Source organism: Haplochromis burtoni, unplaced genomic scaffold (assembly GCF_018398535.1).
Source record: "Haplochromis burtoni strain Fernald_Lab_line unplaced genomic scaffold, NCSU_Asbu1 Contig_491, whole genome shotgun sequence".
NCBI classification, from domain to species: Eukaryota; Metazoa; Chordata; class Actinopteri; order Cichliformes; family Cichlidae; genus Haplochromis; species Haplochromis burtoni.
Genome location: NW_024582852.1, coordinates 270,247 through 324,583, shown reverse-complemented (window position 1 = coordinate 324,583; position 54,337 = coordinate 270,247). Strand labels below are relative to the sequence as shown.

Genomic DNA, 54,337 nt, shown 5'->3' with positions numbered 1-54,337 from the left:
GTGTGTGTGTGTGTGTGTGTGTGTGTGTGTGTGTGTGTGTGTGTGTGATCTGTCTCAGCAGCTAGAATTCTGAATTTCATGGAGTTTCATCTGCGTTGAAAAGCATACAAGAGAGCTAGCAAGTTAATGTTTGATTTAATGTTTTTTGTTTTTTTTTATTGTGCCAGTAATAAAATTGACCACAAAATAGACTTTTTTTTCTTAAAAATGTAACCCTAGGATTCAGAGGTATTTTCTTACCTCCTTCCAGGGGTGTATTTTGCACATCTTGGTGGTGGCATTTTAATTATTTTGGATTTAACGTTTTTCAAGCACCTTTTCACAAATTGAAAACAAACACAGCCAATTTGGGAACCCATTACATGATGATATGTTGACTTGTCACATTTGTTTCCTTCTCAGATCAATGTAGACCAGCGTGTTAGAGAGAAGATCAAGCAGGCACTTGAGAAACCCAACCTTTCCTGCTTTGACGAGGCCCAGAAACATGTTTACCTGCTGATGGAAAGAGACTCTTGCCCAAGATTCCTGCACTCAGATGCCTACCTGAGTCTAAAGCGCAAATCCAGGACTCTGTGGTACCTTTAAAGAGAGCTACCATCCCTGGATCAACTAATTTACTGTTTCACTCTAAACCCAAACATAAAAAAATATTTTTTAACAGTGTGCAATATCATTTTTTCTTTTTGTACTGATAAAATGCCGTGGACTTTAGTACAGCAAGGCAAACACAATGACAGAAAAGTAATGTGAGTGTGGAGATATGTACGTATAAAGAATGTTGGTATGTGTTAGTACTTTAGAGGAGTTCAAGGTTCTTTGAAGTACTGTATGTGTTAACTGAAAGTCTAGGTAAGTTAGGCTTGTTTCTGATGTGAAATGTTAGGACTTCTTGCCCAAATTTGGCTCATTCAGTCAGTAACTGTAGTCATTCATTATCTATAAGTATTCTTTTTATTCCAATATAGTCAGAATTATATTTATCTGACTGACAAACTGAGACATGAGGAAGGGCATGAGTCAAAATAAAGGATAACAGTTTCCACAGCTTACCCAGCAAAGGGATTCTGTTTTCAGTCACATGTCTACTATATCCTTTAATTAGGTGTGGGCCTGACTCTGTACACCAACATCAGGGTTTACTAAACTGGAAAAAAGTAACCCCCCACTCTAACCCTCGATCCCGCTCTGTTCTGTAAACGGCCTTATTCCTAAAGATTGTGCCTTAAAAAGGAGTACTGAGGCAGCTAATAATAACTCAAGGGCTTAAATGACAACACAGGAGTCATCAGACAACCTGATGCGTAACAGATCAGCCCTCAATGTGCTGCCTTGTTAGGGGAATAATCTCATCACCCACAGACAATGACTGGGGAAAATACTACAAAAAGAGGAGTCTGGGAAAGGTTTTTTCAGATGAAAATAGAGAGACTGTGTATGTTAAACAGTTCCACGTTAATAAAGGTTTTTGTCACATCGGTTTGTACTCATGGCCTGATGTTGTTAACAAATTTAAGCAGTTTTTCCAACCATGATGAGTACTGTGGGGCAAAAAAAGAGGACGTGGTCATAGAGAATCTGCTTCATCACTTATCAGACTTGATAATAAAAGGACAGTAGCTTATATTTTTTACAACAGTAAGCGCCTCATACCATTACTCAAAAGGATATTTGAACCCTATCTGGTCAAAGACTAATAGCTTTATGACTGGAAATCCTATTTTTAAAATACTATATTGAGGCATTTGCTCTGTTTTTAACATAAAGGTGAAAGCCCAGAGTTCATGTACTACCATATGAAAGAGAACACCAATGAAAGGTATGAAAACAAACTATGAAGCTCACTTTTTTGTAGTTCCAACACAAGTGAAGAAGGCTTTGAAACTATGTTGCTATATTGTTTCCCCGTGTTAGCTAGTTTACAATCAACATCCACTTCAGCATGACACAAATATTTGTGTCATGGCAGTTGAGTCTAAACACATCCAAGTCTGTTAGTCAGCTGCCATTATAGGGACGACAGATTGGGCCTTTAGGTGTATATTCAGTTTGAGTTTGCCTGTTCTAGTTACTAGTCATTAGATAGAAATGCATATGGATTTTAAAAAGCGATGGTAGAGTTACGTTTTCAGACAAAAGCCAAAGGTTTTGGCTATTGCTTTCCATGCAAACTATTTACTTTGATGTGAGAAAGGTTGCTCTAATGCTATTTGGACATTGAGGGAAATAGAAACAGAAATCATACACTCAGTATAACAGCAGAACATCCTTTATGGTTCTATGGGAACATGACCCCTTGGCTTCCTCGATGTATGACCTCAATAAAGACTTTCTATGGTATCAGTCTCTAGACTGAAGTGTTTTCTATATCATGTTCATTTTGTAAATTATGGTTGCCATTAGATTGAAAAAAGGATGATAAAGTTTCAGTCAAATTAGCCGCTCGCTCTTCCAGTTTTAAGTTGCCGAGCTGACTACAGCGAAAATGCAAACTTTAAAACTTTGCAACTGAACCTACAATTAGTCATGTCCCAAAATCCATGTTTCATAGTTGCAGAGAGAAACCAGAAAGCTTCAGACACCAACCTACTGCAGGGAGAAATATCTTTATAGAGACACACCCACTCATACTATTTTTCTATGGACTAGTAACCACAACTCTTTCTTTTAATAACAATATTATTATTTTTATTTATTATATCCAGGGCCACTTGTGTTTCAGAGATATAGCTATTGGAAAATTTATTTTGGATCCTTAATCTCATAATTACACACAAAAAAAGAAAAAAATACTTTTCCCTCATGAACATAAAGCAATAATTTTGTGTAAAAAGCAACTGAAATGTTCAATTTAAAGGTATAATTAATCAAATAATTAAGCATTAAAAAAATATTCTTGGTATAAACCGAATGTACACCAATCAACAGATTCCATTAAATTTAATGTTTTACATTATTATTACATATGTAGCAAATTACATGGAAAATTTACATGTAAGCAAATTGCTTAATAAAGTCAGTATTTTGTGGAATAATTTTTTGAATGTAAACTCTGAAAGCATTACAATTAAGTTAAAAGGTTAAAATTAGTTTTAAAGCAGGACAAAATCCATGTGTGCTATGACAAGGTTGAAAGTGCTCACTCTAATTTTATGTGGATACTGTAGGAAATGTTATGGTTGACTTGGTTTTGATTGTAATTTTGGGCTGAAACTATTTGCAGGTGTACAGTCGTACGTCAGAAAACTCTCAGTACACAGAGTGTCACGGGTTGTTCCTGATAAACGACAGAGGTCTCACATCTCCTCCATCACATGGCACACAATCTGTCACTGTTTTCTCATAGCCCACAACCGTTACCATGGTAGCGAAAAGGAAGTGAGTACTGCTGCTGGCACAGTGTTAGTCAAGACGGTTACGGTTGGGAGGAACTTTACTATAAGAGCTGGATGCTGAATGTTAAATCTTATACACTGATGTGCTTGTCCACATTTTAACTTCAGACAGGGAATGCAGCTTTCACCTCTCAGTGTTTGGTGACTATCGCAACGCCTCAGTACTTATAACCGTGTTTGGGCAAAAAGGGAAGCATCAGTGAGGCAAAGCCTAAGGGTAGATTATAACAGGGTAGCCTATGGCATCAGGTTTCGAGTGGAAGCTTTCAAAAAGCTTTAAAGACTTCAAATTCCCCAGTTAGGAACCAAAGTTCGCATCTTAGATCTGTGAAATGCACTTGCTTTGGGCTTTCACACCTCTAACAGTAAATCTATTCACACTACCAAATATTAATAAGATTGCAGAGTTGCTATTTTTGTCTGGTTTTGTGTATTTGCTACAATGTCAATGCAAAGCTGTTTCTATTGATTTGGGGGGGGGATGAACATACATTTCTGTGCTATGTGGTCAAGGATGAGAATGAATAAAGCACCAACATCCTCTCTCTATACAAAATGAGTAGGAAATCTTTGCAACATGTGAAGGCAGAGGCAGATGGTGTGACTCAGTACTGTCACACTCCCAGCTAGGGTCTACATGGAAGTGCAAGGCTATGGGCTACATTTGATAATAACCTGATCTATTTTTGCTTTAAATGTAAACTGACCATAGTGACTATTGTCAGTACATTGATTAGAGTTGTAACCAATGAGTGATAACCCAGAGCGGCCTTGCTTGTTTAATGTCCCATGATTGTGTTTTCCTACACTGGGCGATACATTGCAGTGAAAGCAATGCTGTTGAAAAGTTCTGCAACTCTGCAGATCAAAAGCCATTGCAAATTACATGCAAACTTCAACTTGTGCCAAACTGACCACCAGAGTGTTGAAGCCCAAAGGGTATCAAAATCAAACAGGCTACTATATACAAACTGAAGCATATATGAAGATTTGCTGCAAACTACCCGAATTGCGAGCATATGCCAGTACAATGTGTTTTAGCCCAGCTAACACAGTTGTAGCCCCTTCATCTTGACAGACAGGAGGAGGTCCCATATGCAAACTAGACCTATAAGCGCTCTAGTCAAATAGGAACTTCCTGGAAGAGTTCCTGTGCTGTACAAATGATAAAATTCAAATCAGGGATGTTTTTTTCTTTTCAAATTTTGTTATAGGTGGACTCCAAAAACAATAATAATGAAGCTGTGGTGAAAAGTTTACTTAAACTCTTCATGGTCATAAATATCATGGTAATTTTGGGCTTCTAACAATTTCTATGATTTTTTTTCCATTGTGTAACAATTGTGCAGCATACAGCTTTAATCATTCTAAAAAAAACAAAACAAAACAAGAATTCGGTGCACAACTGAATTTATTTTTGGATTTTCTCAAATCCACACAGGCTCAAATATTATTACTTGGTTAAATGTCTCTTAACAAGTTGCTCTTGACCTGACGCTTTTTGTAGCAATCAAAAAGGTTCTGGTGTAATTTTGGCTGTATGTTTAACCACTTTTCTTGGCACATTTCCTCATAAATTGGTTGGTTCCCTGGCTTTTAAGTGTAGTACACAAATTTTAATCAGGGTTGAAGTCGGGGGTTTGACAAGGCCATTTAAGAAGGCAGTTCCAACTTGTGCTCAAGTTTCAACAATCTAGCTGTTCATCTGAGCGGAAGTTGGAAGAGTTTGGAAGTATTCTTCCTTCATTACTGCATCCACTTTCCTGGCATCAAAACAGACCCACCCATGAAGCTACCACCACCATGCTCGACAGCTGGTACAGTGTTCTTAGGTTTGAATCCCTCACCTTTACTCTTCCAAACATAGCGTCATTGTGGCCAAATAGGTCAATCTTTATCTTGCATGAACATAAGAATTTCTTCGTGAGGCATTTGGCTTGTCAAGATTGACTGCATGTTTCAGTAAGGCATGGTTGGTTTTGAAACAGGGGCTTGTTTCATGGTTGGCGCTCTTTCAGTTTGTAGTGATGTAAAACTTGCTTCATAATAGACAGTGACACTGGTGTTCCTGCTTTTTCCAATAAATGGCAGTCCCTGTTTGTTCCCAAACATCCTAACCAGTTTCTGCTTTTCTAAGAATGATGTCCTGGGTCTTCTTCTATAGCTTGACAAAGTTGTGTCACATCTATAAAAATTCTACTTATGTTATGATGATCTTGATCTTGATCTTGGGATCTGCAATTGTTTAGAAATGGCTCCAAAGAAGACTTCTCAATTTGTGTACATCTACCATTTGCCCTCTTAGGTATTCGCTAACCTGCTTGGACTGTATATACACAGGCTGTTTGAGCCTGTGTATATACTTTTCACCTTTTGTGGATTAGGAAAATATCCATAATAAATTCAAGGTTGTATACCCAGTTCTTGTTTTTTAAAGTGATTAAAGACTATTTAAGTATTTAAAAGTATGCTGTACAGTTATTTCACACCAGAAAAAGAACAGCTAAGAAAAATCCAGAAAAGCCCCAAATTCCAATTATATCCATTCCAATAAATGTATGTAAACTTCTGACCACACCTGTATACGCCCAGCATCCATTTGTCTATCCAAATAGACAAATCGCTTCCATCTTAAGGTGGGTTTCAAACAAAGACCTTCGCTCAACAATCATCATTTGAAATCTTGACTGACAACACCTTAAACCAGGGGCTTTCTCTGGCAATATCGTTAGCACATTTAGAAGTTTCAAAGTTTATGAGCATGAGACCAAGAATGCCTTCTGACATTTACTCTACTAAAGAGCACACTGTTCTCATCCAACCATTTGCTCCAAACAGTTTACTTGAAACCTTCAGATGTAGCCGAAAGACAAACACATAAATTAGTTTATCTTTAAGATAAGAGTTTGGGATTTGAATTCCCACAGTTCTTTTCTGTGCTACAATTATCAGCAGAAACGTCTACTTAAATGCCAGAGAAAATATCTGTTGTAGATCACCGCAAAACTGAAAGGAACGTGAAATGTGAAGGGTCACCACAACTAATGCTAATTTCAGCTAATGCTAGTTCTTGCCAAGACCCCATCCAGTTCATTAAAGGTTCTTTGGCCAAAGCCACAAGTTCTGGCTGACCTCGGTTGGTTCTCCTCACTTCTCGTCTGTTCCCCTGTCCCTTAAATAAATAACAGGCTCAAATGTAAAACATTGGGGCCCTTCAAATATGTATGGGTCTCTGACATTGGCAATGACATCATGCTCATTATCATAGTACTTGACTTTGCTGGATGTCTACCTTTTGTGTGGGTTGATGTTACACTTTCTTCATTTTAACGGTAAAATCTGCCTAAAATTTAACTGTACGTTTCTTTTTTTTCTTTTCTTTTTTAATTCTTTCTGTAGTTTACAAATCGTGCTTGATGTGAGGGCTGACAGAATGCCCTCTGTTTTTTGAGGCGCTTCCAAACCCTTCTATATTTTCTGGAGATATTTGGCATTGGATTAAAGCTGCAACTTTTTTTTCCGCCTTTTACACTAATTTTAGCCACCATATAAGGATTTCCGCCTGCAGTTTGACGATGGTGGAAGGCTTCAATAATAAAGTAATAACTCTGCAGCTGAAAGATGAGAGTGGTCAGGATATGATGTTCTGACAGTCTTTCTGGCTTCCTGTAGCCTTGCGGAGCCTCTCTGTTGCAATCAATTTGCTGTTTCCTCTTTCTCACTCATGACTGTAGCCTTGTGTTGTGCACATTTCTACCACATCTTGATGATTTTCCCTTTTTTGGGATCAAAAAATGTTAAATATGAAAGACAGAAGGACAATCCCAATATTTGGTTTCAACCGCCTTCTCTTTTACATCCCATTTAATGGACTCACTACACAAACAGCGTGCGAAGGTCACAATTTGCCTATCAAAGTCACTGTTGCTGTCATTTGCATCTGTGCTGGCAGACTAAAAATAATGGGAACACAGCAAGCTTTCAGCCACAGAGAGTGCTGTTTGTTTGGCTAGTCCGGTTAGGAGGCGGGAAGGAGCAGCAACAGCAGAAGGGAAGGAAAAGAAGCAGAGACATAATAGGGAGTAAGGCATCAAGGCGAGGGAGGGAGACATGCATGCAAAGCACCGAGTGAGTATGTGTTGTTTCTAACTGTGAGGTAGAAGGAGGAGGAGAGGGAGGGAAGGAAGGGGTGCTTCCTCTTTAGTTTAAGCTTCTGATGTATCCCATCAACCCCAGACCGTCAACAGGAAACCTTGGTATAAAAAGCTGCATTGCAGGGGGAATCCTCCTAAGTGTCTCTCAGCCACAGCATGACCAGGACCGAGAGCCCGAGAGAGTGGACTTAATAAAACAATGCCAAGCTTAATCGTCGAACCACCCAACACACAGCGCTTCATCATGGACAGAGATGACAGGAAGAGAAACAAAAACATGTGAGTAAAACTTTTGACTTTAACGCTGAGCTGGAGTTTCCAGTAAATGTGCTGACTTGGAGCTTGACGAGAAAATCTCGAGCTGTTTAATAGCAAATAGTGTGGTGACATAAAAAATATGTTAAAAATACTTCATACTATCTCTGAAAATAGCCATTCATCTTATATAACGGCACGAGTCACTGTCTTTTCTAAACACCAGCCCTCCTAACATTCTTTGACACATTCATTGGAAGCTAATCGAACAGCAATAAACGCAACAGGGATATATTCATATATTTTTTATTCCCTACACAGTGGAAAGAACTTTATGTGCCGACTCCAGTGCATGTTCTCTCACTCCTCCAGCTCTGAGAGGTAAGGAGACTTATGGAGTGTTTTGCATACATTTCAGTTTTAAAATAGCCAGCCTGCGCCTATGATTTCCATCTATGGCATCATTGAAAGGATTCAAATGATCCTGAGACACCATGTTTGCTTTGGCACAGCACGCACACCAACCCGGCATATCCCAGGGTTCGGCATTTTTGTCTGAATTCGATAAGCCCATCTGCTATGCTTTCTTAATGAGTGTGCTTCTGTGTGACTCGCACCCTTTACAGCTTCGCTTTGCTCAAATTTGATTCTGTTAAGTAATCCAACTTGCATTCTCTCCCAGCAGGCTAAGTTTAGAAGATACCCAACAATGGTCACAGTCACTGGAAAAGCTTCTCGAGTCTAAATGTAGGTTCCTTTTCCCCCTGAGAGTGAGAATGCTGCTAAAACAATATTGTGTTTGTAAGAATGACAGTTTGGGCAGACTGATTTGGGTTTTTTCTTCTTTTTTTGTTTTAAATAAAAGCTGAAAATGGGCTTGTTTTATTTGCTTCACCTCAGATGGACTGGCTACTTTTCGCAACTTTCTCAAGTCCGAATACAGCGACGAGAACATTGAGTTCTGGCTCACGTGTGAGGACTACAAAAAGATCAAGTCTTCATTCCGAATGTCCTCAAGAGCCAAGAAGATTTATGAGCAGTTCATTAAAGCAGAATCGCCTAAAGAGGTAACTTCAGAGTCACACACAGACACCGTTTCCCTTACATATTGTCTTTATATGTCAGTGCAAGCAGTCCTCTGAAAGAGGAGAGAAGTGCCAGCTGAAATGTTGAATCTCACATCTTTTGCTCTTGGCTCAAATCCCCTCATTCCTATCTTTGTGCTTCATTCCAGATCAACATCGACTATCACACCCGAGAGCAGATCAAAAGGAACGTCAAGACTCCCACCATGCACTGCTTTGACGACGCTCAGAAGATCGTTTACGGGTTGATGGAAAGAGACTCGTACCCGCGGTTCCTCCGCTCGGACATTTATAGAACTCTTCTGGAGAGCCTCGCTGCCGACGCCATGAAGGGATGAAAGCACGGCCAGAGGAGGGGAGAGAAAGGACATAAAACCCATAACTGGAATGTTTGAGCTCCTTCAGGTGGAAGGACTGACAACAAAGATGGAAGAAGGGCCAACCGGCGCAGCACACGCGTGCAGAGGACTTGTTCCTCAGTGTCCAGAATCAGCCCTCAAGCCCCGTCACGGAAGTATCTCCCCCCGACTCCCTGCCACCTCACACTTAGCATCACACACATGAGGACTATATAAGAATGAGAAGCACAGGCAGATTTCTCAATATCAAGCACGTAGTGTGCATTTTCGCACTGGATCATGAGTGTGTGCGCACTTTTGACAGTGAATGAATCAGCGGGCTGGTTGCCTCTCGGTCTGACTGTAGAGCTGCGTAAGCAAACCATTCAGTAGACGCCCTTTGGCCTTTTTTGGAGACGTGTTTCCTATGCAGATAAGGATAGAGGATGTAACATGTCACGGTCACACTTGAGAAACTGTGTGTATGCGTGTGTAAAGAGGGAAAGAGAGCGAGCATTTTAGATGTAGTGTTTTTAACCGTCACTGATTCAGAATAAGCTGTCATGAAAAGAGCCGCCCAGTTATGGGATGACAGCACCAAGGAAGACAACAAATCTATAGATTTAACACTGATAAGCCATCATCAGTAAAAGCATGCAGAAGGCCACCTAGCAAGAGCCACTCATGGACACTTTCTGTTTTTTTTTTTTTTAAATAATGTAGATTGCACCGATATGGGGTTTGAAAAACTGATGATTTAGGGTTTTTTTAGTTTAAGCTGTCTATAGGCGTTATTTTGTGCCGATATTTAATATCCTTTAGGGTTGTTTTGAAACTACAAAAAGTAAAAATAGTTTGTTTCAATAAAAATAACTATTAATGGTATAGTTTTGTGATTGCGAGAAGCCTAATCATGTATATTTTTTGTGTGGGATCTGAACTTGCCGTTTCTAGCCGCTGACGTCTAGCCTAGTGACGCAGCGTGTAAAGACTAAAATCTAAGCAGAGTCCTTACAACGCTGAAATGTCATGAGTTGTGATTTTGTTTATTTAAGTTTTCTGGCGTGGAATGATTATAGAAATAGGATGTCTCACATTGCATGCCGGGATGTCAAAACTCCTTTTATACCATGAGAATAGGCCTGATTGCTGATGTCCAAAGCGCACTGTGTGAATGTACTCTTAGGGAGCTGATAGTTAAGTTAACTTAAAAAGTTCAATGTTGTGTTATTTATTTTTCATTGTCACCATTTGAGTACAAAGTTTGCTGCAGTGTTTAAGTACTTGTTAAACTTGTTAGGGATTTGAATTACATTAAATTATTACATTGAACCACATTTACATTATTTTATTTGCCTACCTGCAACTAAGTGAACTTTTCAGTGTTGTGCACCACCCTGCGGTGTAGGTCCTTCTCACTCACAATGTCACTTTTAGAATTCTGATTACAGTTTTGTGGTCTATTTATAGAAGGCTTCAAGACGCTTAGAGTGAAACAGTTCTTAACGCATTTCATTCAAAAAGAAATGGGATGTTTGCACATGGTTGTGGGTTTTATGTTATAACAGACATATGCAAACATTTGCATGCAAACATGTATGCATGGGAATGTATGTACCTAAGTACAGATTAAGCTCATTCACTTAACAAAATCCTTTCAAAGATCACAAAGAGTGTTAACTTCTAGTTTTAATTTCAGTTTATGAAATGACATTAGAAAAAAAAATCTCTAAAGATATCGGACCAATATATTGATTTCTCGCAGTTTCCTGCTATCCTCTTTTTTTTTCAATCACTGAAAGGCATCTGGTGTCTTGAAAATTAAGCTCGTAACAGATATGTGCTGTTTCAGAAAAAGGAAGGCACGAACTTCCAGTTTCTTGTGAAATCAGACATTGTGAGAAATGAGATTTTCTCTGCCTGAGTTTGTACCTTCTCTGTTCCTTCCTGGAACGTAGTGCAGCTGAACAGGCGTCACTGGAGCAGATTAACAAGGCTCACAAAGGCTGAAGATGTGACATGATATTCACACAATACACAATAAAATACGCAATCATTACAAACTTTTTTTTGTGGTAATTTTAAAGAATTCTGTGCCAAATTTATAATTTTTCAGTATCTTCACACTGGGCTTGATGCACAGACTCGATAAAATGATAGTGTGAGTCACCTTCAAGTAACGCAGGCATTTAATATACTCAATTTTAGCTTTATGGCCATCGCTATCTTGATTTTTTTTTTTTTTTACAGCAAAAAGAGACCATAATAGGGTGAGAAAGTGAACCCATAATAATGCAAACTTTAAGTTTTAGGTTTTAAGTAATAAAATGTAAAGAGCTGAGCTGTAAAAAGTTTCCATGCAAGTCTATGTGGATTGTTTGGAGGCAGCCCATAGACTGTAAATAAAATGACTGATGTAGCGTGCAGGCATGATAAGTGAAACTAGATGACAAGTGATTTTTAATGGCCCTGAGGAAGCCCTTAAAAACCAGCTCCCTGTGACCACTGTAACTACTTTTCTGATGATTTAATGGTCTAATTAGCCCTTTTATGATTTTCTGATTATAATATACAAAAGTAACCTCATGTTTTATTGATTATGACTTGAGACAATCCAAAAAGACCGCAATCTCATCAGGTTTCTTGATAGTTTTTAGTTACTGCAGAGCAAGATATCATATTATAGATTTCTACACAAATGAACTTTAAAAAAAAAAAAGAAAGAAAAAGAAAATTCTATACAGAGGATTTGCTCTCTGCTGGCTATTTGAAACCATCACAGTTTCAAGTATTTCCACACTGGGTTCACTTTTCAGAACTGGAATCTATGTCAGTCTTTTCTATACAGCCTTATAGGCCAACATCAAGTGGCCATTCAAGGACTTGCAGCGCTTGATTTTTTTCAGTCCTGGATTATTATGTGGTATGTTTGCACCACTTAAAGGTGCAAAATCTAATGTTGGCAGTGCCTTAGGTCAAGTTTCTCTCTGTGTTTCATTCCGCCAAGGTCTAATGAACAGGCAGTAATGCATTATAAAGCTCACATGTGGCATGTTACCACATTAGCCAATGGAATTTAAATTATTACCTGCTCTACAAAGTTTACAAAGTAACAATTAAAACACCTTTTGGAGAGCAGTTGTACACTAAAGCAGAGAAGGCCGCCAAAGCAATGCTAACTGTTTTGGTCTCCTTTGAAGATCATCTGCATGCTTAAACACAAGTAGCAACAGGGTTTGCGTGGTTGAGGACAGGACGCTTGTCAACACAGCAGCAGGTGATTTGCTGTGGTACAGTCTTTGATTAAAATGCACCCCCATCAACACTGTTGTCAACTTAATTATGTGCTTGTTTCACAAATACACTGTTGGACTGGGCTCAGCTGGCAAAGTGCACCGTCATGTGGGCATGTCAACACTATAAGGACAGTGCCTCGCAATGGGGGGAATTTTTTTTTTCGGTAACGTGGTCCAAAAATATCGGTACTGTGCAGCATGTGTTAATAATTTCTTGTAACTTTTGACTAACATCAATGCTAAGGGTGCAGCCTTCATTTCTACACACAGTGCATTTTGCATGCACTCTCTGTCTGACTTCCCAATACAGTACATGTCTGCCATTGCAGAGTATGAATTCATTACACAACTTTGGCCACATCTTACATTTCACATCCAAAACACTACCGATCAATGTTGTTTGTAGTTTCCAATAAAAGGATTGAAAACCAGCTAAATTAGCCCACAGTGAAAATTTAATTTTGAAAACGTAGCTAAAAAATGTAAGTATTGATGAGCGTTGCTGTAGCTAGGATTTCAGCTAAATACAGCACACAATAAAAAAAAAAAGATTTTAAAGAAATTGTCAAATGGGTAATGTAACTATTTAATGTTTTCTCATTGACAACAGCTAGTCACACAGTTCACGCTGCAAATATTGAGTTTCCCTGAATAAAAGAGTGCCACTCAGGTCAAGAATGGTTGGTCAATAACAGTGAAATAAGGCATATTGCCGTCACAGTCACATGTGCATATATTATGGATTTTATTGTGTTAGATATTGGTTGCTTTTGAGCTTCCCCTTGACATGACATATTTTCCAATATGCAAAAGCTTGGCATGAAATTTGAAAAGGTTTAGAATTTACTGGGAAACCTATTACAAACAAGGTAAAAATAAATAAATAAAAATTGGCCATATCTACAAATGCTTGTGAATGCTGGCTGTTTGAGGACCGAAGAAAATAATACATCAGTCATTTCTTCATTAGTCTTAAGTGGACAAAGAACATAGTACTGTAAAACCTCTGAGAGAAACCCTGCCAATATTTACTTGGAAGCATCAGGACTGTTTTCACTTAAATTAAGAGTCACTTATATTTTTGCTACTGCATGTCCTAATATGCATTTGCTTAGAGTGCAATCTGTACAGTACCACTGCTAAGGATTGTAGATGTGAGACAGCTTAGTTCATACCAACAATTTTTAATATTTAGAACCAAAACTAAATCCAACTTAATAAAAACTAATTTGTGTGTTTTGCATTAAGTCAGAAATAAATGTAAGAGCTTTAAGCTGGCAGTGACGCCTTTGACTTAAGCCTCTAAGGATTTTATACATGACTAGAAGAAAGATGCCATTTCTGACAAACTGACTAAAGCGTTTCTTGTGTAAAGACACTAAAATTTACTGTAAAGGGCAATCCACATTCTAGTATGGCATCTTTTTAGAGGTCTTTTGACATCTGTGACTTATTGTGCCTTTTATAGTGCCTATAATCATAACCAACATGAAATCGAAGAAAGCTCCAGAGTTACACGCTGTAACTAACAGCTAAAAGTTGAAGAAAACAAACTGGTGGTTTTCATGTTTCAGCTTCATACTTTATGGTTATTACTGTGGTGTTGAGAGAAAAGTGATTGACTGAACAATTGAAGATGCAAAATAAAAGTTATTACTATGTAGGTGACATCATCTGCATATGTGGGTATTTGTTGTAGATGCAGATTCGATTAGGTGTAGTTTTTACCCATTTTCCCTGACTCTGTACTGGCCTCCACTATATAAACAAACAGCTTTTGTGTTTATTTTATTGGTGCCACAATGAATTGTTGCTGGCTCTGTCTGCCTCTTGAGCAATATCATGTCCTCTTGTATTTCTTTCAGAGTTTTTATGGGTTAGTGTTGTCCTCTATGTTGTTGACTGCCCGTACTGCCCCTGTGGACCCATGAAATTTATCATCCTCTGCTGCCAGTGACCAGCTACGACTTTTATGACTCCGAGAATTAAATATGTCCACATGATAAACAAATGAATAAATAATGACGATAAAAATACAATGAGCAGCTTTCCATAGTAGAATGTGCTGAAAATGGCATCCTCTGTCAGCCCACCTGACACAAAACCTTTCGAGCCTTTGTGTAAGATGTGCCAGGACCTGAGTCTCAAGCCACCGAGTTAGCAATTATGGAGGCAAATTTAGAGCAAAATGCTTGAGCTAATGAAACAGGCTGCCAGTATGCACCACTGTTTATTTTTTTCACTTGGACAGGATCACTGTTATGAGTAAGCCAGCAACCTGTACTTCCTGTTAATATGCCAAAACAACAACATAGCAGAATCAGTTGCCATGGAGAGGTTTTTGCTATCCCAGGGCCCAGCAGACTAAGCATAAATAGACAGTATATACTATTCTCGTCTTAGCTTTGCTGATACAGAAAAATACAGGAAATAGGGGTCAGAGATAAGTGACAATGCAGAACCTTTCGCTTTCACTTGTATACTCAAGTATACTCAAGATGAGGCCTAAAGTTGGGGACTTCACATGGCCATTACCTCTCCTTTCTGTTAATCTGATGGCATCTTAACCCGTCTTAGTAAAAAGTTACGGCAATAGTCTTACTTTGTCACACCAAATGCCAATAAAGTATTCAAATCATCCAGCTCAGGTCTGGCTGCACAAAGGATAGCACACATTACTACATTATGTGTTCAATGAGCACTCAGTGAGCATACACTGTGATGACCTCATGTGCCATTTTATGTACTTTCCATTCTTGGACTCCGAAATTTTCATGCATCTGTCTCTCGGAATCCACAGGGAACATTAACATAAAATGTACCTGTTTAAAAGGCAGGATGACATCAGTGGGATTTAAGCCAGCAATATTACACATCCAATGTCTAAACAAGGGCATAGACAGACACTCACAGGATGCTCCGCAGATAACACACTCCACCAGTCATGCTATAGGGGGCACTTTTTTTTTTACCTTGTGATCTCTTGTGTCACAGTACCCCAGTTCCACAGTACATACCCCCATGGGTAAGCACACTGGCAGTTCTTGGTACATGCAGAAAATGATAGAAAGCTTGTGCCACCAGACATTTTCATGTAGTCTTTGACACAAGGATGGTAAACTCAATACCAAAGCAAGTCCAGGACCTTTTGTTTATTTCTTGCCCATTTTACATCACGAAAATAGCCCGATGGTTTAGAAGGCTAATATTTGCTGATACTGGTGTTAGCTACACCCATAATCCCAAAGCAAATGCCTTGTGTCCTGTGGAAATTACAACACTTGTGCTACGTAACTCCAACGCTTGAATGATTGGTTCTCTGTTATATGGGCTGACTGTTAAAAGTCAGTAAAGCGGAACTGGCTCTGCGGAGGCATCAGCCTGAAGAAAAAAAAAAGATTTATCAATTCCTCATCTGAGATACTAAAGCCGCCTCTTTAGATTACGTAACTAGGAGAAGTGGCACTTACTTGTGAATAGTGCTCAACAATGTATGTATCCTCATGTCCAGTGAAGAATAAAGGAGAGTCTCTCGTACAAATACATATATATATATATTTATCTGTGTTTTCTTTGTGTCCTGATTCATGATAAATAGCCTGCAATTTACTAATGATATAATTTTTTTTGATGATTCATTTCAATAATTAATCAGCTTCTCCTAGCACGTAGGAATAACCAGTATCAGGTGCTTCAGAGCAGACAAACTAGCTTTGAAATAAAGGTGATAGTAGCTTGTGTTAGTTTGCAGAATGTATCTGCAGCTGCCCACTTGGGATTTTGTCTTGTGTTTATGAGATGAACTTTAGACAAGTAGCACACATTGGTGCTAAAATATAGAAAGTCAATTTCTAAGCAAACACTATCCAAAGCTTTTCTTTAATTTATTTTTAGCACCTATTTGTTTTGGAACGAGTGCGTGTGAAGCAGCCAGAATGGCTCTTAGGGATCTTTTTCCCCCCTATGGTCTAGAGCAAATCTTTCATTAAGGGTTTGGAGCTCCATGCTAACTTTAGGATGGCTGTCGGCACTTGGCTCGGTGCCGACAGCCATAAAGCACGAAAGAAAATCACCTAGAAGGGTTAATGAGTGCAGCTGTAAAGTCCAAACACAAAGAGGACAAACTCTGCAAACCGGTGCTGGGAATCACCTTCTTCTGCGTAAGCCCTCTTTGGACACAACTCGTGCCTTAATGGAAACTTGGCCCTGCGCTTCATCCACTTCTAGACAGACAGCTGCTTATACACTGTCTGCACATCATAATAAACATGTGAGGCGAACACCAGTGTTTTCACCCTGCAGAGCTCCGAGCTGAGAGAGAAGGAGGGAGGACAGCGACTATCACAACAGTACACAGCAGGTGACGCAGTTGCAAATGCTGCCAATACTGGGGGACAAAATGTGAGGATTTTTACATACGGGCATCCCATTCAATGGCAGAAACGTTCTTTTAGGCTTTCTGGGATGTGACGTCACTTTCAACTCAAGTTTCCAGAACAAAGGGTTCACTAAGCTGAACAGGTGACCTTTACAAGCAGCTGTTTTTAAAATGTGATAGATGTTGTCCAGATGGTTGAACCAAGTGGACCATCACATTACTTCTCCTACTTGATCGCCGCTCAGGTATATGTCATTACATAGAGTAGTATTTTTTATGAATGGAAGCTCTGCAGTAATATTTTTAGTCTTCCTTTACTTCTCCACAAAGCCGTGCAGACTCTGCATTCAAAACTGCGTTCATGAAAATGTTGTCATGCTATTTTAGGTAAAAACAACAAGCGAGTGGAAAGATGGCAGGGTTAGTGCCACGTGAAGGTGGTATGGGTTACTCTTTGACTGTATATAAAAACCGGGCCTGCAGGTTTAGCAAAACAGTTACTCATCTTCTTTACATGACACCTGGCTACTTGTGCCAAAATATGGAAATCAATAGAATTCGTGTGTAAGGATACGCAGGTTTAAACGTGACTGGCACGTTTGGTAACAAGAACACAATGTCCTTTCAATAATATCAGTAACGTAGTCAAAACCTAGCCCTATGTTGCTAGCAACATTGAATTTTTTTCTGGCTCAAAAGTGAGCTCATATCAATTCAGTTTCTAGTGCTAGCTCGTGGCTGCTTGAAGAAAATGATTAAAAGACAGAAAGCAAAGTGTAAAAAAGACCAAAGAAAAAGAATAGGCTTTACCCTAAGAGAAAACATTTAAATACTAGGTAGAAAATAAAACGTTAGCGGCTAAGAGCTATATGCTTGAGTGACATGCATACATCTCACAGACAGCCTACAAGCGCAAATTAATGCTGATAGCATTAACATTTACAAGTATTGGTTGTATATATATATATATATATATGCTTACTAAAGGTATTAATTGCTTGATAATATTTTAAGATGTTGTAATTGTGTAGATTTTGGTCAAGTAGCACACTCCATGGTTCAAAACAAAGTGAACATAGTAGGGCTTGAAACGTTCGACCACTATTGGTTTGATTCAAATTCAATTCAATCTTCACAGACTTTCATGTTCAAATGCTCACATTTATATCAGAAACAAACATCTTGCCTGGTAAAAACAGTGGTCTTTGCCCCTCATTTTCCTTTCCTGACATTTGTAAGGGAATGTATTTTTATGTAAATTACACATTTAAATTGTTTTACACGTTAAAGTTATGAATAATTAAGGCCTTGAGGCTCTGGGTGACATGGATGTCATTTTTTTCTTACTGAGCAACAGTTCTAAAGAGTCTGTTTAGTTTTTCCAGTAAACAAGCCTGTGTCTTGCTAGTCAAATCAGCATGCCATTCGTGTGTGTGGGCTCATGGTGGCTGTATCCATGTTTTATATAAAATCTAATCGAGTATCAGTGGAAGACTCCAGACAGGAAACTCAGTGTGATCAGTATCAGATACCTCAGTCATACTTTGTAATCTCGTGTCTGATCAGTCACCAGCATTATTCTTTGGTATTCATAGTGGTGCCTGAGAAAGCTTTGATAAGTTGAATCTCTCGCAGGTGACTGCTGATACCTTCGTGCTAACATAATTGGGCTGGAGTGCTACTCAGATCTCTGCCTCTGGTGTTGAAAGTTTTTGGCTGTCTTCGCTTTAATAAAATCTCATGTTTGAGCATGTGTTTGGTGAAGGCGGATCAGTTCTTTAGCAGCAGCTTACTGCAGCTCAGATCCCTCTGAGAGCTCCCTCAAAAGGCACGGCCTTATCCACTAAATCTCGCCTCCATAACCTTCTGCTATAAATGGTCAGTTCCTTAACTACTGTGTTTCTAACTGACTAAAACACACTTCAAGTAAAGCAGGTAGTACTCCCCTCTAGAAAAGGTTATGCTTTAAAAACAAGTAAACCTTTTTTGAGCTTTATAACAATACTGGAGGTAACCATCTAAAGTTTACTGGTGGACTCAATTAAAGCTTTTTTTATTAGGATAAAATGTGAGGAATGAAAACATTGTTCCTACATTTTTACCTAGAGAGGTAAGAGGATATTACATCATCACGTTTGTTCCAACTTGCCCATATCTAACATGCCATCAAGACAGGAGTCAGGATGCGAAGTGACTGATCCACACCCTCTATGAGTAATTAATTAAACATCAACACAGAAGGTAGCAACGAATCACCTGTTTCATCTATTCATTTCAAATCTTTTTTTTTTTTTCAACTCACCAATTACAGTCTTAAAGATATTGTGATTGTGTCTGGCTATAAACACAGGGGGGAAGAAGAAAAAGAAGAGAAAAGTTCCATTACTCTCCCAACACAACTTTATTTTAAGAACAGGGGCACTGAGTGTGCTATATACGTCACGTCTTGACCTTACTCTTAAAAATGGAAGCCCGCAGGCAACTCAGGGAGGGAATATTTATGCAGCGACAGCCTATCGTTGCTTCGGGCTGAGAGTCACAGCGGGGCGAGCTGCTGTTTACTCAGGGAGAGCCAATCACATTACAGACCCGCCGTTCTAGTTCCGCCTTGCTGCGACGCATGATTCTGAGCTATAAAGTTGCCAGACAAGTCAAGAGGGAGAAGGAGAGGAGGACTGAACAATGAGAGAGAACCTTGCTAGTGTGTCATCCCCAAACATGGCATTTACGGACTGCATGAAACCAACAGAGCTGGCCGCAGACAAGGAGATCAAGTAAGTTGATGCAGTCTTTAATGAGCACTTTCCTGGTCACTATGTCCTTGTAAAAGAATTGCACATCTTTAAAAGCAGATGAGTGAACTCTTTTTTTAATTTTCTTTTATAAAGGAGGAAAAACTGGAGGAACAGAATACGACTTCTCCTGAAGACAAATTCTACACAGCGTGTGAAAAACAGACTCTGCCGGTAAGCCCTGTTTGTTTTACAAGTTGTTTTAAAATGATTTCTGTGGATTTAATGTCTCAAATTTCAGGTGTTCAGTTAATTTGCATTTTATGTAAATTAAGATTTGGCATATTTTTCACTTGTGCATATAAGTGAGAACTGTACACGGCTCATATAAGTCCTTAAATTCTTAATGGAAAAGATATGAGGGCATCAAATGGCTGTAAAATAATTCATCAAACAGTTTGCAAAACAATCATGCAACACGATCATGTAATATGATCATGCAATATGACTCAACTTTGATAAGCAATTATTTACAGTGACACTTCACTAACGTAGTAGTTAGCGCTACTATAATTATCTCTTACGTGAGCTGCGTTCTTTACCCTCAGGCCAAGCGTAGATGACGTGAACCAATGGGCGCAGTCGCTTGACAAGCTGCTCAGTCATAAATGTAAGTATCATTCACGCTTCTATTGGCACATTGAGTCACTAAGGTTACACGGTTACTGTGAGCCGAATGAAATCTTTTTATAGTCATCAGTAAAACAAAGCTGCCACTCCTTTCACCTACATGAATGGGCAAAGAGCCAGTAGGTGTGACGGAAGTAGTTTTCTAATCTTTGTCTTCTCCCTCTCTATCTCTCACGCAGATGGGAAAATTGCATTTTGTATCTTTCTGAGGTCCGAATTTTGCGATGAGAACATTGAGTTTTGGTCAGCCTGCGAGGAGTTCAAAAAGATCAAGTCACGGAAGGAAATGGTGTCCAAGGCAAACCGCATTTACGAGGAGTTCATTAAAAGTGAAGCGCCAAAGGAGGTAACGGCTAACAGATGGCTTCGGATTTGTTTGTTCTTTTTAAGCTGATTTTAATCAGAATTCACGCACTTTTAATAATAAAGATATTCTTTGTTAAAATGGGGGTCAAAGGCTCATTCTGGATGTTTTGTCTTTGGTCACAGGTCAACTTGGATTTCCACACCAAAAATGCCATTGCACAGAGTCTCCACAAGCCCACTGCAACTAGCTTCCTGGTAGCTCAGAGGAAAATCTACAACCTGATGGAAAACAACTCTTACCCCAGGTTTATCAGCTCTGACCTCTACAACGAACTGTATGCAGCTGCAGCAAGAGAGGACATGGACGTTGAGTCCTAGCATAACTAGACACCCACTTGTGGAGTCATTTGCTTACCCCTGTGCTGTGACTGTAAATAGACTGTCCACCGTGTTCATTCCAGGCGCTACCTCAGTATAATACAGCTGAATGCAAATTCGTAGCATAAACATTAACGGGCGAGTGTGGAAAATGCAAAGTGCTGTCAAGAGCTCTCAACGAGGAAGCAGGAATGATTTGGCCAGATCCTGTATGTCGCTGCAGACAGTGCACAGACTGTCTCAAGCAGATGGGACTAATGCTAAGCTTTTATCACTGAGCCATTACCTGAACCTTCTTTTCAATACCAATAGACATTTTGATCAATGATGCAGATCTAGTTCCACTGCATTCAAAGTCAAAACACTTGCCTGCATCTCTTGCCTTACATCAAACCAAACACAGTGACAGGAAGTGTTTTCTGTCACAATATCCATTTGAAGGCTTTGTATGGTCAAACACACCTCGCGTGTACCTCTAGTTTTCATTTCTCTGCTGGTTGCAGCAGTTTACATTAAAACAAAATTACAATTGTAATTTATATGACACAGTTTCATCTAATGCCTATGTTTGGCCTGAAATTACTGTGATACTGTAAGATACTGTAAATATGTGATGTTGCACTATGTGTTTAATGTGAATTTAAGCATTGAGCAGCTGGACTGTTTGGTTATTAAAATGTTTTCTTCAACACTGAAATGTTCTGGATGTGTTTGTTTACCAGTTTAATGCACAAAATATGTAGCACTGAAGAATGCACGAGTTGTCTGAAAAAGTAGTATGTCAGCAAAAAGGGATTTAAGGTAGCTCCCTAGCTGGATCCTCTTTTAGCAGACTACTCGGAAATGTAAAATCTACATTACTGCTAGAGTGAGTTTTTCTTAACTCACTTCAACAGTAAATTTTAAAATAATGAATTAAAAAAAGAAAAAAGCTAGCTGACGTAAATAAACTAGCTGAGGCTAGCTTGTGCCCAAGCTAACTTTTTGGGGTAACTGGGGCCTGTAAGAAAAACTCAAACATAGTCGACATCTTTTCAAGGTACAAAGCTAATATGTGCAAAGTGTTTAGTATACCGTTGCTTTAAACCACACTTCAGAATAAATATAGTCAAATATAGTTTGTCTGAGTTTGCATACTTACAACTGAATGTAGTACGCTATGTACATTAAAGCATAGGTACTCGTTTTGCAAAGTGTTGACAGAGTACTTTTGGCTCAGACTCAACACCCAACGTCAAATGTTTCAAACAGGAAAGACTTCACGGAAATAATGACTGCCTTTGTCACGCCAGCTCTTTTTATGCAGCATTTGCAGAGTTCATGACAGAACACATTATCATATACATATAACACATATAATACTAAATTCTTCTACTCTAAGGTGATATTTTCATATACTTGAACACCTGTGCCTAAAAATACTGTTGTTAGCTAGCTAGCTAACACCAGCAGTATTGAAATCACATTTGCTGGTGGTTTTTTACTTTCTGCCATGTTACCTAATATACTAATGCAATAAGTTAGTTTCTAGTCTTTAAACTCAAATTTTGGTCTCCACCAGGCCTTAAGGGAAATACGTCCTTAGCTGTTCTATATCTTCTTTCCATACATTTTCTACATACGAGTTATGTTTCCCAGTTCCTGCAGCATGTCGAGGTTGTGCACAGTAATGTGAACTCGAGGAAAGTGTTACATTCAAAATACAAATGAACGTATGTGGAAATGCTGAAGAAATACGTACAAATACAAAGTTTTAGAGGACCTTTAAAATCCCAAATTCTTTGTTTAAAATAGAAATAACAAATGATTACTGAGATAAATGCCTCGCAATGTTTAACAGAGCAGTCAGACTTATTAGATAACGTGCAGCATGTTCAGTTGCCCAACAACAACATTCCTCGTCTTTTCTGGAACATTGCATTCCTTTTTGTACAGTTGAGTTCGCACACTGTAACAGTAACCCCTTATGTTTAAATTTCTAAGTGTAGAAGAGGGCCACCTGACTGACAGGGAGAGTCCCCTTCTGTGAACTCACAGTGGTGGCTGACAGTGGCCAGACACCCAGACCTTCCCTTTTGCTCTCTCTGTCAGATGTCTGCCCTGCTGTCGTGACGAGATGGAATCATCTTTTAAAGCGGCTGCTCTCCAGAACCATATGTTCTGCTGTTCTCTGTGATGTGAGCACCATCAGCCAGCGATTTTATACCAGTGCGTTTAACTCTGCTCTTTCTTTGTTTTTGTGCTGGATTCATGTTCCCATAAAACTGCAGGACATCTATGGGGTGAGGGATGTTTAGGATATGGAGTCTCCAAAGATGTTTGATACACCAGTAATTTAGGTGAAACTTTCTTCTAGTCACGTCATATTTATTTGTTTGATCCTTTCATTTATACCTGGAAACCTTTCATGCTTCTATGTATGTTTTATTCAACTGATTCAGGTGCAGTTTGCAGTGGCAGCAGTCTAAACAAATGCCGAGACCTCCATTGCCTTGGAGACCCCCTTCCCTTGGGGGGGGGGGATACTGAGGTACTTTGAAACCAGCCAGTATGTCGTAGTGACTGGAAATGCCTGAAACACCTTGCCTAAGGCGTGTCTACTCAAATCCCCTGGTTCCTTTCAACGTGGAGTAGCAACTCTACCCCAAGTCTGTCCCAAGTGACTTATCTTATTTCTAAGGGCATGTCCCGACACCCTCCGGAAGAAGCCCATTTCCGCCTCTGGCATCTGTGACTGTTTTCTGTTGGTGACTTTCTACAGTTCCTGCCCACATACGTGAGGGCAGAAACACAAATTTACAGTAAATAGCTTTAATTTCAATGGTTGGCTTTCATTTTTAGCTGTCTTCACCACAACAGATGAAAGCTGCTTTCTTTCACTTGGTTTGAAGAGTGAGCTGAAGGTTAATGCTCAATGAAAACAAATAAACCCCCCAAAACAAAGTGAACTAATGCTTTGTGTTTAGCCCATAGATACCTCTCCAAAGCACTGCTAGACTTTTTATACAGTTTGCACATCTAGTTGTCAAAGGAGAAAAGACATCTGGAAGAAGTATTTCTTCCAGAGTGTCTATTTGCCCCCCAAAGATTTATCATGAAAACCTATGAATCTTCCTAATCTTAGTCAACAAACAATGCCAAACATTCGATGGTTCCTGTTTCTCAATGCTTGTGCGTCACTGTGAAATCGAGTTCTTTTGGGTTTTGAAATGCTGGCTGAACAAAAAGAAAGCAACCGAGAAATTTAACAGTAAGGGAATACAAAAAAGTGAATTGTGTCCTAGTGCTGATGTTATTCTGCCACACATTTTCTCCATGTCTGATTATGGAACTGTCATCGCTTCAGGCCTCTGAAGACCTTTGAGGAATCATATGTGATAATGAGCTGTGCAAATAAACTTGCCTTGACCTTTAAAGTAGACTTACCCAGCACACATTCCATTACTTAGATGCCTGGCTATTTTTAGAATCTTAATTCTTTTATCTAACATCTGCATCCATCTACCACATCATCACACTCATTTTTGTGACAACAGCCAAATAAAGGATACAATAGGCGTGAAAAAAACAATGGCAATTGGTGTACACAACAGCAGATAGTCCAAAAAAAAGCACAGGGTGTTGGTATTCACAAACGCAAAACTGGTATGTCATCATAGTGAACACCTTTGCTGATCCACATGGCTTGATGCAAGAAAATAAAACTGTCTTTGCCTCTCTCTCTCTAAACTGGTAGTAAAACCTGTGGGTTCTCATTTGTTGCTATGGACCATCATGGCAACAGACTACTGGGATCAGATCCAAGGAGTACTCAAAAGGTGTGTAAATACTGGATCCAAATTTAGAAACGGGCCACGTCCTACTTTGGTCAGCACTCTGCATATACGTCAGTCTGCACAGGCCTTTAGACGCACACACTGTTCGAGCGCAGCCAATTTCTGTACACCGCCGTCTCGAATTTGATTTACTTGACAAATTAAGAGAAGATCCTTTGCCTTCAGTGTTAAAAAACATCAAAACACTGCAATGGGAATGTATCCAAAAGCCACACAGACGTCATTAAATTTCCAGTCCACTGTTGATGATGCACTTATAAGGACCTGGCGGCTTGATTGTGTCCTCCCATCAGGTCCAGCTCTAAAACAAAGATCTGAATGTCTGATTGCTTAAGTAGGAGCTCTTTTAGAAAAAACAGCTGTAGTACGAGTGTGCCACTATGTTAATTAAATGACAAAGCCTGGAAAAAAATAGTCTTGATACACGGCCTTCAAGAAGTACAGTAAATACATGCCCTGCTATTTCAACGCTACACCACCAGATGGAGCCAAAGATCCACTAGTAGAAATTTAGCTACACAGCACTGATGGGTAAACTATCTGCAGACACATCTAAACATCAGGGGAACGCATAATACAGGTCCATAAAAGCAAGCAGTCCGCAAACATCTAGACATTTTTATTATGAAAATAAGACAGAACATCATTTGATAACAGCTTTCCTTCGAGCATGCATTAGAGCTGATGGACACATGATTTTTCTTTTTTTCCTTGCCAGACAGTCTTTTGGCTACACCCGAAGGGCAGTCCTGGATGGTTTAATGGGTTGCCATGGTGAGAGTGTGCTGCAGACCATCTTCGGTCATTAATACATATGTGACAGGTACAGTGTGTGTGTGTGTGTGTGTGTGTGTGTGGGGTGTGTGTGACTGTAGGGTTCAGGATGGACGTGTGTGTGTGTATAAATCATAGTGTGCTCTTGTTCACTTGGCCTCCTGGGCTTTTTTGGCACTCTGTTTCTCTTTTGCCTGGGGAAACAAACCCAGAGACATTTTTATTAATAGCAACGGAGGACCTTCTCATTTCACATGTAATTTCTTTGTATAATTCCTCTGGTTATTTCCCATTAAACTATCATAGTCACAACAATTAAACTCATATGCTCTAGTTACAAATAGATTAATAAACACATTTATTTTCTGTTTTTGTTGTCCAGTTGGAATCAATTAATGAAATGAAAAGTTATTTCCCATGAAAAGGTCCTGTATTAATAAACAGAAATTACTTCACTCAAAGACAGCGCCTACTTTTCACATCAAGTTTGCCCCCTAGTGGACACAAAAGCCAATTACAGTCTGGCTTTCTACACAGTTTCACTAATCAGCGTGTTCTTGAAGAAATGCCCTCACCAAAATCTCAAAAGGGAATTCTTAATTCACAGAGACCCTTCACATTAAGAAAAGGTATTTCATTATCACTCCTCCAATGCTCATAAAAGCTACCTGCTGGCAGCACTCGGCTTATTAATTAAAATAATGTGCTTGTTAAAAGAACAATGTTTTAAAATGTCAAAGTACTCGAGTCTTCTGAGAACACTCGCCTGCTCAAAGTAAACAGGGCTGTAGAAAGCTGGAGAAAGTGGGGAGGAAATTACCTTCTCCACCAAAGGTATTAACTGCTGGTACTCTGCCAGCGTCTTCAACAGCTCCATGATGAAAGGAAGGTAGTTGTGCTTTCGTCGAATATTTTCAATCTGTAAGAAAGAAAAATAATAATAAAAAATCCGCATCCACCAATCTTTCTGGAAGGAGAATTACTTCTTCATGGACCGGCTTTCTGTAAGACACATCACATGCAACATTATGAAATTATTACTGAAGAAGAGACCCACCTTATATCTTTTTAGTTTCTGATTTTCTTCTTCAATAAGGAGCTGGTACTTGGCAATCTCTGACTGGATGGAGCTGAGGAACGTGCTGCTCTGGTCTGTGTCCATTGGTTCATCCTGGAAACAGAAGGCGGGAGAAGGTTTCCGTCCACTCACTGAATACTTGCACTCAGAAAAAACGGTGATGATAAGTAGATGAAACGCACGCAGCAGCTAAAGCTCTGCAAATGGCTTTAATCACCAAGATATGGAAAAAATAACACAGGCAACGATTTTATTAGTCTTAACAGAAGCAAGACACTAGATAATGAGCTGCAGTGAACAATATGTTTAGTCATTTTTACATTCTTCCACCCATCATTGAGAAAACTTTTGTGAATGTTAGGTGTGGTTAGTTACAGCAACATCCCATAACAGTGCACAGGACCATGGCAACGGCCTAAAGCTTTCAATCAGAGAGAGGCCAGCTTTCTTTCATCACTCTCTTAAGACACCTGCTCTTCTCTGGCAGGCCCCACTTTGAAACCCCAAATAAAAAGAGCTCAAACCTACGCCCTGCTATTCTGATCAGTCAGCAGGACCAGCCTGAACTAGGGCTGTTCATATAACGATATATAGCTGATGACGATATAAAAACGTCTATCGTTTCATTTTACGCCATCGCTTGTTTTGTGGTGTCACAAAATAAACTGTTTACAGCAATATATTTTTCATTGTTTTGATGGTCACTGTAGTGGCTATATTAATTTCTTAAAGTTCTCTTTTTCTCTTATATTTAATATAACCACACTACAGACAGACAAGCGCCTGTTTTTATGCGTTGTCGTTAGCAACAACGATGGTAAAACCATCATCGCGTGTCCGCTTGTTTGTTTTCCACATAAACCTTTCACAATAAAGCTCAAGATCCTGTTGAGACTTTTCAAAATAAACTGAATCACGTGAAAGAGTTTGCAGAATGTTTACGGATGAGAAGCATAAAATAGTCGTCAGGTGCTAAAAAAATAAACCTTAGACTCAAACGTTAGAACAAGCTTTTTGCCCGCTGTGTAATAAATACTCGAAGAAAACGGCGGCCTTTACAACTTATGTCTAAAAATGTATCGTTTCATGCATCGGTTAAAACACTCGACTCCAGGTACACGACGCCCAGCTGGAAACACTTCACGCACGTCGAGCTGCCCGAGATTCACAGAATTTACAGAAAATGTTAAATTTTTGTGATTTATATCATTATCGGGATGATAGATGTCTTATATCGGGATTTTGGTCATATCCCACAGCCCTAGCCTGAACTGTATTTAAATAAAGGTCAGCTAAACAGCAACAAACAGGCCGCTTTCTAACAGCGCAAAAGGTGCCAAGTTGTATTTGTTCCAACTCTTTCATTTTAATTTGAAGTTCAAAGATTCTCTCTCTTAAAAAGGGGGGAGCGGGGACTTAAAATCCTTAACCCTTTACAAATCACAGATTTTGCGAAACTTCCAATCATTAACTGAATGTGAACAGATAGATAAATGTCAGGCAGTTTGCTGATAAGCTGATATCCATGTTTGGCTCATGTATCTGTGCAGCCCCTTTCATATACATGAAATCCCATTGATTTCATAAATATGAAATCTTTCACTCATGGCAGGTCATGTAAACTCAATATTTTATCTAATATACGTTATCAAGCAGTGGAATAAGGTTTGACATTTCAACCAGTGTCAGAGTGTAAAGATCAGCCATAGACAGTCTTAAACTCCTTTTCTGAAACAAGTTTCTACAAATGTTTGCCTTCAAAAGCTTTAAGAAAATAAATTTCTGTGCAGAGAGACTAAAAAAAGGGACTGTCTCACTATTAATCAGAAGGAATGAGAAAAGGCCAGTTATGTTCAGCAGAGTATCCATTACTGTAAGATGATATGCAGTTCTTGTGTTGTTTGAAAAGTTGGGTTAACTTTTAGTTTTTACTCGTGTAAGCCAGCAGCCGATGTAAAACTTTTCCACGCTTGTCTTTTTGATGCAATCTCTGATCCTGAACCAATGAGCATAAATACCGACAGCTAAAAGGAGTCTTGAACCACAGCCAGAGCCACATGGTGCTCTCTGCTCATCTTCAGTGGCTCACTGTGGTTTTGAATTAATAATGGGGGGCAAAGAAAAAAAAAAAATAGACGAATATGAAAATGAACAGTGGGCATTTCATTTTTATTCATCATTGATGATAACTGATGTCGAGCTTATATAGATACAAAAGTGAATGTTTGCATCACCTGCCTTATCGTCTCAACTTTCCTGAACCTCGACAGTGGTGGGGAGCACGGCTGTATACACATAAATGGCAAAAAGCTCCGTTCCCCAAGCTTTGGGCTCCACATCCAAAAAAGGAAAAGTGACACAGGAGAAGGGAGAACTTAGCAGTGAACGGAGAGATCCGCAGCCGGACTTTAGCCTAAATTTAATTCAGAGCGGCTTGCTTCTTTTCCTTTTACCATTTTAAAAAGCTGTTAGGCTGTCGTTATGTACTAATACATAGATGGGCCTCAAAGTGGCCCACAGAGCTTCTGTTTCACAGTAAGCCTAACAGGGTTGTTTCTCCCCCTCTACAGCCGTTCTGCTTGTATATTCATTCAAAAGGTAAAACGTTTTCAGTACTTCAGTCCCATCATTTCAGCACTGATTTAAGGTGTGCGTTGGGGGCCCCTGGTGGGACATGATGGTACTGCAGGTCGGCCACAGTAATAACAGAAATTCAGTTTGAAATTAATCACAAGTATGTACAGTTACACATTTATCTCAATTTATTTGTTCATATAAAAAGTGAGTTTTTTAAAAAGCTTTTAAACATGTAGCTTTTCCACCGAGGCGGAGCAACAAAAGTCTGTTTCCTGTTTGAGAAGACTGAGAATTTACGTTTGTTTCACAGGTAGTTGCTAGCCCATACAAACGTTTGGACATCTATAGAACGTTCCCGCATTAAGAATATAAATGGGTATGGGATATTGTATTTGTTTTAAATGTTATATACTTATGTGGTATGTGTATTTTGACTTTCGTTGCCATGAAGCCAGGTCTCTCTTGAAAATGAGATTTTTAATCTCAATGACATTTTTTACCTGTATAAATAAAGGACTAATAATAATAATAATAATAATAATAATAATAATAAAGTATACCCTGCTATGAATGTTTTGTAGTTCAAACTTGAAGTGTACATTTGAAAGTTGGTTCAGATGGAGCTCAGAACCTCTCTCGAGGTCATTTGGCAGCTGTTTTGAAACAAGAGGGACAAATGAATTTCCTCTAGGGCTGGGGGATATGGCCTAAAATCCCTATCATGGTATAATTTGAAGCATGTGCGGTAACGATATATATCGCGATATATTATTTTCTTCTCTATAACGTATTTTACACACTATAAGGCACATTTAAAATCCTTTAATTTTCTCAAAAATCGACAGTGTGCCTTATGTATGAATTCTGGTTGTGCTTACTGACCTCAAACTGATTTTATGTGGTACACGGCACTCAAAAATCTGTCAAAAATGTTTTAGTACGACTTTGGTAAGCTACGAAGCTGCACCACCTGATGGATTGTCGGAGCATTATGGCTGCCGTTGTCAGGAGCCTTGTGGAGTAATCTGGGTCCAAAACCAAAAAAATTAAAACGTACAGCTCTATGGGCTCAAAATGTGGTCATAAATATTTTGTACTTGTAAAAAAGATTTGTATGTGTAAAAAGAATTTGTGTGTGCGTAAAAAAGATTTGTGTGTGGACTTAGAAAAAAAACCCCTGCAAGTTACAAGTACGGATTTTGACCCTATTTTTCTTCCTTTCATCTGATTGGTCAATGTCATGTCAATCACAAATGTAACAATCCAATCAGAGAACAGATGGGTTTGGCTGTCGGAGGGGCGCTTTTTTGAACTGCAGGTCCTTGAAGGGTGATACCGTTTGAAGCTGGAGGATCGCTATATAAATATCCGATAGCAGCTAGGTCCCCTAACTTTCAGTAGCTGTTGAAAGGAAAAAGTTGTGGTATATCAGTGGTTAGAAATAACATTATTACTTTAGGATTAGTTTAACACAAAGTCAGGGCTGACCCAGGACCATTGCTGTGAGTCACAGTGCGCAGCATAAAAGTCCTTTCACATCGGATGCAGGATACGCTGCTAATGCTAACTGCTAACTAAAAGCAAAGGATCCAGAATTTGTTACGCTGGCTGCTGGGCTCTGTGGGTTTTTGCAGCAGCTCTACCTGTACTAGATGCACCTGCTCCTTGTCTTTTCTATCTCTGACTTTATGTCCTCTACAAGAGTTTGTTTTTTTTGCTGGTTCTTCAAATGTTCAATAAAAACATGTATGCTAATTCATAACGAAGAAAGCTTTGTAATGAAGACTGTCATTTCCAAAACACTGCCCGCCCCCACCCCGCGGTCCGCAGCGCTGTTGAAAAGGCTGTGGAAGTCCCTGTATTAAACACGTAGACCTGTGACACAAAAATCACCAAACTCGGACGACCACAGACTGTTTTCCTTCGTGGTGATGAAGGAAAACGCTGGGTTGGCATGTAAAAGGGCATTTATTCCCTTCAAAGACCTGCAGTTCAAAAAAAGCGCCCCTCGACAGCCAAACCCATCTGTTCTCTGATTGGATTGTTACATTTGTGATTGACATGACATTGACCAATCAGATGAAAGGAAGAAAAATAGGGTCAAAATCCGTACTTGTAACTTGCAGGGTTTTTTTTCTACACATACAAATCTTTTTTACGCACACACAAATCTTTTTTTACACATAGAAATCTTTTTTACACATACAAATCTTTTTTACAAGTACAAAATATTTATGACCACATTTTGAGCCCATACAGCTCTGCTATCACTTCCAACATAAATTAAGACAGAAAACTAAGCAGTGACGTTTGTAGGGTTACTGAAGTTGGGCTAGATGGTATATAATGATGTCCTACGTGATCGCTAGCGACACAGCTATGTTAGCATAACATTAGCACAGTGAAGCTGAAGGATGAACGCTAAGTTTTTTTCCACTCGATAAAAGTAAACGTGAGGGTTTCTGGTGGTTAGGGGCTATAAACGGACCAAACTTCAGTCAGGAGAACAACTGAGATAATCCATCCAAAAAAAACGAGGTTAGTCATTAATATACTGCAACAACACGGGAATAGAGCGGCTGCAAGAGAATTCAGCATTAATGAATCAATGGTAGGGAAGTGGAGGAAGCGCAGTTTTTGGCTTTCCTCATATTCCAAAAGTGCTTTGTGTCTTTGCTATGACTGTCGCCCGGCATAATTTGCAGATGATGTTGTTTGCAGCCGCTGCGATGCTTTCAACCAAAACAGGCGCAGCTTGATGACACCATCAACATGCGCTATCGCGGTAGAGTAAAAATCTCTACCATTGGCCAAATTTATATCGTTTCTACCGTTTCTACCGCCCACCCCTAATTTCCTCTGCAGCAACATCCCTGCTATATTTGTTTATATTCAAGCAAGCACCGTGCTTCAGTCCATTTTTGCCTGTTGTAATAACAACATGACACATGTGCAGTCTGTTTCGGTTGCATATCCCCATAAACGGACTCTGTTCTGCATGTTATTTTGGTTCAGCTGGGTTTGAAATTGCAATGTTATTAAGTTAAATGAGATGACAGAATTTTTACAACCCTGTCCATCAACATGACAGACATTCGAGTCCCTCTCTGACCCATCGTATTACTTATGGGAAAAAAAAAAAAAGGAATAGATGAAGTCCACAAAACATTTCTTGCCTCATTTCTTTCTTTCTCTTCACTTCCAGTGTAGCAGAGCTTTATGATCTCCAACTTTTGAAAGCTGCTGACGCATTATACAGGTTGCCTCAGAGGCAGAAAGCAACAGAATAAAAAATGATTCTCTGTCACGTCTTCACTGGATTCAACCCCTTTCACTGCCTCTCACCTCAGTAAGCTGGGCCTGGAGCTCCGCAATTTTCCTCTCATATATCATTTTTCTGTCAGACACGATGGCCATTAGGTTGAACCGGATCTCTCCCTCACTGTACCTGAAGAAGGAAACAATGACGTGTAATTACAAAGTACCTGGTTAACGCAAGCCGTTCGTGAAATACATGTACAACACACAATGTTTACTTCTGTATTCTTTTCTCAATCACAGGGCGGACTGCGCTGATCCAGTCATCCTGGTTGCATGCACCTGGTGACAAAAAAAAAGGAAAAAATAAATAAATAATAGCGCATACACTGACACCTGCACTAACCCCAAGCACACACTCTACATCATCATAAAAAACAGGCAGCTTTATGAGGAATGGAGCACAGCCAAGAAGACAAAAATCAGCTGTGCACAGCAGGGCTGCACACCGAGGGACTTTAAACATTAAACTGTCAGTTTGTACTAAGCTGTTAAAACCATAATGAAAAAAAATAACAAAGGACATTTTTCTGCTTACCCAGGTCGATCGGCCCCTCTCGAAGCCCGTCCAGCTCATATAGCCTGCCATTTACAGGAACGTAGCTCACAAAGTGGAATGCGTCCTCGTCCTTCGCCGAAGACTTTGCATCAAATTCAAACATTTGCTGTCTGCAAACGCAAAAAACACAATTACAAAAAACCTCATACACAAATTATCGAGCAAGCGAGGATGCAGGACAGAACAGAAGTGACTCTCACATTTGCCCGTCTTACAAAAAAGGCACACTCGTCCACTGACAAACAAATCGACCAATCTCTTTTATTTTTCATCTTCCCCAGCTGGAAATGACAGGAGCAGAGCCTCACCTGGCAAAGCTGTTGTGAACTTGTCGGATCACTTCTGAGTTGCTGAGAGCCAAACCTTTCATCTGAGGAGAGGAGAAGATGCTGATTTTACGGGTCGTCACAAGACACCACTTAATTCTTTTCTCATCATGTGTTTAAATAGTTTGTTAACAAGTCATTACAGTAAATTATTATATTACTGACTGCTACCAACGTATAGTACATATAATAAACCGACTGATGCTACTGTTCATTAGAACAATGTGTCAACATGATTGCGGAGCCGCCGAGCCTTCCCATGTCTGTATATAGAGGTCAAGGTCCGTATACAATTAAAAACATAATCCTCAGATCTCATTGAATTTTGAACTGATCTTTGTTACAAATGCATGAACTTTGACAATGATAGAGGCTAATGAGTTAACATCTTTAAAATGGTAAATGGACTGGTTCTTATGTAGCACTTTTATACTCAACTTGAGTGTTTTATACAACATGTCTCATTCTACAAGTGTTTCTTTCCCTTGTCTATGTGCTTTCTATCCAACACTAAGACTCCAATAAATGAATCTTGCCCAAGAATACTGCTGTGGTCCATGAATAACTCCTAATCTAGTCTGTGGATTAGCTGGGATTTCTCTTTGTGGAGTCTGCATCTTCTCAGTGTGGTTGGGTATTCATTTTCCCCCCACAATCCACAGACATGCATGGGTGTGAGCGCTCAGAGTCTAGAGTGCAAACCGATGTATACATGGGTAAAATGTGGCTTGTAATCTTAAGTGCTTCGAATAGCTAAGGCTTCCTAACAAAAATATTTGCTTATCCCGGCTCTCATAGCGTGAAAGGCTAGCTAAAAAGCTATCTATGCCCAGGACAGGTCACCAGACTGTCACAAGACTGACAATCATTTACGCTCACATTCCCACTTACTGCCAATTTAGAATCACACATGACCCAAACCCACACATGCCTTTGAACTGTGGGAGGAAACCAGGGCGCCAGGGGAGAACTTGCACAGAAAAAAAGAGCTCCACACCAAAAAGCCCTGGGTGCGCGATGGCTGTTCAAACCTAGGACTAGCTTGCTGTGAGGCAACAGTGCTAACCGCTACACTACAATGCTGCTGAAAATGTTTTCTTTTTTCCTCTTTATGCGATAAAAAAAACAAACCCTAAAACAACAACAACAACAACAAAAAAAACAAACTATACTGAGTCAGTATGGTTCTCATGACAATCTGAAGGACAGATGGCTGAGCCATCTCATAAAATGTATAAAATAATAAAATGTCTTGAAATCTATTTTTCGGTTAGATTTTTCCCCTTCCTTTTTTATTTATTTTTTAAATTTGGATTTGAGACAAAAATACCATTGACGTACAGCTGCATCAAAACTCTGTGAAAACTCTCTGAACTCCGTCAGCGTATCGCCGAGCAACATGTCAGGATGAGAGCAGTTGAGCAAAACGCTGATGATGGCCTGGGTGGCACAAGCGTTGTTAATGACCTGAAAACACACAGATCAGAGAGGCACAAAATAAATAGACCAATTAAAAACAAACTATGACACGAGACTGGAAGTGGGATCTGCATGTTGATCATAAACATAATGAACATAAACATTTAACAAAAAAATATAACTTTAAACATTTTCTGCAGATCAGGTATCTCAAGATATATATATATATATATATTTTTTTTTACACTGAGGAGCAGCATCCTTTGGTGTGGGCTTAGTGAGATTTATCCAGCCAAGTAAGATGTGCTGCAATTTATTATCTCATTCATTTTCCAATGTGCATGAACTAGAGCCTTTTGCAGAGCCACTTCATTTCTCGTCTGGTAAGCGCCACCAACACTAACTAACTGGAAAATGCATTGCTTCTGCAGTGAAGATAGTGAGTCAAATGCATCTAAATGAACACAGGGATATTAATTGTAATGCTAGGAGTACCTGCTTGGCAAAGAAGATGTGATCAAGTCTTGAATCCTGGACAATTGATCCTGCTGGCTCTTCACCAGGCTGCCACTTAAACAGGAAAATCAACCCGTGAACGGGTCTGTAACAAAACACATACATTAAAAAGACCTGTCTTTAGCAGAGGCATGCAAGATAAGAGGTGTAGATGAACATACTTCAAGTTTTCAAAGTTCTCTGGCTCCATACTCCATATCTCTTCAACCTGGGCTCCTCTGCAGCCTGACAATGACAAGTGAAGCAGCGAACATTTATTTACATTGCTAATTACCGTTCAAGTAACCATTAATTAACGGAGAGAAATCATTTGTAGTCTGACAGCTGAGAATGCACGACACATGTCAAAGGGGTTGCTTTCACGCGCGTTGTTTTGAACGCTGAGTAATGCTAGCTATTTAGCTCGCCAAATTAAAGTAGCGACCCAATTATTACAAGCAAATCATTCATCATTAAGGTGTAATAAAGATGCACAGTATGTAAAATTTTTTCCTGTTGCAATACAAAAGTAAGAAGTAGCAATTTGGAAGCTATTGTTAGCTTTATTGTTTCCAGTTAACCACCTAGCTAGCTTGTCGAGACAGACACGTTACATTCAATGAGCCGCTAGCGTCACCCTACGAGTCACTCACCGAAACCTTTTATGAGCTCCGTGAAAACCCCGGGGTCGCTCTCCATGAGACACCACTCTCCTGCACTTCCAGACATCCTTCACACTGTTACTTATTCAGCCTACAGCACACATAAACGAAATGCTAATAGCTTAGCAGTGCACTGCTCCCGTTAGCCAGGCTAATTTAACCGCAGCACGACAATGACCTCACCGTGATGCGGCGCAATGTGGACGCGATGGTTGCGCGCGTTTTGTTTCAGAGCGTACAACGCACGGGAATGGTGTAATTGGCAAAGAAAAAAAAAATTCGATTACTAACATTCTATTAACAACATCCGTAACTACATTGTTTAAAAAAAATAAATGCATAAAAACAAATATAGAAATAATAAAAACAATCTCTTTCTCCCGGCACGGCAACCAGTACCCGCCCTCATGTGAGGTGAAGCATTGACATATGGAGCGCCCTTTGTAGAAGGGACACATTGCGACTTTATAACGGAATTTCCTTCATATTTAATATGTGAAAATCATTATTCACTCTATTTTTTGTAGTAATTATTATTTACTAATTTAATGAATTCAATGTCTAGCTCTAAAGTCAAAGATTCAGGAACTTCTTAATGTTGGCGTGACCTAAAGATTGTCCATAATGCGTATATTTGTAACAGGATTTCTTATCAGTCTACTTCAGTTCAATTGTGTTTTATTTATATAGCAAAAATCATAAGAGCAGTCGCCTCAAGGCACTTTCTACTATAAGGAAAATACCCTACAATAATACAGTGAAAACCTCAAAAATCAATTACCCCTCTTTGAGCAAGTACTTGGGGACAGTAGGAAGAGAAAAAAAACCCTTTTAACAGGAAGAAACCCCTGGCAGAACCAGGAACGGGCAGCAATCCCCCGCGACTGCTTAGGGGTGGTAGAAAGCAATAGGACAACTGTAAAAAAAAAATACACAAATTACTAAATTTATTCACATTTTATGCAAATAACAGCACAATACTCTGCATATTTTTACAAAGTGTACCTCTTTTGCTCTTGAAAAATATGAAAAGTTACCTGAAATAAAAACCAACGGCTAAGGTAGAATCAATACATCAAGATGTTCACAGTTCAGTGAAGTGTAATATTGTTCAATAAAACAAACATGTACAAGTGCTGTACGAGTAATACAGCAATCCCACGCTTTACACAGAGGCCATAACAATAATATTAAAAACAATATCATCATCATTATCATAATAATGTACATCCCTGGATGAAAATGTATTTTTACATCAAGTATCCACCGCACTTTGATGCATAAATACTATAGTCATGCTCAAGCAATGTACACCTTGTAGCATGAGCTCAAGCAAGCATGTGATAAGTGGTGCATTGATAAAAACCGTAAGAACGGTTAGTCATTTGGCCGCCTCAAACTGTCTGGCGCCTGAGCCTTCAGAGCCCGTGGCAGCACAGCAGGAAGCACACTGCTCGATCAGAGGCACCAGCTTTCCTTGCTGATGGAGCTGTTTGGTATCAGACCCGCCCCCAATGCAATGGCCATTGACAAAGACTCTTGGGACCTAAACAGAGAAAAAAAGAGGGGGGAGGGTGTCAGGGGGATACAGACTTTAGCATGCTATGAATGAGTTGCTAATGATCAACAATTTCAGATTAGGTTAGGTTTTTTCCCCCAAGTTTCATATGCCATCTCACATCTCCAATCTGTCTTTGCATTCAAGACCCACACACAGTCTATTTGTAGTTCCAGGTTTGTTTGTGTTCTTTCTTGGCCCCAACTTGACAGCTGTGTGAGCTGTTAATGAATTTTTACAACTTAAAGTAGGAGCAGCTAGTGATCTAAAGAATACAAGTAGAGGAAATGGGCCACCTCCAAGGGCTCGCTGACCCTGGTGAGGAGCCTGGTTATTCAGGAAGGACTAACAGTACAGCCACTACTCCTGAGGTGGTTCAGACACCTGACTATGATGCCTTCTAAGTGAGTTTGTTTGGCATTTTTCAAGCGGGAGGAGGCCCTGGGGCAGACCTGGGCAATGCTTGAGAAATTAGATCTCTCTAGGCTGGCTTGGGAATGCCTCAGCTGCAAGAGCTGAAGGAGATGGCTGGGGAGACGGTGGCCTGGGCATCTGTGCTTAGACTGCTGCCCCCACAACCCAGACCTGGACAAGTAGCAGAAAATGGATGGAATTACAGAAAGAGAAGATACTTTGTAATTAAAAGGAAAAAGACAGCATACATCCTCATGCTCAGCAATACTGGATCCAGTCGTCCAGACTGGCCTTTTTGGAGGTGCTAGTTTACGCCAAAGGGCTGCAAGTTTGACATACAGGGAGTGCAGAATTATTAGGCAAATGAGTATTTTGTCCACATCATCCTCTTCATGCATGTTGTCTTACTCCAAGCTGTATAGGCTCGAAAGCCTACTACCAATTAAGCATATTAGGTGATGTGCATCTCTGTAATGAGAAGGGGTGTGGTCTAATGACATCAACACCCTATATCAGGTGTGCATAATTATTAGGCAACGTCCTTTCCTTTGGCAAAATGGGTCAAAAGAAGGACTTGACAGGCTCAGAAAAGTCAAAAATAGTGAGATATCTTGCAGAGGGATGCAGCAGTCTCAAAATTGCAAAGCTTCTGAAGCGTGATCATCGAACAATCAAGCGTTTCATTCAAAATAGTCAACAGGGTCGCAAGAAGCGTGTGGAAAAACCAAGGCGCAAAATAACTGCCCATGAACTGAGAAAAGTCAAGCGTGCAGCTGCCAAGATGCCACTTGCCACCAGTTTGGCCATATTTCAGAGCTGCAACATCACTGGAGTGCCCAAAAGCACAAGGTGTGCAATACTCAGAGCACATGGCCAAGGTAAGAAAGGCTGAAAGACGACCACCACTGAACAAGACACACAAGCTGAAACGTCAAGACTGGGCCAAGAAATATCTCAAGACTGGTTTTTCTAAGGTTTTATGGACTGATGAAATGAGAGTGAGTCTTGATGGGCCAGATGGATGGGCCCGTGGCTGGATTGGTAAAGGGCAGAGAGCTCCAGTCCCACTCAGACGCCAGCAAGGTGGAGGTGGAGTACTGGTTTGGGCTGGTATCATCAAAGATGAGCTTGTGGGGCCTTTTCGGGTTGAGGATGGAGTCAAGCTCAACTCCCAGTCCTACTGCCAGTTTCTGGAAGACACCTTCTTCAAGCAGTGGTACAGGAAGAAGTCTGCATCCTTCAAGAAAAACATGATTTTCATGCAGGACAATGCTCCATCACACGCGTCCAAGTACTCCACAGCGTGGCTGGCAAGAAAGGGTATAAAAGAAGAAAAACTAATGACATGGCCTCCTTGTTCACCTGATCTGAACCCCATTGAGAACCTGTGGTCCATCATCAAATGTGAGATTTACAAGGAGGGAAAACAGTACACCTCTCTGAACAGTGTCTGGGAGGCTGTGGTTGCTGCTGCACGCAATGTTGATGGTGAACAGATCAAAACACTGACAGAATCCATGGATGGCAGGCTTTTGAGTGTCCTTGCAAAGAAAGGTGGCTATATTGGTCGCTGATTTGTTTTTGTTTTGTTTTTGAATGTCAGAAATGTATATTTGTGAATGTGGAGATGTTATATTGGTTTCACTGGTAAAAATAAATAATTGAAATGGGTATATATTTGTTTTTTGTTAAGTTGCCTAATAATTATGCACAGTAATAGTCACCTGCACACACAGATATCCCCCTAAAATAGCTAAAACTAAAAACAAACTAAAAACTACTTCCAAAAACATTCAGCTTTGATATTAATTAGTTTTTTGGGTTCATTGACAACATGGTTGTTGTTCAATAATAAAATTATTCCTCAAAAATTCAACTTGCCTAATAATTCTGCACTCCCTGGAGTTGTTGAAATCGATGAGCCCCAAAATGTGGGCTGCTGCCCCCTTGTGGATGGTGGGCAGCAAGATGTTGTTCAATTTGCCATGAAAATGTAATGATTAAATATTTAGACTATAAAAGTATTGAGTGATTTAAATTACATACTGTTCTTTATTAGTTACATGGGCTTTGAAACATCTGGTTCGATAACACTTCACAGATAACGTGTACGAGCACAAGGACACGCTGATTCTCTGATAAAAAACAAAACAAATATATACCCTAACAGCGACCCTGAGTCGAGATGCTCCTATTTTGAATTATAAAATTCATTATCAACTTTCATAGCTTTCAAGCTGAGGCCAGGGAACATGAGCAAGGCTGCAGTGGCATACACCTGAAGGTAAAGCAGACGGCCTATGTATGTGTTTTTCAGCTTCATTGTTTTAATGCACAGTGTTCATGTGTGGACAGCCTTCCTCGTTTCCATGTTTTCAGAACTCTCGCATATTGGAAATTGACTAAAGAGCAACAGAGCAAAGGCTATGATGTAAAAAGATGGGACTTGCTATGGGGATTCATCCTGACTCAGAGTCAGCTATTCTGAGCGCCTATAAAGTCCTCAATCTTGGCTGCAACCCCAACAAAGATGCTTGTTAACTCCACCTAAATTTAACTTGAAGGCAGAGCTGCCAGAACAAACAAGCTGTCAGAGATGTGTGTTTTGATTCTTCTTCTACTTAAAAAAAAAAAAAAAAGCACACGAAGGTGAGGTCCTTCTTACCGTCCTGGCACCGGTCATCTGAGCTAGGGCCTCTTGCAGACTCCGCCCGTCATTGTGCTCATCCAGTTCAATCACTTTGTAGGTTGCGCCAATTTCGTTGAAGACGTTTTTGGCCATTTTACAATATGGGCAGGTGGTCTTGGAAAATATCACAACACAGTTCTGTGACACCACATCCTGAAAGGGCAGACACAATTAGAATACTTAGTTATGAGTGTGGAGTCCAGAAACAGCTTCAGCATAGCAGGAATCAAGTTGGTGAAGGGCGAGAAGGATTTTATCTCCACTTCGGGCAGAGACCCAATTGCAGAATTATGGTGGAAGTTTCACGGCTTCCTTTTTGAGGGCAACAAGCACATTTCTACACCAGCATGAGGACGGCTCCTCCTCTTTGCATTCTTTCTAGCAGATTGATGATTCATCACCAGAGTGTTGTCTGCTCTACTCACTTTAGGGTAAGCTGGTAAAGGAGGTAACGTCAGTAACCACAGATCTATAGCTTTAGCTGGGATATAGTCAACAGATGTAGAAAGAATTCTGATTAACCACCAGTTTTATTTGAATTTTTTCCTGTTTGGAACACCTGAATGCAAAGGCCTTTAAGTTTAAGGATGCAGTCAATTTGAATGCACAAGACTTTGTTTTAAAGTTAAGAAGTTTCTAAAAGATTGCTCATTCTTCATGTGGCTAAAACACATTTCTAATTATTGATGAGTCGGTGGTGTCTTAATGGATTTTAGGATGTCACCTCCACTCATAAGCAGACCGCCTTCAAAGTTAAACATGCCACTGACAAGATGACATGCTCTGATACCACAGAGCGACTGATCTGGAGAAGTGTAAAACTGATGTGCACAAGAAAACCTCAAGGCATCTTGATGCATGCAGTTGTGCACTTTGTAATCACACTCAGGTCATTTAATGGAAAGATTTGTTGACTGACTACTGTGTAATGGACCGATATAACACCTATAATAGAGGCAAGTATGTAAAATGCAGCCGCACAAGATGAATGACCATAATTTACTAAATTAGAGCCAGTTTTCCTCATAAATTTCTGCAGTACCTTCAGTTTCTGCAGCCACGCATACCGCCCCCTGGTGGCACTTAAAAAGAATGCAGATTTAAGGCTTCACTTTTCAGACCCAGACCTTACACCCATTTTCATGCAGTCTACAGAAGATAGGCATACCCCTGAAACATTACAGGGCCTTGTCACAGATTTATTTATATTTGTTTGTGAACACGTGTATTCACACATTTCACTTCTAGGTGTGCTGCATGACATATGTTTAATTCAAAAGTCTTCAGGTAAAACATGTATTGAATCAGACAGAATATGTCATGGTTGTGTATCCATAAAAAAAATACATAAGCCTGTGAGACCTGCACAACTGAAAACAAGTTACACAAAGACCCACTGCACGCTACCATACCCAGCAAAGTAACAAACTGCTTGTATGTAGCAGGTCTTACCTGAACGTACTGTAAACAGGCAGTGCTGGACAGACCCCTTGGATGGGAGGAGGTTAAATTCCCCATTCTGGAAAAGAAAAATCACACTCACATGATTATAAAATGCAGTGTTTGAGGCAACTGGTCCAGTGCTGATCTTGTGAATCAAGTGGAATTAACTGACACACAAGAAGCAGGCAGAGGTCCATAGACGAAGCTGAAGATGTGAAAGGAAGAGACGAAGAGAGGACATATCAGAGCCATCAAAATAAGATCTAACTGAAGGATAACTGCTGCTCTGATTATAACCATGTTTACTGTAGGTCAATTTTAATATTCACTTGTGCCGCTGGTTTTAAACTGCAGTAAGGTTCGTGCGCTTGGTAATCCAGGATTAGCACTGCACTCGCTTCTCATTGGCACTGGTCAAGACACGCCAAACACCATCAGGATCTGGCAACACTGAGCCGGCGGCACGGCAATAACAAACTAACAACGCTCCATAAAACGTGGCTCTGTATGTTAAATGAAAAGTGACCGCCTCCTTTTATAATCGGCATATCTTTTAGTGCCATTTTTATCGTTTCTTATGCTTAGCTACCACCGCTTAATCGAGTTAAGATTGTATAGGTAGCGTTTGCTAACGCTGATAACAGCCGGCACGCCGGGGATAAAGACTGATATTTAAAGCAATAATGTAAAGTTAATTTACATTAAGTATGCCGAATTTCTCAGAAGGATCCTTTTGATCAAAAGGCCGCGAATAGGTGTATTTGTTAATGAGAAAGTAATTTAAAATTAATTTCATGTTAAATCACGGGAAGTTATGATGACAGACGGTAAAGCATGCAGCATGCGGGAGTGAATTAACAAGAATTATGAGCTCCTGGGAGCGGGCAATGTTGTCCACCCATGTAGTATTATTTGCTTACGTTACCAAGCAGAGGAATATTTCTTTATAAATTTGGTGTGGGGGTGATTTTTCAGATCGACAGCTAGTTGCTATAGTCAAACAAGTGAGAATGACCTTCGACAGCCGGTCCATAGCAAACTACGAAGACATCCTGCGTGAAAAAACATGGCGAAGACAGAGCACACCGCAACAAAACAATTACGTCTTTGCCCTGGATAAAACATAAGATTAGTGTAGGGGCCGTTCTGAGGCTACACTAGCCCTGCCAGATGCTATACACTTACTATAGCACGATACTTACACTGTTTACGCCTGATGCCTACCTTACGTGGACACCGGAAGTAGTTTCTGACGCAAGTCGCAGCGTGAATGTAACGCTCGAATTAAAAAAATACAAACAAACTATAAAGCAGTCTTTAAGTACAGTTAAAATAGCAGTGTAATCCTTTAATGGCGGTATCATTTTTTCATAAAGAATACATCATTTGGTAAATTAAATTACATTATATGTCATTTGAGCTTTAGGGCAAATGTAAGGCTCGGGGGCCAGAATTGATCGGGCAAAGGCTCCAAATCTGGACCAATGGACAGCTTTAAAAAATGTGGAGGCGTGCATAGATTTTTAATTTTTAACTGCCTGTCCCACTGCAACTAACAGATAAACAATTAAATTACAGGAAAGTCCCCCGTTTTTCCATTACTAGTGAGTCCATGGTAAATAAACAAAAACTTTAAGTTTATTATCTGTATAATGAACTGTTAGAACAATTTTTTGTAATTTTACACATTTGTCATGAAGTTTCACTGGTCAGGTCCACTTAAGATGAGAGTGGGCTGTGCCTGAACCACAATTTTAAATGAGTTTGACAGCCCTGCTTAATATAAATATGTTTTTTTTTATTACAATACCATTTACATTTATAACTTTAGCTTTCTGAAGAAGGAATTTAATACATTTTGCAACATGTATTTTTTGGGATGCTTTACTATGCTCTGTTGTTTCAGATAAACACACTCATTTAACCTATGACTGACCTATGACTCATTCTAGCATCAAGAGATGAACCAATGTTTTCTTGACAGAACACACAACTTAGCGAAGAACTAATTTTAAATTTAATCTTTAGGCACTTTGTTACTAACACCCTGTTGCAAAAACACATCATTTGTTTCAATGTCTTTAGTTGAATCAGTTGGGAAGGCGTAACATACTATTTTTGTAGCAAAAAGTTTTGCTTTGTATTTGTTATGTTAGTTTTTGCTCCCTTGTCTCCTGATAATTGTAGTGTAGCTTTAGTGCCATGCTGGTCGCACGCTTTCAAACCCCACTGAACATGATAGTGCTCAAAAGCACAGGCGTTTGTATTCAGCTTAAAAGAACAGCAGCATATTCTGACAGAAGTGGTAAAATGTAATATTGTTAATAACAACCATGACGGAAATATAGTCATTAACTGTGTGCTGCAGTCTGATCTTTCTCCAGGGCCATGTAGGAAAACTTAGTCTCAAAGTGATTACATCATGAAAGCATGATTGGTCAGTTGCTGTGCTCTTCCTGGAAATCTGCTGTTTTCATTTTACTTTAGTGTCATTTAGTGTGGGTTTGCCTTTTTTTTTTTCTTCTTTTTTTTAAATTGCATTTGATTTTTATCTATTTGATTTACTTGCTAAAAATGTGTTTGTTATAGGTAGAATGACCAGGGTGGTATATGTCAGTCTGAAGAAGCTTTGAACAATGTTGCATTTGTTTTTTATTTAGTTTAAGTGAACTCTAATAACCTTGTTTCCAGAACGACATCATTTATGATGTCGGAACAACAGCAACACAGCACTGTCAGAGATGCTCATCCAATAGTGTGGCTACCTTAAATACACAGCTTTCCCTTTGCTCTCCTCTCTGCCCATTTCTACTCCTCACTACCTTAACCTGCTGAAGCAGAGAACCATCATCACTGGGTTTCCTCCCCACTGTCACAAGGTGCTTGCATGTAGAGGAATTATTGACCTTCTCTCTAAAATACTGCAAATGCCTTGAGATTACCAATAAATCTGAAGCCAAAAAAGATGCAACCTGGGATGTTTGCAAAGAAATCAGCGGAAAGACACTATAATATTCTTCCCGTCTCACACTCTGTTTGTAGAGCACAGCCATGAAACCTGGCGTGGATGCATGGCTTCTTTTATATCCTCAAAGATTTCTGTTCCCCCTCCCTCTTCAAACACAGGAGAGGGAGGAGGAGTTAATTCAGGATTAACTGTAACAGCAAAATGGGAAACATTTGCTGTGTTAGTCTGTGCTAGGCTGAATAAAAAAACAAATCTAAAGATACGTGACGAGGCAGCACAGGAGTTCTTCACTTCAAATGCCTTCATTCCTTCAAAGCCGAGGAAGAAATGCATCACAGATTCACAGCATCAAAGACATCAACAGTTTTGCCCTGGAGTGGGTAACATCCAGAGACAGAACCAAAAGGTTATGAAAGAAAGTGGAGAATTGCATTACGGTTCAAACACTTGCTCACAGCATTGATAGATGAGAGAGCTGTCTAACCACACCAGTCAATCAGCCGCAACATTACCACCACAAACTTTAATGTGGTGCTGGTCCTCCTCAAAGTCGCCAAAATAGTTCTGACCCATTCAGGCATGGATTCCCCAAGACCTCTGAAAGTTTCTTGTGGTATTAGACACCAGCACTTAAACAGCACATCCTTTAAGTCCTGGAAACTGTGGGGTCAAGTTGTCATGGATTACTTGTTTTTACATCCTGCAGATGTGTGGAACTGAGGCCTTATCAAATGAGAACTTCTTATCATGTTCCTCAAACTTTTTTTGAGGCCCCCGCCATCAAGGAATCTGCTTATTTTCTTACTTGTTCCTGTCATTTGGGGGGAAGTACATAAAAGGACACACAGAAATTGAAGATGTATTAACCTTACTAACACACACACACACACACACACACACACATGCAATGAAGTAATGAAATTCATTAGGATTAGCTCATTAGGATCAAACACAATTTTAAGTAGGCAATACTGTTACCATCATCCTGTCAGGTTTAGTGAGTGGGTTGAGAACTGATACATAGACGACAGAATTAGTATTATTTTGGGGAACATGATAGCAGGGGTGAACAGAATCCTGCAGCCAGAGTTTAAATGAGTGAAACTAGCAGATTTTTGTTTTGTTTTGGGTTTCTGAAGTATGGGGAAGATTTTACCATGGCACCAAGTTTTAGAGTTGGTATTTTTTCACTTATAAGAGAAATAACATTCGGTGATAAGTCCTAAGACCCGGGCTTCTTTTTTTATTTAATTTTGTTTTAAAGCTTTACTTTTGATTTTATATTTTTTGAACAGTGCACTGATTTTTGTTTGTGAATCTTTTCTTTAAGCAGATCTGCACATCGGGAATTACAAGCATTACATGTCGGCGAGAAAATAGTTGCAAGTGAGTTTCTCCACATTAAAATGGGCTCTGGAGAAAGCCACTTATTGGGACAATTAGAAAATGAGAGTCCCTGCCTAAAGAAAGGATTCAGCGAGGTAATCCGATCTAAAGTTCTTGTTTTTCTTTTTTGAAATGACGTCATTTTGCTGAGGGCGGAAATCTAAATGCGGTGATGGTTTCCACTATCAGCAAAGAAAGAAAGAATGGATGAATGAATGAATGAAAGACTGGAAATAGAAACAAACTGACTGACTGGTAAAAGCTGGTAAAAGCTGACAAGACTTGACCACGACTCAAGGTTAACCTCCACCTAGCTAGGACAAAAGGGTGGATGAATTTATGTGTGTTTCTTTTTACAGGATGACCGCGACATCTGAGGTTGCATGACGATTTAACTTTTAAATGCCACTTTCTGTGTTTGTGAATCTACCAGGGGGGTTGTTCAGGGGTTTGTGTTGCTCACAGAGATTACTGTGAGAAAGTGTGTACACACCTGCGCAGCGTTAACATTTGCATTTTCTTCTCTACAGCATTACAGTTCTTCATGTGATTTGAATATGTGGTTTATAACTGGACAAGTAGTTAATGTTTGCTAATAATGTTTTCCTACTACAGGGTTTCTGGGTTTATGTGTGAAGAAACGGTGTTTATAGGTTATGAGTTGGTGATGCTATTAAACTGTGGGAGACACATCCTGTCTTGAAAACAGTGTGATTCTTTTTACAGGAGGTCTTTTTACAGCACCTCTGGAATGTGGATGGCGGACGCCTAACCCGAGATGGTCAAATGTGTTGCTAATGTTTGTTTTGCTTTTGTTAAGAGTGCATGTGGAGGATTCGGTAGAAAACAGACAAGTGACATGAGAAAACAAATAAGAGATGCAGTTTCTATGGAACAGTTTAATATGGGGCTCATAGTGATAAAACAAGTGGAGTGACATTGCTTAAGGAAAGTCACTGATTAAATTGGGGATAAAATAAATTGCGGCAATAATAGTGATTTAATGATTTGAGAAATCCTGAACATGATACTTGTCTGTTGTGCTGAATACTTTATCGCTCTCATGATCTATAGTTGGTTGTAAATAAGATGTTTGGTTCTACAGATTTGTTTTCCAGGATACAGGTTCCAGGTGGAGCTGGGAGTTAAATGAGCTTAACATGTAACTGCTGACTAATGTCTTTACACAAGGTTACAGGTTGGCGGGAGATTGTTTTAGAGAGAATGTGTAACGTTCTTGTACAGGTCTCAGTAGGGAGTTGACATATGGCGGAAGCCAGGTGCAAGAGGAGGGTCATTTTAATTTGTAGGTGTCGTGAGGTGACATGACAAGACGTGAGTGAGGAAGGGCGCCTACAGGATGGAAGCGGAGGCCAGGATAGAGGCTTGAGGAGGATCAGTGATCATCTTGAGGAACAGCAGACATAGTACAGCAGCGTTGGAACAGGAGAACCTGAGGGATGGAGGGAGCGTGCCCAGCTCCAAAAGTGACGGCTCGTACCACAACAGCGGTCCAGTTAAAGGGGACAGGCGGGACCTAGTTCCATTGGTCTCAATGTGCAGTAGCAGATGAGAGCTTGGTGGAGACAAGCTCATCTCCAATTAACACGGGTGGCAAAACAGAGGCAGAATAAACCCTCTGACCCGTGCACCGACTAACCAGTAGTCTACCTGGGAAGTTGAAAAAAGAAGAGGAGGATCGCAGAGCATCATTTCACTCAAAGAGGAGGTGGCTGAGTGGCTCGACGAGTGAGACATTAAGAGGAATGTTGGCCTTTTTTGGAGGCCAACAGAGGAGGAGTGTCGAGATGAAATATTATTTTACATCCATAATCCTTACTATTACTGTTGCATCATTTAGGATTTATCATTGTTATCATTTTATTGACACATTTATTGAAACTGGTGAGGTTATATTAAAGTCTGTATTTCAGGTGTTAGCATAAGCACATAATCTTTCATTGCAGGTGCAACTGTAATCATGTTATACACACATTGCATAATTAAAGGGTTGAAGCTCGGTTAAGTTAATTAATGGTTTGAAGCTATGGGCAGCGCGATGTCTGGCCGATCAATGGAGCAAAGTTCAGCTATTGAAAGGTTGCCTACATGTTTACAGTATAATTTACTACATATTGCCTGTGTGCATTCAGCAGGCTGCACTGAAGTTTGCCTGGTCACAGATGATGTAGAGGGGGGTTGTGCCCTTAGGTTAACGACACAGACACATAGCCTGTCTGGGTAAACTGACTGCAAGTGTTGTTTAAGTCTGGACAAGTAGAATAACAGGATGCATCTGGAGGAACTGAAAGAGGAACTGTTTTGTTTTAGTGACGCGAGGTACTGGTCATCATAAGTATAAATATTACACCCACCTATTGTAAGGGGGAGATGGAGCTTGATGTTTTGCAGAGCCGATCTTCACCACATATATGTGTTTTAATAAAATAATTTGTGTTGACCCATTATGGACTTTCAGTCGTATGTCTCTTCCTCAAAATTCGAACCGCGACATATTAGACACCAGCTCTTAAACAGCACATCCTTTAAGTCCTGGAAACTGTGGGGTCAAGTTGTCATGGATTACTTGTTTTTACATCCTGCAGATGTGTGGAACTGAGGCCTTATCAAATGAGAACTTCTTATCATGTTCCTCAAACTTTTTTTGAGGCCCCCGCCATCAAGGAATCTGCTTATTTTCTTACTTGTTCCTGTCATTTGGAGTTTCATATTCTAACCTTATTTCCATGATGTTATTCCCATTCTCAGTTAGATTGTGTTTTCTTTTGCAATTATAGTTATCCTTTTAGTTGATTCCCTGAGTTTATTTTCCTGACCTCCTGTATTCTGCGCAGCAAGTCAATGTTTCGGTGTTAGATGTACCCGTGTTCAGTTACTTTCTGAATTTATTTTGTTAGTCTTTAGTTTTGTTTCCTGTGTCTCATCTTCCATGACTGGTTTCAGCTGAGTTTCCCTGATGTTATCCATTTCTCCAATTACCTTATAGCCTTGTTCGTTGTTGCCCTCATCTGTCATGACTGTGTACACCCCAGTTCTGTATAACTTACCACAAAGTTTCTTGGTGTACTTGTATCTCCCAGTGATTCTGTATTTTCTGGCAATGTCTAGTATTTTGATTGCCGTGTTTCATTCCCTGTTTGATCCTGAGTAGCGAACAATCACCATTAAAGACTCGTTCTGAGTTACTATGTTCTGCACTTAGACGTTCAATAAATATCTCATACTTGACAAATGTCGGTACTCTGAAAGGTAAAGTTTCCATCTATTTGTGTTACAAAAACTCTTGTATTTGAGTGAAACCATGTTTCATTGTGCCTTGCACACCCATGATTGTACTACCACTATGTTGTCCTTTCTTAAACCACTTTTGTAGGAACACTGTGCCATTCATCATGTCACATGTTTGCCCTTGTCAAAGTTACTCACATCCTTACACTGCTATCTTTCCTGTTTGCTCCCTACCTAATATACCCCAGCCTTTTGACAGGTGCCTTTAAACAAGAGGAACTTACTCACTTCTCCCATCCATGGTTTTAATTTTGTGGCTGACTGGTGTATGACAGTCATTTTGAGGATTTACTTACTGGGAAGGTGCCTCTATTGTCTATCATCTTCAGTCAGTAGTGTGCCGATGCATAGATTATCATCCTTCCCAAAGATCATCTTTGAAACATTCAGTCAACATAACCTGGGGTGTCCATACTGTACATTGTCCAAAGGTTGGCCAAAATGCAAGAAAAGAACTGTTTCTCACTGGCTAATAGTTACCAGTAACAGGCACATACACCTTAAATGCATTAATGTCATGTACATAGAAAGCACATTTTTATTACCGGACTTCTTAAGCATCATAAAAGCATGTTATCTCACACTGGTTTAGATGCAGCAGTCTTGTAATATTTTCCAAGTACAGCTATAGAAAGCATGGTGGAATTGTCTAAAAAGCTGTTGGCCAGAGGATATGATAATCAGCTTGAACACTTAAAAGTGACATGAATTTAAAAAAGCTTAATTCATTTAACATTTCAGACACATACAGGAAAATGTGCTCTCCCCCCACATGTAAAACAGGCTGGCAAATGAGACATCCACAACCATTTCAAGCTGCAGTGATATGCTGCCATGATATGACGAATTGTCGACATGGATTTGCGCCACTGAATGCTATAGTCCAATCAAATCCATGAGACATATGTGATGGAATGGCCACCAACACATATAAACAATCTCTTGGCATAGTGTGATTTATACAAGTTTACGTAAGCACCATAAATATCCTTGCCATTGTAAACTTTAACTGCAGGATGCTGGTGACACAACACAAGACAATGAACTGCAGAAAAGCCTTACATGGACATTTCAGAGTTTCGACTATTTCTGGACACTTTAAGAGGAGCTTTAAAATCTGACAGTAGAAGCCAGAGAATAGACTTTGTCCGCTGTGGATAATTTGTCTTTTTAGAAAAGAATGAGGAGCCATTAGTGTGATCTATATCACACATCTCATTGTCATTAGTCCGCTGATGCTTCACTTAGACGAATTAGAGTCAGCATGGGGTACATTTTTAACTCTGCTTCTTCTTGTTTAACATTATTTGAGATACAAATCTGTTTCAATGGACTTCATTTATCTGTGTCATTTGTTTCTTGTCAGGGTCACGTGGGGTTGGAGACTATTCCATATACACCTGATTCTGCTTGCAATGTTGGACAAACGCCATGTATTTACAATCCAGCAGGAGGACATACAGCCATAGTATAAAACAAGTACACCCATTATCATTTTTAAGGTTTTATAGATCATAATAAAAATCTAGTCTGAATCAGGTCAAATATAAGTCCAGATGAAATACAACACATGAGACATTACACTTTGTCATTATTGTGTTTGATTTAACATGTCTTGTTTTCTTATATTCTTAGCATAACAATATTGAGCATAACAATTCTAGGGGAACTATTTTGTTAAGGCATTTGTTCCCAAAAGAGCACTGCAACACCAGAACCAGCCAAGTGAATTGTAATGATCTTATCAGCAGTTACAAAAGAACAACTTATGTAATTGTTCCAGACTTTTTAATTAGTGGAGGGCTACATATAAATCTCATTACACATGAGTCCTTCTGGTGTGCTACTACATGGCAGTCAGTACTGCATAAGCATGAAATAGGAGTGATTTGCCATGCAGAAAAAATAGTTAAAACAAGACATCTATGCCATCTCAGTTTAAGTCATGATCTCAGCCTGTAAAAACTGTGTGACTTGAGGTTGAGCTATACTTATTTTTAGTTTATGTTGTAGGACCATGCCAACAAGCATTTCCTATTTGGATCATGGAAAACCAGCCATGATCCAAATAGAGGTGACACATTGTCATTTAAATATGGGGATAACAACAATCCTAACCATTCCCAGACAGTGTCTCCTGGTAGATGTTCGGAAGCTAATCAATAAAGCATCAAACGCTTCTGAGGAAGTATGTCCACAACTATAAGAAATGTGCATTTCAGGGTCCCAGTTTCGCTCAGTGGGTGGGCAGGAAACCACATGCCCACCCACTGAGCAGGTTGAAGAGTAGCAGCCAGGGTTTGAATCAGACCCGCGGCCTCCCCTGTGGCATGTTGTATAGAGCACTTTGAGTAATCCGGGATAATGAAAAGTGCTACATAAGAATCAGTCCATTCACTGTATGAACAGAGGTTTGTCGTGTTACTTTTGCACTATTGTGCACATGTTGTTATTACATGGCTTGATTAAGGTACACATTAGGCTGACATTTGGGGCCAGAGCTAAAACTGTTCTGGGCCGGCACAGGACCACCAGTTTGTCTGCAACTGGTCTTGTACTGGCCCACCTGGCCCATGTGCTGGCCACATCTGGCAAACCAGATCTGGGCCACCAAAGGGCCATCATTCTTTGCGGTATGTGGGCCATGTGTAAGCACATTGTATGGGCCAGATTCAAAACCTTTGCAATTTTATGTTGAAGAGCATACACTGATAAACACAGTTTATTCCAGGTTGCTAATTAACCTAACTAGCTGCAAAATGTTCCTCCAGCAGTTTCCTTCTAGTATCGCGTACTTTTTCAGCCTTTTGGTGGCCTCGGCCCAACTTTTTCTTTTTCTTAGATGTTTTGATGGCATCAAATTCAAACTGAGCTTATATTTTCATGTAATGTCTGATTTTATAAACATTTGAATATTTTCCATGTTGTATTAATTAAATTATTGCTAATTATAGCGTTCAGATAGTATTTATATTTTTCACAGCATCCCAGATTTTTGGAACTGGAGTTATATAATCAAACAGACCACCATTAAGCCCAGCTGAAATCACACTCCTGAATGTTTGTAAAATACTTTTATCTTTGCCAGCTTTGAAAAATGACTTGTGAATTAATAGCTGCTTTGGGGGAGAGCTTTTACTTGTTTGCTTTGTGAGTTTCTCTGCACATTCTGCACACGATTATATTTTCTTTACAGTTAGCAGTTGCTTCAGGCCAAATAACCCAATAGTAGAGAAAAATCTCAATTGCAGTCTTCATTGATCAAAGTGTGGCTCTTGGCTATAGTTTGATTGAGTGCTGTAGAGTTTCTGCCTAACTGACAATTGCCATAGTGTATAATAACTAATTTTCAGTCAGTTAATCAATGAGCTAACACTAAAATCTATAACACCTATCATACAGATAAGTAAAGAGTGTGTCACTGTGGGGGTTTTTTCACTATATGTGGGCTTCAGTCAGGATTGGAGCTTGGCTGCAGTCAGATTCTCAATTTTTATGTGTTGATAAAACTGTCAATCAAGACTGGCTACAGTGCGGAGGGCCTGGGTTCAGTCCAAGTCTGCCAGATCATGTCCAAAAGACTCAAAGCTGAGCCGAAGCTACAGCCAGAAAAGCTCCGAGACTTTTATGAGCCAATACTTGTTCCAAAATCTGCAGTAATGAGGTTTTCCAAATATGAAAATCCTATCAACCTTTTTGCATCAGTCAGTATTTTTGTTAGAAAGGTCAAATTACATGAATCTGTGGAGCATCTGAGATTTTGTTCAGCTGCATGGAAAACCGGGGCTTTTTCTTGCAATTAACAGTCAGATGCTTACCAAGCACGTGATGGCATTGGGAGAAAACAACATTAAGTGAATATCTAAAAGCTGAAAAGCAAGATTTAGGTTGAAATGAATGGAGACCAGAAAACTCTGACAAATGAACACTTCCCTGTTGGCCTGACTTCAGCTGAGTTCCAACTGTCTTCTGTAGAAGAATGGACTTTAAACTTCAGGATGGATGGATGGGTGGATATACTGTATATGTCGTCTCTCCTTCCAGCTTGATGTTTTTCGGCCCCATACTGGCAAAAAAAAGCACATTATGCAACTGAAAGAGGTTAGAATGGTTTTAAGATTATAAATATTTTATTTATTCCCACAACTGGGGAATGAAATGAATGAGTTACAGCAGTCAAAACAAAAGGCAATGCAGGACATACATTTAATTATTACAGTGACAAAACAAACTAGCAGAATAAAGTTAAAGAGGTGGAATGGATAAAAAAAATAGATAAAATAAATCTAAACAAAATAAACACATCTGTTGTGGGAGGAAACAGTTCCTGTATCTGGTCTCATCTACGTAGACACAAAATGACTAAATCAACAAACTGTACTACACTGAAAATATAAATGCAACACTTTTGTTTTTGCTCCCATTTTTCATGAGCTGAACTTAAAGTTCTGAAATTTTTCCACATATACAAAGGACCCATTACTATCAAATATTGTTCACAAATCTGTCTAAATCTGCA

At 39.6% G+C, this 54,337-nt stretch overlaps 5 protein-coding genes across 11 annotated transcripts in view; 3 read left to right on the top strand and 2 right to left on the bottom strand.

The window, feature by feature from the left end:
• The window catches only part of si:ch211-117l17.6 (regulator of G-protein signaling 21), a 7,050-nt gene extending 2,367 nt beyond the window's left edge, over positions 1–4,683 (top strand). The window contains exon 5 of one of the 2 annotated variants that reach the window (XM_005946697.3): positions 403–4,683. In XM_005946697.3, the coding sequence (XP_005946759.1) occupies positions 403–588 (186 nt within the window). In that variant the 3' untranslated portion in view covers positions 589–4,683. The remainder of the gene's footprint in view (positions 1–402) is intronic. The other variant, XM_005946696.3, reaches the window with a different exon arrangement.
• A 2,621-nt stretch (positions 4,684–7,304) lies between these two features.
• LOC102314550 (regulator of G-protein signaling 21) lies at positions 7,305–16,072 on the top strand. Of its 2 annotated transcripts, XM_014329035.2 has the most exons (6): positions 7,313–7,523; positions 7,632–7,828; positions 8,126–8,185; positions 8,487–8,551; positions 8,705–8,871; positions 9,039–16,072. In XM_014329035.2, the coding sequence occupies exons 2-6, from the start codon at positions 7,749–7,751 to the stop codon at positions 9,225–9,227; spliced, it is 561 nt and encodes a 186-aa protein (XP_014184521.1). In that variant the 5' UTR covers positions 7,313–7,523; positions 7,632–7,748; the 3' UTR covers positions 9,228–16,072. The 2 variants fall into 2 exon arrangements, with proteins under 2 accessions (XP_014184522.1, XP_014184521.1); XM_014329036.2 differs by having other exon boundaries at positions 7,305–7,828; positions 8,490–8,551.
• Positions 16,073–19,534: 3,462 nt separating this feature from the next.
• On the top strand, positions 19,535–21,704 carry rgs2 (regulator of G protein signaling 2). Its single transcript, XM_005946699.3, has 5 exons — positions 19,535–19,675; positions 19,790–19,867; positions 20,242–20,303; positions 20,503–20,669; positions 20,813–21,704. The coding sequence occupies exons 1-5, from the start codon at positions 19,584–19,586 to the stop codon at positions 21,005–21,007; spliced, it is 594 nt and encodes a 197-aa protein (XP_005946761.1). The 5' UTR covers positions 19,535–19,583; the 3' UTR covers positions 21,008–21,704.
• A 3,999-nt stretch (positions 21,705–25,703) lies between these two features.
• uchl5 (ubiquitin carboxyl-terminal hydrolase L5) lies at positions 25,704–36,245 on the bottom strand. Its single transcript, XM_005946700.3, has 11 exons — positions 36,043–36,245; positions 35,572–35,635; positions 35,390–35,495; positions 34,817–34,942; positions 33,458–33,519; positions 33,129–33,259; positions 32,809–32,872; positions 32,618–32,720; positions 26,675–26,788; positions 26,438–26,536; positions 25,704–25,811 (listed from the first exon to the last, which is right to left on the bottom strand). The coding sequence occupies exons 1-11, from the start codon at positions 36,116–36,118 to the stop codon at positions 25,767–25,769; spliced, it is 990 nt and encodes a 329-aa protein (XP_005946762.1). The 5' UTR covers positions 36,119–36,245; the 3' UTR covers positions 25,704–25,766.
• A 764-nt stretch (positions 36,246–37,009) lies between these two features.
• Positions 37,010–43,408, bottom strand: glrx2 (glutaredoxin 2). 5 transcript variants are annotated; one of them, XM_042213869.1, is made up of 4 exons: positions 43,076–43,395; positions 42,165–42,231; positions 40,689–40,865; positions 37,010–37,597 (listed from the first exon to the last, which is right to left on the bottom strand). In XM_042213869.1, exons 1-4 carry the CDS (start codon positions 43,186–43,188, stop codon positions 37,433–37,435), a joined length of 522 nt encoding a protein of 173 aa, XP_042069803.1. In that variant the 5' UTR covers positions 43,189–43,395; the 3' UTR covers positions 37,010–37,432. The 5 variants fall into 5 exon arrangements, with proteins under 5 accessions (XP_042069803.1, XP_042069802.1, XP_005946757.1 ...); XM_042213868.1 differs by lacking the exon at positions 43,076–43,395 and adding an exon at positions 42,328–43,069 and having other exon boundaries at positions 37,020–37,597; XM_005946695.3 differs by having other exon boundaries at positions 37,025–37,597; positions 43,171–43,401.
• Between the last annotated feature and the right edge of the window lie 10,929 nt (positions 43,409–54,337).

Bases quoted from the DNA above. Each gene is read 5' to 3' on its own strand.
- LOC102314550 (XM_014329035.2), top strand. From the start codon at position 7,749: ATGCCAAGCTTAATCGTCGAACCACCCAACACACAGCGCTTCATCATG. The intron at 7,829-8,125 runs GTGAGTAAAACT...TTCCCTACACAG, and splicing joins AGGAAGAGAAACAAAAACAT to TGGAAAGAACTTTATGTGCC. The intron at 8,186-8,486 runs GTAAGGAGACTT...ATTCTCTCCCAG, and splicing joins CACTCCTCCAGCTCTGAGAG to CAGGCTAAGTTTAGAAGATA.
- glrx2 (XM_042213868.1), bottom strand. From the start codon at position 42,455: ATGGTTATAATCAGAGCAGCAGTTATCCTTCAGTTAGATCTTATTTTG. The intron at 42,232-42,327 runs GTCAGTTAATTC...TTTCTTTTCCAG, and splicing joins CCTCTGCCTGCTTCTTGTGT to AATGGGGAATTTAACCTCCT. The intron at 37,598-40,688 runs GTAAGAAGGACC...TTCTCTGTTTAG, and splicing joins AGATGACCGGTGCCAGGACG to GTCCCAAGAGTCTTTGTCAA.
- uchl5 (XM_005946700.3), bottom strand. From the start codon at position 36,118: ATGTCTGGAAGTGCAGGAGAGTGGTGTCTCATGGAGAGCGACCCCGGG. The intron at 35,496-35,571 runs GTATGTTCATCT...GTTTTGTTACAG, and splicing joins GAGAACTTTGAAAACTTGAA to ACCCGTTCACGGGTTGATTT. The intron at 33,260-33,457 runs GTGAGGCTCTGC...TTGCGTTTGCAG, and splicing joins GTTCACAACAGCTTTGCCAG to ACAGCAAATGTTTGAATTTG.
- rgs2 (XM_005946699.3), top strand. From the start codon at position 19,584: ATGAGAGAGAACCTTGCTAGTGTGTCATCCCCAAACATGGCATTTACG. The intron at 19,676-19,789 runs GTAAGTTGATGC...TCTTTTATAAAG, and splicing joins GCCGCAGACAAGGAGATCAA to GAGGAAAAACTGGAGGAACA. The intron at 20,304-20,502 runs GTAAGTATCATT...TCTCTCACGCAG, and splicing joins CAAGCTGCTCAGTCATAAAT to ATGGGAAAATTGCATTTTGT.